At 43.5% G+C, this 63,028-nt stretch overlaps 1 protein-coding gene across 1 annotated transcript; it reads right to left on the bottom strand.

Annotated features, from left to right (window-relative positions):
* Window positions 1–13,460: 13,460 nt before the first annotated feature.
* LOC122923475 (actin-like protein 6B) lies at window positions 13,461–46,920 on the bottom strand. The gene is made up of 3 exons (XM_044274290.1): window positions 46,861–46,920; window positions 13,825–13,901; window positions 13,461–13,733 (listed from the first exon to the last, which is right to left on the bottom strand). The coding sequence occupies exons 1-3, from the start codon at window positions 46,883–46,885 to the stop codon at window positions 13,461–13,463; spliced, it is 375 nt and encodes a 124-aa protein (XP_044130225.1). The 5' UTR covers window positions 46,886–46,920.
* Between the last annotated feature and the right edge of the window lie 16,108 nt (window positions 46,921–63,028).

Raw genomic sequence — 63,028 nt, 5'->3', positions numbered from 1 at the left:
TGCTAAAGGGTTGAGTGGTCCTCCCTTTGAACCCTTGGAAGAAGTGGACTTTAAGTTTTTATCCTGGAAGGTAACCTTTTTGTTGGCCGTAACTTCGGCCAAACGCATTTCAGAGCTTCAGGCTTTTTCGGCATATGAGCCATACACTTTATTTTTACCGGACAGAGTCCTTTTACGTTTTTTACCCACCTTTTTGCCTAAGGTGCCCTCTGTGCACAACATTAATCAAGTTGTGTCTTTGCCTGGTTATGTTCCTCTTCTTCCTCTGCAGAAGAAACTTCCCTCCATACTCTGGATGTGGCCAGATGTTTGAGAATCTACATTGAGAGATCCCGGGAGTTCAGAAGGTCAGAGAATCTTCTTATCCTGTTCTTTGGCAGGAATAAAGGGAAGAAGGCCTCTAAGCCTACTTTAAGTAGATGGATCAGAGAGGCCATCAGAGAATCTTTCGCTTCCCAGAATAGACCTCCTCCTGCCTTTGTCACTGCTCACTCCACCCGAGCAGTCTCTACTAGTTGGGGCCGAAAGGTCTCTTATTCCTCTGGAACAGATCTGTTCCGCGGCCTCCTGGAGCTCCATTCTACCTTTGTGAGCCATTATAGACTCAACCTCAGGGGATCAGAAGACACTGCCTTTGGCGGTCTGTTTTGAATTCCATTCAGCATTGAAGTCCCTACCCTTTAGGCTAACTTCTTGCTAGTCCCCACATGTGCTGCTGGTTAGGACGTAAGGGAAAGCGTAATTTCTTAACGTAATTTGTTTTCCCCTTAGTCCTAACAGCAGCACACAAAATCCCTCCCTTTGTTTTGATAGTTTCTTGTTATGACCACACTGATGTATGGGGGGTTTGGCCTCTTATAGTGAGGTATGGGGGCGTGGATTTATTTGATTACTTTACTTCATTAAATATTCCGTCTGTCCTACCAGTGTTTCACTGGGGCGGATAAACCCCACATGTGCTGCTGTTTAGGACTAAGGGAAAACAAATTAACGTTAAGAAATTAACGCATATGAGAGATCACTGTGTATAATGGATCTAATAGAATATATGAGGGATCACTGTGTATAATGTATCTATAGAAATTATGAGAGATCACTGTGTAAATGAATCTATAGAATATAGAGAGATCACTGTGTATATGGATCTATAGAATATATGAGAGATCACTGTGTATAAGTATCTATAGAATATATGAGAGATCACTGTGTATAATGTATCTATAGAATATATGAGATCACTGTGTATAATGGATCTATAGAATATATGAGAGATCACTGTGTATAATGTATCTATAGAATATATGAGAGATCACTGTGTATAATGGATCTATAGAATATATGAGAGATCACTGTGTATAATGTATCTATAGAATATATGAGAGATCACTGTGTATAATGATCTATAGAATATATGAGAGATCACTGTGTATAATGTATCTATAGAATATATGAGAGATCACTGTGTATAATGATCTATAGAATATATGAGAGATCACTGTGTATAATGGATCTATAGAATATATGAGAGATCACTGTGTATAATGGATCTATAGAATATATGAGAGATCACTGTGTATAATGATCTATAGAATATATGAGAGATCACTGTGTATAATGTATCTATAGAATATATGAGAGATCACTGTGTAATGATCTATAGAATATATGAGAGATCACTGTGTATAATGATCTATAGAATATATGAGAGATCACTGTGTATAATGTATCTATAGAATATATGAGAGATCACTGTGTATAATGATCTATAGAATATATGAGAGATCACTGTGTATAATGATCTATAGAATATATGAGAGATCACTGTGTATAATGATCTATAGATTATATGAGAGATCACTGTGTATAATGATCTATAGAATATATGAGAGATCACTGTGTATAATGTATCTATATATATGAGAGATCACTGTGTATAATGATCTATAGATTATATGAGAGATCACTGTGTATAATGTATCTATAGAATATGAGAGATCACTGTGTATAATGGATCTATAGAATATATGAGAGATCACTGTGTATAATGATCTATATATATGAGAGATCACTGTGTATAATGATCTATAGAATATATGAGAGATCACTGTGTATAATGTATCTAGAATATATGAGAGATCACTGTGTATAATGGATCTATAGAATATATGAGAGATCACTGTGTATAATGATCTATAGAATATATGAGAGATCACTGTGTATAATGATCTATAGAATATATGAGAGATCACTGTGTAATGGATCTATAGAATATATGAGAGATCACTGTGTATAATGATCTATAGAATATATGAGAGATCACTGTGTATAATATCTATAGAATATATGAGAGATCACTGTGTATAATATCTATAGAATATATGAAAGATCACTGTGTATAATGGATCTATAGAATATATGAGAGATCACTGTGTATAATGATCTATAGAATATATGAGAGATCACTGTGTATAATGGATCTATAGAATATATGAGAGATCACTGTGTATAATGATCTATAGAATATATGAGAGATCACTGTGTATAATGTATCTATAGAATATATGAGAGATCACTGTGTATAATATCTATAGAATATATGAGAGATCACTGTGTATAATGGATCTATAGAATATATGAGAGATCACTGTGTAATGTATCTATAGAATATATGAGAGATCACTGTGTATAATATCTATAGAATATATGAGAGATCACTGTGTATAATGATCTATAGAATATATGAGAGATCACTGTGTATAAGATCTATAGAATATATGAGAGATCACTGTGTATAATGTATCTATAGAATATATGAGAGATCACTGTGTAATATCTATAGAATATATGAGAGATCACTGTGTATAATGTATCTATAGAATATATGAGAGATCACTGTGTATAATGATCTATAGAATATATGAGAGATCACTGTGTATAATGATCTATAGAATATATGAGAGATCACTGTGTATAAGTATCTATAGAATATATGAGAGATCACTGTGTATAATATCTATAGAATATATGAGAGATCACTGTGTATAATGTATCTATAGAATATATGAGAGATCACTGTGTATAATGTATCTATAGATTATATGAGAGATCACTGTGTATAATGATCTATAGAATATATGAGAGATCACTGTGTATAATGATCTATAGATTATATGAGAGATCACTGTGTATAATGATCTATAGAATATATGAGAGATCACTGTGTATAATGGATCTATAGAATATATGAGAGATCACTGTGTATAATGATCTATAGATTATATGAGAGATCACTGTGTATAATGATCTATAGAATAATGAGAGATCACTGTGTATAATGATCTATAGAATATATGAGAGATCACTGTGTATAATGATCTATAGAATATATGAGAGATCACTGTGTAATGTATCTATAGAATATATGAGAGATCACTGTGTATAATATCTATAGAATATATGAGAGATCACTGTGTATAATGATCTATAGAATATATGAGAGATCACTGTGTATAATGTATCTATAGAATATATGAGAGATCACTGTGTATAATGTATCTATAGAATATATGAGAGATCACTGTGTATAATGATCTATAGAATATATGAGAGATCACTGTGTATAATGTATCTATAGAATATATGAGAGATCACTGTGTATAATGTATCTATAGAATATATGAGAGATCCACTGTGTATAATGTATCTATAGAATATATGAGAGATCATTCGTGTATAATGTATCTATAGAATATATGAGAGATCACTGTGTATAATGTATCTATTAGAATTATGAGAGATCACTGTGTATAATGTATCTTAGAATATATGAGAGATCACTGTGTATAATAATCTATAGAATATATGAGAGATCACTGTGTATAAGTATCTATAGATATATGGAGATCACTGTGTATATGGATCTATAGAATATATGAGAGATCACTGTGTATATGGATCCTATAGAATATATGAGAGATATTCTGTGTATAATGAATCTTAGAATATGATGAGATCACTGTGTATAATGGATCTATAGAATATATGAGAGATCACTGTGTATAATGGATCTATAGAATATATGAGAGATCACTGTGTATAATGGATCTAAGAATATATGAGAGATCACTGTGTATAATGTAATCTATAGAATATATGAGAGAATCACTGTGTGTAATGGATCTATCGAATATATGAGAGCTCACTGTGTATAATGTATCTATAGAATAATGAGAGATCACTGTGTATAATAATCTAGTAGAATATATGAGAGATCAACTGTGTATAATGTATCTATAGAATATATGAGGGAGATCACTGTGTATAATGGATCTATAGAATATATGAGAGATCACTGTGTATAATGGATCTATAGAATTATATGAGAGATCACTGTGTATCAATGGATCTATAGAATATATGAGAGATCACTGTGTATAATGGATCTATAGAATATATGAGAGATCACTCTGTGTATAATGGATCTAAAGAATATATGAGAGATCATTCTGTGTATAATGGATCTATAGAATATATGAGAGATCACTGTGTATAATAATCTATAGAATATATGAGAGATCACTGTGTATAATGGATCTATAGAATATATGAGAGATCACTGTGTATAATGGATCTATAGCATATATGAGAGACCACTGTGTATAATAATCTATAGAATATATGAGAGATCACTGTGTATAATGGATCTATAGAATATATGAGAGATCACTGTGTATAATGGATCTATAGAATATATGAGAGATCATTCTGTGTATAATGGATCTATAGAATATATGAGAGATCACTGTGTATAATGGATCTATAGAATATATGAGAGATCACTGTGTATAATGGATCTATAGAATATATGAGAGATCACTGTGTATAATGGATCTATAGAATATATGAGAGACCACTGTGTATAATAATCTATAGAATATATGAGAGATCACTGTGTATAATGGATCTATAGAATATATGAGAGATCACTGTGTATAATGGATCTATAGAATATATGAGAGATCATTCTGTGTATAATGGATCTATAGAATATATGAGAGATCACTGTGTATAATGGATCTATAGAATATATGAGAGATCACTGTGTATAATGGATCTATAGAATATATGAGAGATCACTGTGTATAGGAAAAATTCGTACCTGGGATTTTACTTTCCTTGAGTCCGGAGGCAGCACAGCATGGGGTTAATAGTGTGACATCTTCTTTCTAGGACCGCCCACCTAGTAAAACAAGTAATCAATTAATTAAATTAATAGCCTCCCCTATAAGGGTCACCTCCCAGAATGCCTCGGCGTGTTAAAAAAATAGACTCAGACAAACATATGCACAAAAAAAAAAAAAAAAAATTTATTAGGGAGGGTATACTTGTGCTGCCTCCGGACTCAAGGAAAGTAAAATCCCAGGTACGAATTTTTCCTTTCCCGTTTCGTCCTCCGGCAGCACAGAATGGGATTTTTATAGATCTCATAGGGAGGGACTTTCATCCATGGCTTCTGACAAAACCCCAGTACCAAATGCTGAGCTCCTAGCATTGATGTCCAGACGATAGTGCTTAGCAAACGTCAGAGACGAGGACCATGATGCGGCATTGCAAATATCTTCAATGGGAACTTGCGCCATTTCTGCCCAGGAGGTTGCTGCAGCTCTGGTGGAATGGGCCCTGATTGGAAAAGGTGGAGGAAGGGCTTCAAGAGAATAGGCTTCCATAATTGTGGATTTTATCCACCTCGCAAGAGAGTCCTTAGAAGGCAGTTGTCCCTTTCTTGGACCAGCGAAGAGAACAAAAAGATTTTCAGTTTTCCTGAAGTCTTTAGTTCTTTGGAGGTAGATCTGTAATGTTCTCTTAACATCTAGAGTATTAAGAAGTATCTGTTGTTCGTTAATCGGATCAGGAAAGAATACCGGGAGAAATGATTCCCTGTTCTTGTTAGCTGAAGAAGGCACTTTCGGCAGGAAAGTCGGAATTGTACGCAGTAGGACTCCATCTGGTAAAAAGCGTACATAGGGAGATCTGGATGACAAGGCTTGTAGTTCTCCGAGCCTCTTAGCGGAAGTGACGGCCGTCAGAAATAAAGCCTTATAAGAAAGCCATTTGAGATCTACCTCTTGTAAAGGCTCAAAAGGTGCTGAGGTAAGTCTCTTTAGGACTAAGGAAAGGTCCCAGATAGGTGTAGGGTCCCTATGTACCGGTTGCAGTCTTCTAACTGCCTTGAAGAACCTGAGGATTAGAGGGTGATGAAGGAATCTATTTTCTGTCATAGAGTTAATGGCCGTCATATGGGCTCTCAAAGTGTTTGGTTTGAGACCTTTCTGAAAACCATCCTGTAGAAATTGCAGCACTGAAGAGACGCCAAGGTCATTGTGGCCAGAATCAGAACTCCAGGAAACAAATTTCCTCCATATTTTAGAATATTTCCTGTTAGTCGAGTCTTTGCGAGAGGCAAGCAGAGTATTAATGACAGACTGTGAGAGACCTTCTGCTTCTAACTTAGATCTTTCAACTTCCAGGCGGTAAGATGTAGACGGTCTAGACTCTGATGATATAGGCCGTTCTGGAGAAGCAGATCCGGACGTGGAGGGAGCTTCCAGAATTCTCCCCTGGACAGATGAAGGAGGAGCGGGAACCATGACCTCCTTGGCCAGAATGGGGTTATCATTATTACAAATAGAGTCTTCTCTTCTACTATTTTCCGTAATGTCTTCGGAATGAGAGGAAGTGGGGGAAAAACGTAGGCGGAAAGGTTCTTCCAATTCATTGAGAAAGCATCTATCACTGCAGGATTGTCGGAGATCTTCAGAGAACAGAACCTGCTTAACTTCTTGTTCGTTGCAGATGCCATCAGATCCCAGGACGGACAACCCCACTTGGCTACAATGCTTTGGAAGACAATAGGATTTAGTTCCCAGTCCGCTTGGTTGACTATTTTCCTGCTCAGAAGATCTGCTTGAGTATTCGAGGAGCCCCTGATATGCAGCGCTTTCAACTCCGCAAGATGTGATTCCGCCCAGCTGAAAATCTTCTTGCATAACTGCAGCAGGGACCCGCTTCTCGTGCCCCCTTGCTTGTTTAAATAGAATACCGTGACAAGATTGTCTGAACGGATCAGCACTGACTTCCCTGACACCTCGGTCTTGAACTTGTACAGTGCTAACATTACAGCTTTCAATTCTTTGTAATTTGAAGACTGTCTCATTTCTCTGGAGGACCAGCGGCCTTGCACCCATTTGTTCTGGAGGTGCGCTCCTCAGCCCTGGCCAGATGCATCCGTCGTGATGGTTACTGAAGAGAGAAACTGGAATTTCTTCCCTTTGATCAGATTGCTTGAGTGAAGCCACCATTTGAGGCTCTGTACTGTGGATAACTTCACCTTTGCCCCCAACTGGTAACGACAGCGCCGCCAAGCCTGGAGTAAATTCTGCTGGAGATCCCGGGTGTGGATATTCGCCCAAGGCACTGCATCCGCAACAGCTGTCAGATGTCCCAGTGTTTTCATAACTCTGTGGACGGACGGTGACGGCAGAGACATTAGTGTCTTTACTTCCTTTTTTAATAACTCCATCTTTGGTAGAGGAAGGTATAATTTCATGGAGACTGTGTCTATCAAGAAGCCGAGAAAAATCTTGGAAGTGGAAGGAATCAGATCGGATTTTCCCCAGTTTAACAGGAAACCTACAGACGGGAGAAGTCTTATGGTCTCTTCTAGATGATGCTGCAGACGACTCTCTGACTCTGCAACGACAAGCCAGTCGTCCAAATAAGGGAAGATCTGAATCCCCTGAAGACGAAGCTCCACAACAACAATGACAGCAATCTTTGTGAAGATCCTTGGGGCAGAACACAAGCCGAACGGGAGGGCCTTGAATTGGAAATGCAGCGTTCTCTTCCCCATCCTGATTGCGACTCTCAAGTATTTTCTTGACTGCAACTGGATCGGAATGTGGAGGTATGCGTCCTTTAAGTCCAGAGAGGACATAAACTGATTCTTCCTGAGGACCGCAGTAATGGACCTTATCGTTTCCATTTTGAAATGGATCTTTTCCATGTAACGGTTCACATAGCGTAGATCTATAATTAAGCGGCTTTTTCCGTCGGGTTTGGGAACACGAAAGACTCTGGAGTAGACGCCTGTATATTCTTGCTGAACTGGAACTGGTTCTAAGGCTCCTTTTTCTACGAATTCTTTTAAAAGCTGGATGATCTTTAGGTCTCTTCCATCGTTGAGAAGAAACCTGTCTCTTGGTAGATGGTTGAACTCTAGGGCATAGCCGTTGTGAACCACATTCAGCGCCCAACAATCTGAGGTAATCTGCTGCCATTTGGGGTAGAAGAATGCCAGGCGTCCTCCCACTTCCTGACCTCTGGCGTCAGAAATCATGTTTGGAAGGTTTGTTATCGTCGGTTTTCTTTCTAGACTTCTCCGTAGGAACCCAGGTTCTACGGTCAGATCTTCCACGACTGGATCGGCCTCTAAAGGTAGATCTTCTGGAATCTTGACCCCTGTAGGAACGAAAAAATCTTTTCTCTCTGCGTTTAGGCTGAGGAAAATTTAATGCTTTATCTTCCATATTGGCCTCAAGAAGCTTATCGAGATGAGAGCCGAATAATTTGCCAGGTTCGAAGGGAAGGGAACACAGGTTACTCTTTGAAGAGGGGTCTCCAGACCAGAGTTTTAGCCATATGGCTCTTCTAACAGAATTAGCAAGTGCCATGTTCTTAGCAATAAGCCTTAAGGAGTCAACTGGAAAGTCACAAAGAAATTCTGCCGCCAGTTTCAAAGACGGTAGTTGCCGGAATAGATCTTCCCTGGCGACGCCATCTTCAATATCTCTGCCTAATTGGCTGAGCCAAAGCCTCAGAGCACGGGCTACAGGTACCGTGGCCATAGCTGCTTTATTCATAGACGCGAGATATGTATGTAATCTCTTAAGCAGAGCATCCGCCTTTTTCTCCATAGGGTCTTTTAACAAAGCTGAATCGTCTGAAGGGAAGAAAGATTTTCTTGTTAATCTGGTTACTGCTGAATCTACTCTGGCGGGAGACTCCCAACTTGTAGATTCCGCAGGATCAGTTTTGTAGATGTTCTTGAATCTAGATCCTAGATTAATTCTGCCTACCGGTTGCTCCCATTCTTTATGCATTATAGCATCTAGGACCGGGTGGCTAGGAAACACGGGAGCCTTCTTCTTAGGGAAATAGAAGAGATCATCCTCCTCACGAGTACCGGATTTCTCCTTACTGGCTTCCATGATATTTTTAACTTCCTTTATTAAACGGTTCGCATCCTTTTTATTAAATAAAAAATTATCTTCAATGAAGTGTGTCTCTGAATCGGTAGAAATCTCGCCTTCCGACCGAAGCGATTCCTCGGAAGTTGATGGGGATAAACACGGCTTCTTAGACTTTTTCTTTTTAGATTGTTTAAGGAACTCTTTGAATAGAGACATAATCTTCGCTGTTTCGGCATCTGACGGATTATCAGGCTGAGTACAATTCTCACAAATATTGGAGGAGTGTTCCGCGGGTAACTGGTGGAGACACGAAATACAGAGAGACGATTGCGACCTCTGTTTCTTTTTGGATGGCGAGGAATCTTGCATATCGCGGTGACACCTGACACATAGATCGTGCGGGAACTCATCAGGGAGCGGCTGTTCACAGGCCTGACACATCCTGTGTCTGCTCTTTCTGGCTCTCTTTTCCCCCCTGCTTGATGCGCTGGACATCTGCAATTCAAGGGAAGATAAGTAATTATAGAGGCAAAAAGGAGAAGGCATCCATCTCCTGACAGTGTGAGGGATCACATCTACCTCTGCAATGCTGGAGCTCTGCTGCCTGGTACCAGGGCACCGAGCTCCAGCTGAAACCTGCTTTAAATACCTTACCAGGTTTGAATTTGGCGCTCAAACAGGTCCGGGTGCGTCTGTGACGTCATCCGGAAGCGCCTGCGTGTCACGATGCGTTCCACCGCAAAAACCGGAAGTTCAGCTTTAGACTTCCGGTCGCGCTGCACTCCGGAGAATCGGGACCTGCTGCCGAAGAACCAGGGCTTCGGGGATGGCGCTAAAGCGGTCGGGAGTGGAGCCAGGGAACACCATGGCTATTCCCACTCCCACGGCCATAACCGTGTCAAGGTATTGCGGCCAGAGAAAACTTCCTGACGGTGGGCTACATCCTCTGAGAAGAGGACAAATAAAAAACACGCCGAGGCATTCGGGGAGGTGACCCTTATAGGGGAGACTATTAGTTTGATTAATTGATTATTTGTTTTACTAGGTGGGCGGTCCTAGAGAGAAGATGACCAACTATTAACCCATGCTGTGCTGCCGGAGGACGATAGGGGAAAATGTATCTATAGAATATATGAGAGATCACTGTGTATAATGTATCTATAGAATATATGAGAGATCACTGTGTATAATGGATCTATAGAATATATGAGAGATCACTGTGTGTAATGGATCTATAGAATATATGGGAGATCACTGTGTATAATGTATCTATAGACTATATGAGAGATCACTGTGTATAATGTATCTATAGAATATATGAGAGATCACTGTGTATAATGGATCTATAGAATATATAAGAGATCACTGTGTATAATGTATCTATAGAATATATGAGAGATCACTGTGTATAATGTATCTATAGAATATAGGAGAGATCACTGTGTATAATGTATCTATAGAATATATGAGAGATCACTGTGTATAATGGATCTATAGAATATATGAGAGATCACTGTGTATAATGGATCTATAGAATATATGAGAGATCACTGTGTATAATGTATCTATAGAATATAGGAGAGATCACTGTGTATAATGGATCTATAGAATATATGAGAGATCACTGTGTATAATGGATCTATAGAATATATGAGAGATCACTGTGTATAATGGATCTATAGAATATAGGAGAGATCACTGTGTATAATGGATCTATAGAATATATGAGAGATCACTGTGTATAATGGATCTATAGAATATATGAGAGATCACTGTGTATAATGTATCTATAGAATATATGAGAGATCACTGTGTATAATGTATCTATAGAATATATGAGAGATCACTGTGTATAATGTATCTATAGAAATATATGAGAGATCACTGTGTATAATGTATCTATAGAATATATGAGAGATCACTGTGTATAATGTATCTATAGAATATATGAGAGATCACTGTGTATAATGTATCTATAGAATATATGAGAGATCACTGTGTATAATGGATCTATAGAATATATGAGAGATCACTGTGTATAATGGATCTATAGAATATATGAGAGATCACTGTGTATAATGTATCTATAGAATATATGAGAGATCACTGTGTATAATGGATCTATAGAATATATAAGAGATCACTGTGTATAATGTATCTATAGAATATATGAGAGATCACTGTGTATAATGTATCTATAGAATATATGAGAGATCACTGTGTATAATGTATCTATAGAATATATGAGAGATCACTGTGTATAATGTATCTATAGAATATATAAGAGATCACTGTGTATAATGTATCTATAGAATATATGAGAGATCACTGTGTATAATGGATCTATAGAATATATGAGAGATCACTGTGTGTATAATGGATCTATAGAATATATGGGCGATCACTGTGTATAATGGATCTATAGAATATATGCGAGATCACTGTGTATAATGGATCTATTGAATATATGAGAGATCACTCTGTATAATGGATCTATTGAATATATGAGAGATCACTGTGTATAATGAATCTATAGAATATATGAGAGATCACTGTGTATAATGAATCTATAGAATATATGAGAGATCACTGTGTATAATGGATCTATAGAATATATGAGGGATCACTGTGTATAATGTATCTATAGAATATATGAGAGATCACTGTGTATAATGTATCTATAGAATATATGAGAGATCACTGTGTATAATGTATCTATAGAATATATGAGAGATCACTGTGTATAATGTATCTATAGAATATATGAGAGATCACTGTGTATAATGATCTATAGAATATATGAGAGATCACTGTGTATAATGGATCTATAGAATATATGAGAGATCACTGTGTATAATGAATCTATAGAATATATGAGAGATCACTGTGTATAATGGATCTATAGAATATATGAGAGATCACTGTGTGTATAATGGATCTATAGAATATATGAGAGATCACTGTGTATAATGAATCTATAGAATATATGAGAGATCACTGTGTATAATGGATCTATAGAATATATGAGAGATCACTGTGTATAATGTATCTATAGAATATATGAGAGATCACTGTGTATAATGTATCTATAGAGTATATGAGAGATCACTGTGTATAATGTATCTATAGAATATATGAGAGATCACTCTGTGTATAATGTATCTATAGAATATATGAGAGATCACTGTGTATAATGTATCTATAGAATATATGAGAGATCACTGTGTATAATGTATCTATAGAATATATGAGAGATCACTGTGTATAATGGATCTATAGAATATATGAGAGATCACTGTGTATAATGTATCTATAGAATATATGAGAGATCACTGTGTATAATGTATCTATAGAATATATGAGAGATCACTGTGTATAATGTATCTATAGAATATATGAGAGATCACTGTGTATAATGGATCTATAGAATATATGAGAGATCACTGTGTATAATGGATCTATAGAATATATGAGAGATCACTGTGTATATGTATCTAAGACTATAATGAGAGATCACTGTGTATAATGTATCTATAGAATATATGAGAGATCACTGTGTATAATGTATGTATAGAATATATGAGAGATCACTGTGTATAATGTATCTATAGAATATATGAGAGATCTCTGTGTATAATGTATCTATAGAATATATGAGAGATCACTGTGTATAATGGATCTATAGAATATATGAGAGATCACTGTGTATAATGTATCTATAGAATATATGAGAGATCACTGTGTATAATGTATGTATAGAATATATGAGAGATCACTGTGTATAATGTATGTATAGAATATATGAGAGATCACTGTGTATAATGAATCTATAGAATATATGAGAGATCACTGTGTATAATGTATCTATAGAATATATGAGAGATCACTGTGTATAATGGATCTATAGAATATATGAGAGATCACTGTGTATAATGGATCTATAGAATATATCAACCTCACGTTTGAATAGAATTTCTAATTTCTTGCGATGCACCTGTCCAGTCCCCATAGAGACCCGGTTCGATGACATCATCGGGTACACACAATGCAGGGCGTGTTATGTATGTGATCATGTGGTGGGTTATTTCTCTATAAATCTTGGTTGATTGCGCCATGGTTCCAGGGATCATCTTCCACGTCCGCCGGTGTGGACCTTATGCTGATGGAGAGGACAGTATTTTGTCTGCACCCCTCACCTATGGTGATGAAGGATTATGGGTAATGGCTGCAGTGAGGCCGGGAAGCACAGGATGGCACATGATGGGCAGAGAGCTGGCAGACAACACACATGGCCTGGTTGAGTTTTGGAGCAGCGGTCTCACTCATGCCGTTCTTCAGCGGTGATGTGACCTCGGTGAGCGGCCGAGGGACGTGGAGACACGTTGTGTCGATGTAATACACCCGGCTCAGCTTCCGATCCTTCTCCAGCTCCGATGACAGAGACTCGTCTGGAGAGAAGACCCCCAGTGTGGTCGGGAAGTCGGCCTGAGCGGGGGAGAAAAAGGGAGAAGAGAGTGATTACGGGGGCTGGGAACATGGGTGCCCATGAGGGATCATTTCTCCAGGAGCCTCATACCTTGGGGCAGTCTTCACCGGCATAACCGGCCCGAACAGAGTAAGATCCGATATCAAACACCAGAGCTCCGACCTCATCTACAAGGGAGAAAGAGAGGCTTACAAGGCGCGCCAGGCGTGACATTCAAAGCCGCTATATCAAAGTGACCGTGCCCCTAGGGGTGCACCGCCAACGAGGCAATGTAAGGCGATTGCCTCAGGTGGCACCACCTAGGGAAAGTGGCAGGGCCCTTGCCAAAAAGCGCTTCCATTATGGATGTGCTTATGTTACTATATTCAACTGTATCGGTATCCTCAGGACAGTGATACAGTAGAATAGTTTTTACTATTGGTGGGACTTTTAGGAGCAGCATTACTGTGGGGGGTACCTTTGCACAGTATCAGCTTAGCACAGTTATTTTTGGGGGACATTATGTTCACACTATTAGCGTCAGACACACTATTTGCTGGGCGCAGTTATTTAGTATTATAGGGGGCGCTATCTGCGTGGTACTATTATTTTCAGAGAGATTATCTGGCACTGTTTCAATTTTTGCCTCAGGCAGCAAAAAGACTAAGTTCATTCCCCCGTGCCCCTCACGTTAAACACTTTCATGAGTGTCGGGTTATATTATTTTGGTGTTATATGACTTTAATCCTAATTACACGGCACACAGGATGTAGATATTACACTGCTTTTGCAAAGCCACAGGAATTTCGGCATGTCACGTGACCCTGTGACGTCAGATTTGGGAGTTTAGGCACAACGTAATAGCATAGGTCACAGGACGGGCGTCATCACCTACTGATACACAATTCATATTTCTGTCACTAAGCCACCCCTGACAACTCCTCCTAGTGGTGGCTGTATAATCTGCATGTAGTGAGCTCCCTCTAGTGGTGGCTGTATAATCTGCATGTAGTAATCTCCTGAGCTCCCTCTAGTGGTGGCTGTATAATCTGTATGTAGTGAGCTCCCTCTAGTGGTGGCCGTATAATCTGTATGTAGTGAGCTCCCTCTAGTGGTGGCTGTATAATCTGTATGTAGAGAGCTCCCTCTAGTGGAGACTGTATAATGTGTATGTAGTGAGCTCCCTCTAGTGGTGGCTGTATAATCTGTATGTAGTGAGCTCCCTCTAGTGGTGACTGTATAATCTGTATGTAGTGAGCTCCTGAGCTCCCTCTAGTGGTGGCTGTATATATCTGTATGCAGTAATCTCCTGAGCTCCCTCTAGTGGTGGCTGTATATATCTGCATGTAGTAATCTCCTGAGCTCCCTCTAGTTATGGCTGTATATATCTGTATGTAGTAATCTCCTGAGCTCCCTCTAGCGGTGGCTGTATATATCTGTATGTAGTAATCTCCTGAGCTCCCTCTAGTGGTGGCTGTATATATCTGTATGTAGTAATCTCCTGAGCTCCCTCTAGTGGTGGCTGTATGTATCTGTATGTAGTAATCTCCTGAGCTCCCTCTAGTGGTGGTTGTATATATCTGTATGCAGTAATCTCCTGAGCTCCCTCTAGTGGTGGTTGTATATATCTGTATGTAGTAATCTCCTGAGCTCCCTCTAGTTATGGCTGTATATATCTGTATGTAGTAATCTCCTGAGCTCCCTCTAGTGGTGGCTGTATATATCTGTACGTAGTAATATCCTGAGCTTCCTCTAGTGGTGGCTGTATATATCTGTATGTAGTAATCTCCTGAGCTCCCTTTAGTGGTGGCTGTATATATCTGTATGTAGTAATCTCCTGAGATCCCTCTAGTAGTAGCTGTATAATCTGTATGTAGTGAGCTCCCTCTAGTGGTGGCTGTATAACCTGTATGTAGTGAGCCCCTTCTAGTAGTGGCTGTATAATTCTGTATGTAGTGAGCTCCCTCTAGTGGTGGCTGTATAATCTGTATGTAGTGAGCTCCCTCTAGTAGTAGCTGTATAATCTGTATGTAGTGAGCTCCCTCTAGTGGTAGCTGTATAATCTGTATGTAGTGAGCCCCTTCTAGTAGTGGCGGTATAATTCTGTATGTAGTGAGCTCCCTCTAGTGGTGGCTGTATAATCTGTATGTAGTGAGCTCCCTCTAGTGGTGGCTGTATAACCTGTATGTAGTGAGCGCCCTCTAGTGGTGGCTGTATAATCTGTATGTAGTGAGCTCCCTCTAGTGGTGACTGTATATATCTGTATGTAGTAATCTGCTGAGCTCCCTCTAGTGGTGGCTGTATATATCTGTATGCAGTAATCTCCAGAGCTCCCTCTAGTGGTGGTTGTATATATCTGTATGTAGTAATCTCCAGAGCTCCCTCTAGTGGTGGCTGTATATAGCTGTATGCAGTAATCTCCTTTGCTCCCTCTAGTGGTGGTTGCATATATCTGTATGTAGTAACCTCCTGCTCTCCCTCTAGTGGTGGCTTTATATATCTCTATGTAGTGATCTCCTGCACTCCCTCTAGTGGTGGCTGTATATATCTGTATGTAGTAATCTCCTGAGCTCCCTCTAGTGGTGGCTGTATATATCTGTATGCAGTAATCTCCTCAGTTCCCTCTAGTGGTGGCTGTATATATCTGTATGTAGTAATCTCCAGAGCTCTCTCTAGTGGTGGCTATATATATATATATATATATATATATATATATATATATATATATATCTGTATGTAGTAATCTCCTGAGCTGCCTCTACTGTTGGCTGTATAATCTGTATGTAGTGATCTCCTGAACTCCCTCTAGTGGTAGCTGTATATATCTGTATGTAGTAATCTCCTGAGCTCCCTCTAGTGTTGTCTGTATATATCTGTATGCATTAATGTACTGAGCTCCCCCTAGTGGTGGCTGTTAATATCTGTATGCAGTAATCTCTTAAGCTCCCTCTAGTGGTGGCTGTATATATATGTATGCAGTAATCTCCTGAGCTCGCTCTAGTGGTGGCTGTATATATCTCTATGTAGTAATCTCCTGAGCTCCCTCTAGTGGTGGCTGTATATGTCTGTATGTAGTAATCTCCTGAGCTCCCTCTAGTGGTGGCTGTATATATCTGTATGTAGTAATCACCTAAACTCCCTCTAGTGGTGGCTGTATATATCTGTATGTAGTAGTCTCGTGAGCTCCTTCTAGTGGTGGCTGTATATATCTGTATGTAGTAATCTCCTGAGCTCCCTCTAGTGGTGGCTGTATATATCTGTATGTAGTAATCTCCTGAGCTCCCTCTAGTGGTGGCTGTATATATCTGTATGCAGTAATCTTCTAAGCTCCCTCTAGTGGTGGCTGTATATATCTGTATGTAGTAATCTCCTGAGCTCCCTCTAGTGGTGGCTGTATATATCTGTATGTAGTAATCTCCTGAGCTCCCTCTAGTGGTGGCTGTATATATCTGTATGTAGTAATCTTCTGAGCTCCCTCTAGTGGTGGCTGTATATATCTGTATGTAGTAATCTCCTGAGCTCCCCCTAGTGGTGGCTGTATATATCTGTATGTAGTAATCTCCTGAGCTCCCTCTAGTGGTGGCTGTATATATATGTATGTAGTAATCTCCTGAGCTCCCTCTAGTGGTGGCTGTATATATCTGTATGCAGTAATCTCCTGAGCTCCCACTAGTGGTGACTGTATATATCTGTATGTAGTAATCTCCTGAGCTCCCTCTAGTGGTGGCTGTATATATCTGTATGTAGTAATCTCCTGAGCTCCCTCTAGTGGTGGCTGTATATATCTGTATGTAGTAATCTCCTGAGCTCCCACTAGTGGTGACTGTATATATCTGTATGTAGTAATCTCCTGAGCTCCCTCTAGTGGTGGCTGTATATATCTGTATGTAGTAATCTCGTGAGCTTCCCCTAGTGGTGGATGTATATATCTGTATGTAGTAATTTCCTCAGCTCCCACTAGTCGTGGCTGTATATACCTGTATGTAGTAATCTCCTGAGCTTCTTCTAGTGGTGGTTGTATATACACTACCTGTCCAAAAAACAAGTCGCCACCAAAAAAAAAGGTCACACACTTTAATATTTCGTTGGACCGCCTTCAGCTGTGGTTCCGGCACGCATTCGCTGTGGCATTGTTCCAATAAGCTTCTGCAATGTCTCAATGATTTATCTCCATCCAGTGTTGCATTAATTTCTCACCAAGATCTTGCATTGATGATGGTAGAGTCTGACCGCTGCGCAAAGCACATCTCAGAGATTCTCCATGGGGTTAAGGTCTGGACTCTGTGGTGGCCAATCCATGTGTGACAATGATGTCTCCTGCTCCCTGAACCGCTCTTTCACAATCTGAGCTCGATGAATCCTGGCATTGCCATCTTGGAATATGCCCGTGCCATCAGGGAAGAACAAATCCATTGATGGAATAACCTGGTCCTTCAGTATGTTCAGGTGGTCGCTGACCTCATTCTTGGAGCACATACTGTTGCTGAACCTAGCACTGCCCCCACAGGCTGGTACAGGAGGCACTAGGCATGATGGGGGCATCACTTCATCTGCCTCTCTTCTTACCCTGATGCGCCCATCACTCTGGAACAGGGCAAATCTGGACTCATCAGACCACATCACCTTCTTCCATTGCTCCAGAGTCCAATATTTATGCTCCCGAGCAAATTGAAGCCTCTTTTCTGGTTTTCCTCACTGATTAGTGGTTTTCTTACGGCTACACAGCTGTTCAGTCCAATCCCTTGCGTTCCCTTCGCATTGTGCTTGTGGAAAAGCTCTTACTTTCACTATTAAACATAGCCCTGAGTTCTACTGTTGTTTTTCTTCAATTTGATTTCACCAAACGTTTAAGTGATCGCCGATCACCATCATTCAGGATTTTTTTCCGGCCACATTTCTTCCTCGAATACGGTGGATCCCCACTATCCTCCAGTTTGTAATAATGCGTTGGACAGTTCTTAACCCAATTTTAGCAGTTTCTGCAATCTCCTTAGATGTTTTCTCTGCTTGATACATGCCAATGATCTGACCCTTCTCAAACAGACTAAGGGCTCTTTCACACCTGCGTTCTTGTCTTCCGGCGCTGAGTTCCGTCGTCGGGGCTCTGTGCCGGAAGAATCCTGATCAGTTTTATCCTAATGCATTCTGAATGGAGAGAAATCCGTTCAGGATGCATCAGGATGTCTTCAGTTCAGGACCGGAACGTTTTTTGGCCGGAGAAAATACCGCAGCATGCTGCGCTTTTTGCTCCGGCCAAAAATCCTGAAGACTTGCCGCAAGGCCGGATCCGGAATTAATGCCCATTGAAAGGTTTAGCTTTTTCTGAATGGTTACCATGGCTGCCGGGACGCTAAAGTCCTGTTTGCCATGGTAAAGTGTAGTGGGGAGCGGGGGAGCAGTATACTTACCGTCCGTGCGGCTCCCGGGGCGCTCCAGAGTGACGTCAGGGCGCCCCATGCGCATGGGGCGCTCTGACGTCACTCTGGGGCGCCCCGGGAGCCGCGCGGACGGTAAGTATACCGCTCCCCCGCTCCCCACTACTACTATGGCAACCAGGACTTTAATTGCGTCCTGGCTGCCATAGTAACACTGAACGCATTTTGAAGACAGATCCGTCTTCAAATGCTTTCAGTACACTTGCGTTTTTCCGGATCCGGCGTGTAATTCCGGCAAGTGGAGTGCACGCCGGATCCGGACAACGCAAGTGTGAAAGAGGCCTAACATCTTTTCCACAACCACGAGATGTGTCTTTCCACATGGTTGTTTAAGAAATGAGAAGCAACTCATTGCACCAGTCGGGGTTAAATAACTTGTTGCAGCTGAAAGATAATCGCCCCCATGCAGTATTTATCCAATAGTTGCTAGTTAAATCCAGGTGGCGACCTTTTTTGGACAGGCAGTGTAATAATATCCTAAGCTCCCCCTAGTGGTGGCTGTATATATCTGTATGTAGTAATCTCCTGAGTTCCCTCTAGTGGTGGCCGTATATATCTGTATGTAGTAATCTCCTGAGCTCCCTCTAGTGGTGGCTGTATATATCTGTATGTAGTAATCTCCTGAGCTCCCTCTAGTGGTGGCTGTATATATCTGTATGCAGTAATCTCCTGAGCTCCCTCTAGTGGTGGCTGTATATATCTGTATGTAGTAATCTCCTGAGCTCCCTCTAGTGGTGGCTGTATATATCTGTATGCAGTAATCTCCTAAGCTCCCTCTAGTGGTGGCTGTATATATCTGTATGTAGTAATCTCCTGAGCTCCCTCTAGTGGTGGCTGTATATATCTGTATGTAGTAATCTCCTGAGCTCCTTCTAGTGGTGGATGTATATATCTGTATGTAGTAATCTCCTGAGCTCCCTCTAGTGGTGGCTGTATATATCTGTATGTAGTAATCTCCTGAGCTCCCTCTAGTGGTGGCTGTATATATCTGTATGTAGTAACCACCTGCACCCCCTCTAGTGGTGGCTGTATATATCTGTATGTAGTAATCTCCTGAGCTCCCTCTAGTGGTGGCTGTATATATCTGTATGTAGTAATCTCCTGAGCTCCCTCTAGTGGTGGCTGTATATATCTGTATGTAGTAATCTCCTGAGCTCCCTCTAGTGGAGGCTGTATATATCTGTATGTAGTAATCTCATCAGCTTCCCCTAGTGGTGGCTGTATATATCTGTATGTAGTAATCTCCAGAGCTCTCTCTAGTGGTGGCTGTATATATCTGTATGTAGTAATCTCCAGAGCTCCCTCTAGTGGTGGCTGTATATATCTGTATGTAGGATGTAGGGAGTAGAGGTAGACTAGTATATAGTGATTACAGGTGGAGCAGGATGTAGTGAGTAGAGGTAGACTAGTATAGGATGTAGTGAGTAGAGGTAGACTACTCTTCTGCTTTGTCCCTACCTACTGAACTGCTACCACCGTTGCCATCCGGATTGTCTGACCACGCTTACTGCCGCCTGCCTACCGACTACGCCTCTGCCAGACTTTCTGCACCTACTACCTGCCTGCGGTCCTTGCCACTAGGCTCCACTCCTACCTCCAGCCAGCTGTCCTCTGACTCAGGTGAGCCTGTAGGACTGTTACGGAATAATCAGCACACACTATGGAGTCCGCAATGGCCACTCTGCGTAAGCAGGTCTCCGAACTTCAAGAATTTGGTACTACATATCAGGAGAAATTTGCCCAGCTCCAAGGCGTAGGCCAAAGCCAACAAAGCGAAATTATTGAACTACAGAGGCAACTCCTGGACGTCCGCGGCGCGGCTGCAGACACCCGCATGCCACTCCCATCAAGATTCGTGGCGACAGACGCCAGTATCCGGGGTTTCTAAACCAATGCCGCATCTATTTTCAGATGTACCCGTCCCTCTTCACCACCGAGAAAAAGAAGGTGCTATTCATGGTCAATCTCCTGACGGATGAAGCATTAGCATGGGCATCACCATACGTGGAGACTAACAGTCAGCTCCTGAACAACCTAAACAACTTCATCACCGCCATGAGCCAAGTCTTCGACGACCCCAACCGCTGTGCGACAGCCGAGGCGCGACTACATAGTCTGCGGCAAGAGAGACGCTCCGTCGCCGAATACACCGCTGAGTTTCGCCGTTGGGTCACGGACACCACCTGGAACCCAGTGGCACAGAGGAGCCAATTCCGGCGAGGCCTGTCCGAATTAATAAAGGATGAACTCGCCAGAGTTGAGGCCCCAGACGATCTGGATGACTTCATTCAGTTATGCATCCGGATAGATCAAAGACTCTCCGAGAGGAAGAAAGAAAGACTCTGGTCCTTGGACCACAGACCCACTTACTCCTTCTCTTCCACCGCCCAGCGCGACCCCCAGTCAGCAACTGAACCTATGCAGGTCGACGCGCTACGTAGGTCTCTATCCACAGCTGAGAGAGAGAGACGGCTGGCCGAAAACCTCTGCCTCTACTGTGGGGAGCCGGGTCATTTTGCCATCAAATGTCCTCATAAGATCCGAAAGACTATTGCCGTCACGGAACTAAAGGAGCAACCACAGACTCCAACCCCGCCAGCAGCCCCTGAAAATAACAACACGGCGGCTCTTGGATCCTACTTCATCGTCCCCATCCTCCTTGACATTGAGGGGCGACAACTCCCCTGTTCAGCGATGTTAGACTCCGGGGCGGGAGGCAACTTCATGGACCTAACCTTCGCCCGCAAAAAGAACATTCCACTGACAATCAAGGCAGCCCCCGTTGACCTGGAAACCGTCGACGGATCCCCACTCTCCTCGGGGCCGGCCACTCACGAGACCACCGAACTACAACTCCTCATAGAACCCGATCACCGCGAAAAGATCCACTTCTCACTGATCGCCTCCCCGAAGTTCCCGGTGATCTTGGGCATCCCATGGTTGGCCACCCACAACCCCTCGGTGGACTGGGAAACCCGCTGCATACAATTCCTGTCCGAGTTCTGCTCGCTAAATTGCTCCCACAAACTCGTTCTTCCACCCGAAGACACCACCATCTCAAAACTATCCGTCAAGGCTCTGCTACCCCCTCAATACCGTGAGTTCCAGGATGTCTGCGACAAGAAAAACGCAGACAAGCTGCCACCACACCGACCCTACGACTGCCCTATAGAACTGTTGCCCGGGGCCGAAATACCCTTTGGCAGTATCTACCCCCTCTCAGAGCCTGAACTCAAGGCTCTGAAAGAGTACCTGGACGAAGACCTGAGGAAGGGGTTCATCCGGCCCTCTACCTCCCCCGCGGGAGCTCCCTTTTTCTTCGTAGAGAAAAAAGACTCCTCCCTGCGTCCCTGCATAGACTACAGAAAGCTTAACAACATAACTGTAAAAAAACGGTACCAGCTCCCACTGATTTCAGAACTCCTCGAGAGACTCCGGGCAGCGAAGATCTTCACTAAACTCGACCTTCGAGGGGCCTACAACCTCGTCCGAATCCGCCCTGGGGACGAATGGAAGACCGCCTTCCGGACGCGTTATGGGCATTTCGAGTACCTGGTCATGCCTTTCAGACTCTGCAATGCTCCTGCCACCTTCCAGCACTTCATTAACGACGTCCTCAGGGACATGCTGGATCTGTTTGTAGTCGTTTACCTGGACGACATCTTGATCTTCTCTGAAGACCTCGAGCGGCACCGCAAACACGCCCGTAGGGTACTGCAGAGACTCCGACAGAACTCTCTCTATATCAAGCTAGAGAAATGCGAGTTTGAGCGAACCACCACTCAGTTCCTCGGATACATCATCTCCCCAGAGGGCCTAAATATGGACCCGAGGAAGGTCCAAGCTGTGTTGAACTGGCCCGTTCCGAGAAGGAGATACAACGATTCATTGGCTTCGCCAACTTCTATCGGAAGTTTATCCGGAACTTCTCCAAGGTCATAGCACCAATCACCCAACTCACCAAGAAGGCAGTCCCCTTCTCCTGGACACCCGAGGCCCAGGAGGCCTTCACCAAGTTGAAACTCCTCTTTACTTCTACTCCAATCCTAATCCACCCGAACCCCGAGCTGCCATTTACAGTCGAAGTGGATGCATCAGACTCCGCGGTGGGCTCAGTTTTGTCACAACGGACAGGGGAGAGGATGCTATTACACCCGTGCGCATATTTCTCCCGTCAGATGTCCCCTCCGAGAAGAACTATGACATCGGGAACAAAGAACTACTGGTGATCAAGGATGCCTTCTCTGAGTGGAGACACCTGCTGGAGGGAGCCACCAACCCCATAATCGTACTAACTGACCACAAGAACCTCGAGTTCATCCGCAGCGCTAAGAGACTCTCAGCCAGACAGGCCAGATGGAGCCTATTCTTTTCCCGCTTCAACTTTCTCATCACCTATCGCTGGGGATCAAAAACGGCAAGGCTGACGCCCTCTCCAGAATGTTTTCTGAGCCCTCACAGTGTAACAAGGGCCAAAATAACATCCTACCCGAGAGAAGGGTCGTAGGGGCCACCTACTCTAAAGAACTCCTGGGCACAATCAAAGAAGGATAGGAAAATGACCCCTTCCTCGCCCACCCCAAAGGGAATGTCAGCCTTACGTTTAAGAACGGTCATTGGTTTCATCAGGACCTACAACTATATGTACCAGAAATCGCACGGCTCGAAGATGCTCAAACTCAACCATGACTCCAAGGTGGCCGGCCATTTTGGCACAAGAAAGACCCAGGAGCTTCTCTCCCGCTCCTTCTGGTGGCCAACATACAAGGAGGACATCAAGAGGTACATCTCCTTGTGCACGGTCTGTGCCCGCAATAAGACTCCTCTCCCGTGGGTCTGTTACAACCCCTCCTGATTCCCTCCCGCCCCTGGGGCTCAATCTCCATGGACTTTGTGGTAGACCTTCCTCCTTCAAAAGGGATGAACACCATCCTGGTCATGGTCGACCGTCTCACCAAGATGGCCCATTTCATCCCCTACAAAGGCCTACCCACCGCCAAACAGACGGCCGATCTTATTCTCAGAGAGGTCTTCAGGCTGCATGGGATCACGGACGACGTGGTCTCCGACCGAGGCGTACAATTTGCCTCAAAGTTCTGGAAGAACTTCTGCCTGGCGCTCGGGGTTAAAGTGAACCTGTCCTCCGCTTTCCACCCTCAGTCAAATGGGCAGACGGAGAGAACTAATCAGACCCTAGAGCAGTACCTACGCTGTTTCAGCTCCCACCTGCCGGATGACTGGCTTGATCATCTCCCCACGGCCGAGTTCGCCTACAACAATGCTGAGCACAGCTCAACCAAGCACAGCCCCTTCTTTGCTAACACAGGCTCGCACCTGGTGTTCATTCCCCACCTACCCGTCGCCTCCACCCTCCCAGCAGTGGCCGAATGCCTAACAACCCTACAGGAGGCACAAAAGAACATTATAGACAACCTCCAGCTTGCCCAGAGGCGCTTTAAACAGGGAGCAGACAGACGTCGCAAACCCACCCGGGCTTCCATGTCAGAGACAAGGTGTGGCTGTCCACCAGGAACCTCCGATTGAAGGTCCCCTCTAAAAAGTTGGCCCAAAGATACATGGGTCAACGAGGTCACGTGCCGGCTCGACCTTCCGGACTCCATTAGGGTGCACCCTGTCTTCCATTGCTCACTCCTCAAGCCATATGTGGAGAACACCTTCACAGGCCGCCACTTGCCCCCCTCCACCACCCGTGAGGGTACAGGGTGAAGAAGAATACGCTGTCGCAAAGATCCTCAACTCCAGGATCCACCAGGGAATACTACAATACCTAATTGGGTGGGAGGGTTACCCTCCCGAGGATAACTCCTGGGAGCCAGAAGAAAATGTCCACGCCCCCAGACTGGTAAAAGAGTTCCACCAACGGCACCCCGGTAAGCCTGCCCCTGCGGTGCCCGAAGGTCACCTTGGAAGCGGGGGGAGTACTGTCAGGATTCAAACCTGTGACCAGACACGTTCCAGGCGGTAGCCCTGCTTACTAGGCTACCGTCCTCTCTGGACATTCCTCCCTGAAGCCTATTAGTTAACCTCAGTCTTGCCAAGCCTTGCTCATCACCCTTGATTCCCCACACCTGGTACTTCCCTATATAAGTCCAGCCCCTTCCACTCCAGTTTGCTGATTATTGAGCTCCTGAGCCTTGATCAAGCTTCTCCTCATCTGCTGCTCTTGCTACTACTGGAAATCCACTGCTGACCAGGAATTGACTACCGACTACTCTTCTGCTTTGTCCCTACCTACTGAACTGCTACCACTGTTGCCATCCGGATTGTCTGACCACGCTTACTGCCACCTGCCCTGACTCACCGCCTGCCTACCGACTACGCCTCTGCCAGACTTCCTGCACCTACTACCTGCCTGCGGTCCTTGCCACTGGGCTCCACTCCTACATCCAGCCAGCTGTCCTCTGACTCAGGTGAGCCTGTAGGATTGTTACATGGTGATTACAGGTGGAGCAGGATGTAGTGAGTAGAGGTAGACTAGTATATAGTGATTACAGGTGGAGCAGGATGTAGTGAGTAGAGGTAGACTAGTATATAGTTATTACAGGTGGAGCAGGATGTAGTGAGTAGAGGTAGACTAGTATATAGTGATTACAGGTGGAGCAGGATGTAGTGAGTAGAGGTAGACTAGTATATAGTGATTACAGGTGGAGCAGGATGTAGTGAGTAGAGGTAGACTAGTATATAGTGATTACAGGTGGAGCAGGATGTAGTGAGTAGAGGTAGACTAGTATATAGTGATTACAGGTGGAGCAGGATGTAGTGAGTAGAGGTAGACTAGTATATAGTGATTACAGGTGGAGCAGGATGTAGTGAGTAGAGGTAGACTAGTATATAGTGATTACAGGTGGAGCAGGATGTAGTGAGTAGAGGTAGACTAGTATATAGTGATTACAGGTGGAGCAGGATGTAGTGAGTAGAGGAGACTAGTATATAGTGATTACAGGTGGAGCAGGATGTAGTGAGTAGAGGTAGACTAGTATATAGTGATTCAGGTGGAGCAGGATGTAGTGAGTAGAGGTAGACTAGTATAGCGTACAGGTGGAGCGGATGTAGTAGTAGAGGTAGACTATTTATAGTGGATTAAAACCAGGTGGAGCAGGATGTAGTGAGTAGAGGTAGACTAGTATATAGTGATTACAGGTGGAGCAGGATGTAGTGAGTAGAGGTAGACTAGTACTTAGTGATTACAGGTGGAGCAGGATGTAGTGAGTAGAGGTAGACTAGTATATAGTGATTACAGGTGGAGCAGGATGTAGTGAGTAGAGGTAGACTAGTACTTAGTGATTACAGGTGGAGCAGGATGTAGTGAGTAGAGGTAGACTAGTATATAGTGGATTTACAGGTGGAGCAGGATGTAGTGAGTAGAGGTAGACTAGTATATAGTGATTACAGGTGGAGCAGGATGTAGTGAGTAGAGGTAGACTAGTATATAGTGATTACAGGTGGAGCAGGATGTAGTGAGTAGAGGTAGACTAGTATATAGTGATTACAGGTGGAGCAGGATGTAGTGAGTAGAGGTAGACTAGTATATAGTGATTACAGGTGAGCAGGATGTAGTGAGTAGAGGTAGACTAGTACTATAGTGATTACAGGTGGAGCAGGATGTAGTGAGTAGAGGTAGACTAGTATATAGTGATTACAGGTGGAGCAGGATGTAGTGAGTAGAGGTAGACTAGTATATAGTGATTACAGGTGGAGCAGGATGTAGTGAGTAGAGGTAGACTAGTATATAGTGATTACAGGTGGAGCAGGATGTAGTGAGTAGAGGTAGACTAGTATATAGTGATTACAGGTGGAGCAGGATGTAGTGAGTAGAGGTAGACTAGTATATAGTGATTACAGGTGGAGCAGGATGTAGTGAGTAGAGGTAGACTAGTATATAGTGATTACAGGTGGAGCAGGATGTAGTGAGTAGAGGTAGACTAGTATATAGTGATTACAGGTGGAGCAGGATGTAGTGAGTAGAGGTAGACTAGTATATAGTGATTACAGGTGGAGCAGGATGTAGTGAGTAGAGGTAGACTAGTATATAGTGATTACAGGTGGAGCAGGATGTAGTGAGTAGAGGTAGACTAGTATATAGTGATTACAGGTGGAGCAGGATGTAGTGAGTAGAGGTAGACTAGTATATAGTGATTACAGGTGGAGCAGGATGTAGTGAGTAGAGGTAGACTAGTATATAGTGATTACAGGTGGAGCAGGATGTAGTGAGTAGAGGTAGACTAGTATATAGTGATTACAGGTGGAGCAGGATGTAGTGAGTAGAGGTAGACTAGTATATAGTGATTACAGGTGGAGCAGGATGTAGTGAGTAGAGGTAGACTAGTATATAGTGATTACAGGTGGAGCAGGATGTAGTGAGTAGAGGTAGACTAGTATATAGTGATTACAGGTGGAGCAGGATGTAGTGAGTAGAGGTAGACTAGTATATAGTGATTACAGGTGGAGCAGGATGTAGTGAGTAGAGGTAGACTAGTATATAGTGATTACAGGTGGAGCAGGATGTAGTGAGTAGAGGTAGACTAGTATATAGTGATTACAGGTGGAGCAGGATGTAGTGAGTAGAGGTATACTAGTATATAGTGATTACAGGTGGAGCAGGATGTAGTGAGTAGAGGTAGACTAGTATATAGTGATTACAGGTGGAGCAGGATGTAGTGAGTAGAGGTAGACTAGTATAATAGTGATTACAGGTGGAGCAGATGTAGTGAGTAGAGGTAGACTAGTATATAGTGATTACAGGTGGAGCAGGATGTAGTGAGTAGAGGTAGACTAGTATATAGTGATTACAGGTGGAGCAGGATGTAGTGAGTAGAGGTAGACTAGTATATAGTGATTACAGGTGGAGCAGGATGTAGTGAGTAGAGGTAGACTAGTATATAGTGATTAGCAGGTGGAGCAGGATGTAGTGAGTAGAGGTAGACTAGTATATAGTGATTACAGGTGGAGCAGGATGTAGTGAGTAGAGGTAGACTAGTATATAGTGATTACAGGTGGAGCAGGATGTAGTGAGTAGAGTAGACTAGTATATAGTGATTACAGGTGGAGCAGGATGTAGTGAGTAGAGTTAGACTAGTATATAGTGATTACAGGTGGAGCAGGATGTAGTGAGTAGAGGTAGACTAGTATATAGTGATTACAGGTGGAGCAGGATGTAGTGAGTAGAGGTAGACTAGTATAAGTGATTACAGGTGGAGCAGGATGTAGTGAGTAGAGGTAGACTAGTATATAGTTACAGGTGGAGCAGGATGTAGTGAGTAGAGGTAGACTAGTATATAGTGATACGGTGAGCAGGATGTAGTGAGGTAGAGACTAGTATATAGTGATTACAGGTGGAGCAGGATGTAGTGAGTAGAGGTAGACTAGTATTAGTGATTACAGGTGGAGCAGGATGTAGTGAGTAAGGTAGACTAGTATATAGTGATTACAGGTGGAGCAGGATGTAGTGAGTAGAGGTAGACTAGTATTAGTGATTACAGGTGGCAGGATGTAGTGAGTAGAGGTAGACTAGTATATAGTGATTACAGGTGGAGCAGGATGTAGTGAGTAGAGGTAGACTAGTATATAGTGATTACAGGTGGAGCAGGATGTAGTGAGTAGAGGTAGACTAGTATATAGTGATTACAGGTGGAGCAGGATGTAGTGAGTAGAGGTAGACTAGTATATAGTGATTACAGGTGGAGCAGGATGTAGTGAGTAGAGGTAGACTAGTATATAGTGATTACAGGTGGAGCAGGATGTAGTGAGTAGAGGTAGACTAGTACTTAGTGATTACAGGTGGAGCAGGATGTAGTGAGTAGAGGTAGACTAGTATATAGTGATTACAGGTGGAGCAGGATGTAGTGAGTAGAGGTAGACTAGTACTTAGTGATTACAGGTGGAGCAGGATGTAGTGAGTAGAGGTAGACTAGTATATAGTGATTACAGGTGGAGCAGGATGTAGTGAGTAGAGGTAGACTAGTATATAGTGATTACAGGTGGAGCAGGATGTAGTGAGTAGAGGTAGACTAGTATATAGTGATTACAGGTGGAGCAGGATGTAGTGAGTAGAGGTAGACTAGTAATAGTGATTACAGGTGAGCAGGATGTAGTGAGTAGAGGTAGACTAGTATATAGTGATTACAGGTGGAGCAGGATGTAGTGAGTAGAGGTAGACTAGTAATATAGTGATTACAGGTGGAGCAGGATGTAGTGAGTAGAGGTAGACTAGTATATAGTGATTACAGGTGGAGCAGGATGTAGTGAGTAGAGGTAGACTAGTAATAGTGATTACAGGTGGAGCAGGATGTAGTGAGTAGAGGTAGACTAGTACTATAGTGATTACAGGTGGAGCAGGATGTTAGTGAGTAGAGGTAGACTAGTATATAGTGATTACAGGTGGAGCAGGATGTAGTGAGTAGAGGTAGACTAGTATATAGTGATTACAGGTGGAGCAGGATGTAGTGAGTAGAGGTAGACTAGTATATAGTGATTACAGGTGGAGCAGGATGTAGTGAGTAGAGGTAGACTAGTATATAGTGATGACAGTTGAGCAGGATGTAGGAGTAAGGTAGACTAGTATAGTGATTAAGGTGGAGAGGATGGAGTGAGTAAGGTAGACTAGTATATAGTGATTACAGGTGGAGCAGGATGTAGTGAGTAGAGGTAGACTAGTATATAGTGATTACAGGTGGAGCAGGATGTAGTGAGTAGAGGTAGACTAGTATATAGTGATTACAGGTGGAGCAGGATGTAGTGAGTAGAGGTAGACTAGTATATAGTGATTACAGGTGGAGCAGGATGTAGTGAGTAGAGGTAGACTAGTATATAGTGATTACAGGTGGAGCAGGATGTAGTGAGTAGAGGTAGACTAGTATATAGTGATTACAGGTGGAGCAGGATGTAGTGAGTAGAGGTAGACTAGTAATATAGTGATTACAGTGGAGCAGGATGTAGTGAGTAGAGGTAGACTAGTAATAGTGATTACAGGTGGAGCAGGATGTAGTGAGTAGAGGTAGACTAGTAGTATAGTGATTTACAGTGTGGAGCAGGATGTAGTGAGTAGAGGTAGACTAGTATATAGTGATTACAGGTTGGAGCAGGATGTAGTGAGTAGAGGTAGACTAGTATATAGTGATTACAGGTGGAGCAGGATGTAGTGAGTAGAGGTAGACTAGTATTATGTGATTACAGGTGGAGCAGGATGTAGTGAGTAGAGGTAGACTAGTATATAGTGATTACAGGTGGCAGGATGTAGTGAGTAGAGGTAGACTAGTATATAGTGATTACAGGTGGAGCAGGATGTAGTGAGTAGAGGTAGACTAGTATAGTGATTACAGGTGGAGCAGGATGTAGTGAGTAGTAGACTATATATAGTGATTACAGGTGGAGCAGGATGTAGTGAGTAGAGGTAGACTAGTATAGTGATTACAGGTGGAGCAGGATGTAGTGAGTAGAGGTAGACTAGTATATAGTGATTACAGGTGGAGCAGGATGTAGTGAGTAGAGGTAGACTAGTATATAGTGATTACAGGTGGAGCAGGATGTAGTGAGTAGAGGTAGACTAGTATATAGTGATTACAGGTGGAGCAGGATGTAGTGAGTAGAGGTAGACTAGTATATAGTGATTACAGGTGGAGCAGTGTAGTGAGTAGAGGTAGACTAGTATATAGTGATTACAGGTGGAGCAGGATGTAGTGAGTAGAGGTAGACTAGTTATATAGTGATTACAGGTGGAGCAGGATTGTAGTGAGTAGAGGTAGACTAGTATATAGTGATTACAGGTGGAGCAGGATTGTAGTGGTAGAGGTAGACTAGTATATAGTGATTACAGGTGGAAGCAGGATGTAGTGAGTAGAGGTATGACTAGTATATAGTGATTACAGGTGGAGCAGATGTAGTGAGTAGAGGTAGACTAGTATATAGTGATTACAGGTGGAGCAGGATGGAGTGAGTAGAGGTAGACTAGTATATAGTGATTACAGGTGGAGCGGCAGGATGTAGTGAGTAAGAGTTAGACTAGTACTATAGTGATTACAGGTGGAGCCGGATGTAGGTGAGTAGAGTCTAGACTCAGTATATAGTGAGTTACAGGTGGTAGCAGGATGTACGTGAGTAGAGGTAGACTAGTAGATAGTGATACAGGTGGAGCAGGATGTATGTGAGTAGAGGTAGACTAGTATACTAGTGATTTACAGGTGGTAAGCAGAATGAGTAGTGAGGTAGATGTAGACTAGTACTATAGTGATTACAGGTGGAGCAGGATGTAGTGAGTAGAGGTAGACTAGTATATAGTGCTTACAGGTGGAGCAGGATGTAGTGATTAGAGGTAGACTAGATGATAGAGGATTACCGGTGGAGCAGGATGTAGTGAGTAGAGGTAGACTAGTATATAGTGTATTACAGGTGTGAGAGCAGGTATGTAGTGCGTAGAGGTAGACTAGGTACATAGTGATTACAGGTGGAGCAGGATGTAGTGAGTAGAAGGTAGACTAGGATATAGTGATTACAGGTGGAGCATGGATGGTAGGGAGTAGAGGTAGACCTAGTATATAGTGATTACAGGTGGAGCAGGATTGTAGTGAGTAGAGGTAGGACTAGTACTTAGTGATTACAGGGTGGAGCAGGATTATGAGTAGAGGTAGACTAGTATATAGTGCTTACAGGTGGAGCAGGATGTAGTGATTAGAGGGTAGACTAGTAGTATAGTGATTACAGGTGGAGCAGGATGGAGTGAGGTAGAGGTTAGACTAGTATATAGTGATTACAGGGGAGGCAGGATGTAGTGAGTAGAGGTAGACTAGTATATAGTGATTACAGGTGGAGCAGGATGTAGTGAGTAGAGGTAGACTAGTATTATAGTGATTACAGGTGGAGCAGGATGTAGTGAGTAGAGGTAGACTAGTAATATAGTGATTACAGGTGGAGCAGGATGTAGTGAGTAGAGGTAGACTAGTACTATAGTGATTACAGGTGGAGCAGGATGTAGTGAGTAGAGGTAGACTAGTATATAGTGATTACAGGTGGAGCAGGATGTAGTGAGTAGAGGTAGACTAGTATATAGTGATTACAGGTGGAGCAGGATGTAGTGAGTAGAGGTAGACTAGTATATAGTGATTACAGGTGGAGCAGGATGTAGTGAGTAGAGGTAGACTAGTACTATAGTGATTACAGGTTGGAGCAGGATGTAGTGAGTAGGAGGTAGACTAGTACTAGTGATTACAGGTGGAGCAGGATGTAGTGAGTAGAGGTAGACTAGTATATAGTGATTACAGGTGGAGCAGGATGTAGTGAGTAGAGGTAGACTAGTATATAGTGATTACAGGTGGAGGCAGTGATGTAGTGAGTAGAGGTAGACTAGTATATAGTGATTACAGGTGGAGCAGGATGTAGTGAGTAGAGGTAGACTAGTATATAGTGATTACAGGTGGAGCAGGATGTAGTGAGTAGAGGTAGACTAGTATATAGTGATTACAGGTGGAGCAGGATGTAGTGAGTAGAGGTAGACTAGTAATATAGTGATTACAGGTGGAGCAGGATGGTAGTGAGTAGAGGTAGACTAGTATATAGTGATTACAGGTGGAGCAGGATGTAGTGAGTAGAGGTAGACTAGTATATAGTGATTACAGGTGGAGCAGGATGTAGTGAGTAGAGGTAGACTAGTATATAGTGATTACAGGTGGAGCAGGATGTAGTGAGTAGAGGTAGACTAGTATATAGTGATTACAGGTGGAGCAGGATGTAGTGAGTAGAGGTAGACTAGTATATAGTGATTACAGGTGGAGCAGGATGTAGTGAGTAGAGGTAGACTAGTACTTAGTGATTACAGGTGGAGCAGGAGTAGTGAGTATAGGTAGACTATATATAGTGATTACAGGTGGAGCAGGATGTAGTGAGTAGAGGTAGACTAGTACTTAGTGATTACAGGTGGAGCAGGATGTAGTGAGTAGAGGTAGACTAGTATATAGTGATTACAGGTGGAGCAGGATGTAGTGAGTAGAGGTAGACTAGTATATAGTGATTACAGGTGGAGCAGGATGTAGTGAGTAGAGGTAGACTAGTACTTAGTGATTACAGGTGGAGCAGGATGTAGTGAGTAGAGGTAGACTAGTATATAGTGATTACAGGTGGAGCAGGATGTAGTGAGTAGAGGTAGACTAGTATATAGTGATTACAGGTGGAGCAGGATGTAGTGAGTAGAGGTAGACTAGTATATAGTGATTACAGGTGGAGCAGGATGTAGTGAGTAGAGGTAGACTAGTATATAGTGATTACAGGTGGAGCAGGATATAGTGATTACAGGTGGAGCAGGATGTAGTGAGTAGAGGTAGACTAGTATATAGTGATTACAGGTGGAGCAGGATGTAGTGAGTAGAGGTAGACTAGTATATAGTGATTACAGGTGGAGCAGGATGTAGTGAGTAGAGGTAGACTAGTATAGTGATTACAGGTGGAGCAGGATGTAGTGAGTAGAGGTAGACTAGTATATAGTGATTACAGGTGGAGCAGGATGTAGTGAGTAGAGGTAGGACTAGTATATAGTGATTACAGGTGGAGCAGGATGTAGTGAGTAGAGGTAGACTAGTATATAGTGATTACAGGTGGAGCAGGATGTAGTGAGTAGAGGTAGACTAGTATATAGTGATTACAGGTGGAGCAGGATGTAGTGAGTAGAGGTAGACTAGTATATAGTGATTACAGGTGGAGCAGGATGTAGTGAGTGAGTAGAGGTAGACTAGTATATAGTGATTACAGGTGGAGCAGGATGTAGTGAGTAGAGTAGACTAGTATATAGTGATTACAGGTGGAGCAGGATGTAGTGAGTAGAGGTAGACTAGTATATAGTGATTACAGGTGGAGCAGGATATAGTGATTACAGGTGGAGCAGGATGTAGTGAGTAGAGGTAGACTAGTATATAGTGATTACAGGTGGAGCAGGATGTAGTGAGTAGAGGTAGACTAGTATATAGTGATTACAGGTGGAGCAGGATTGTAGTGAGTAGAGGTAGACTAGTATATAGTGATTACAGGTGGAGCAGGATGTAGTGAGTAGAGGTAGACTAGTATATAGTGATTACAGGTGGAGCAGGATGTAGTGAGTAGAGGTAGACTAGTATATAGTGATTACAGGTGGAGCAGGATGTAGTGAGTAGAGGTAGACTAGTATAAGTGATTACAGGTGGAGCAGGATGTAGTGAGTAGAGGTAGACTAGTATATAGTGATTACAGGTGGAGCAGGATGTAGTGAGTAGAGGTAGACTAGTCACATTAGTGATTACAGGTGAGCAGGATGTAGTGAGTAGAGGTAGACTAGTATATAGTGATTACAGGTGGAGCAGGATGTATGAGTAGAGGTAGACAGTATATAGTGATTACAGGGGAGCAGGATTGAGTGAGTAGAGGTAGACTAGTATATAGTGATTACAGGTGGAGCAGGATGTAGTGAGTAGAGGTAGACTAGTATATAGTGATTACAGGTGGAGCAGGATGTAGTGAGTAGAGGTAGACTAGTATATAGTGATTACAGGTGGAGCAGGATGTAGTGAGTAGAGGTAGACTAGTATATAGTGATTACAGGTGGAGCAGGATGTAGTGAGTAAGGTAGACTAGTAATATAGTGATTACAGGTGGAGCAGGATGTAGTGAGTAGAGGTAGACTAGTATATAGTGATACAGGTGGAGCAGGATGTATTGAGTAGAGGTAGACTAGTATATAGTGATTACAGGTGGAGCAGGATGTAGTGAGTAGAGGTAGACTAGTATATAGTGATTACAGGTGGAGCAGGATGTAGTGAGTAGAGGTAGACTAGTACTATAGTGATTACAGGTGGAGCAGGATGTAGTGAGTAGAGGTAGACTAGTATATAGTGATTACAGGTGGAGCAGGATGTAGTGAGTAGAGGTAGACTAGTAATATAGTGATTACAGGTGGAGGCAGGATGTAGTGAGTAGAGTAGACAGTATATAGTGATTACAGGTGGAGCAGGATGTAGTGAGTAGAGGTAGACGAGTATATAGGATTACAGTGGAGCAGGATGTAGTGAGTAGAGGTAGACTAGTATATAGTGATTACAGGTGGAGCAGGATGTAGTGAGTAGAGGTAGACTAGTATATAGTGATTACAGGTGGAGCAGGATGTAGTGAGTAGAGGTAGACTAGTATATAGTGATTACAGGTGGAGCAGGATGTAGTGAGTAGAGGTAGACTAGTACTATAGTGATTACAGGTGGAGCAGGATGTAGTGAGTAGAGGTAGACTAGTATATAGTGATTACAGGTGGAGCAGGATGTAGTGAGTAGAGGTAGACTAGTATATAGTGATTACAGGTGGAGCAGGATGTAGTGAGTAGAGGTAGACTAGTACTATAGTGATTACAGGTGGAGCAGGATGTAGTGAGTAGAGGTAGACTAGTATATAGTGATTACAGGTGGAGCGGATGTAGTGAGTAGAGGTAGACTAGTATATAGTGATTACAGGTGGAGCAGGATGTAGTGAGTAGAGGTAGACTAGTATATAGTGATTACAGGTGGAGCAGGACTGTAGTGAGTAGAGGTAGACTAGTACTTAGTGATTACAGGTGGAGCAGGATGTAGTGAGTAGAGGTAGACTAGTATATAGTGATTACAGGTGGAGCAGGATGTAGTGAGTAGAGGTAGACTAGTATATAGTGATTACAGGTGGAGCAGGATGTAGTGAGTAGAGGTAGACTAGTATCATAGTGATTACAGGTGGAGCAGGATGTAGTGAGTAGAGGTAGACTAGTATATAGTGGATTACAGGTGGAGCAGGATGTAGTGAAGTAGAGGTAGACTAGTATATAGTGATTACAGGTGGAGCAGGATGTAGTGATAGAGGTAGACTAGTATATAGTGATTACAGGTGGAGCAGGATGTAGTGAGTAGAGGTAGACTAGTATATAGTGATTACAGGTGGAGCAGATGTAGGGAGTAGAGGTAGACTAGTATATAGTGATTACAGGTGGAGCAGGATGTAGTGAGTAGAGGTAGACTAGTACTATAGTGATTACAGGTGGAGCAGGATGTAGTGAGTAGAGGTAGACTAGTATATAGTGATTACAGGTGGAGCAGGATGTAGTGAGTAAGGTAGACTAGTACTTAGGATTACAGGTGGATCAGGTGTAGTAGAGGTAGACTAGTATATAGTGATTACAGGTGGAGCAGGATAGTTAGTGAGTAGAGGGTAGACTAGTATATAGTGATTACAGGTGGAGCAGGATGTAGTGAGTAGAGGTAGACTAGTATATAGTGATTACAGGTGGAGCAGGATGTAGTGAGTAGAGGTAGACTAGTATATAGTGATTACAGGTGGAGCAGGATGTAGTGAGTAGAGGTAGACTAGTACTATAGTGATTACAGGTGGAGCAGGATGTAGTGAGTAGAGGTAGACTAGTATATAGTGATTACAGGTGGAGCAGGATGTAGTGAGTAGAGGTAGACTAGTATATAGTGATTACAGGTGGAGCAGGATGTAGTGAGTAGAGGTAGACTAGTATATAGTGATTACAGTGGAGCAGGATGTAGTGAGTAGAGGTAGACTAGTATATAGTGATTACAGGTGGAGCAGGATGTAGTGAGTAGAGGTAGACTAGTACTTAGTGATTACAGGTGGAGCAGGATGTAGTGAGTAGAGGTAGACTAGTATATAGTGATTACAGGTGGAGCAGGATGTAGTGAGTAGAGGTAGACTAGTATATAGTGATTACAGGTGGAGCAGGATGTAGTGAGTAGAGGTAGACTAGTATATAGTGATTACAGGTGGAGCAGGATGTAGTGAGTAGAGGTAGACTAGTATATAGTGATTACAGGTGGAGCAGGATGTAGTGAGTAGAGGTAGACTAGTATATAGTGATTACAGGTGGAGCAGGATGTAGTGAGTAGAGGTAGACTAGTATATAGTGATTACAGGTGGAGCAGGATGTAGTGAGTAGAGGTAGACTAGTATATAGTGATTACAGGTGGAGCAGGATGTAGTGAGTAGAGGTAGACTAGTAATAGTGATTACAGGTGGAGCAGGATGTAGTGAGTAGAGGTAGACTAGTATATAGTGATTACAGGTGGAGCAGGATGTAGTGAGTAGAGGTAGACTAGTATATAGTGATTACAGGTGGAGCAGGATGTAGTGAGTAGAGGTAGACTAGTATATGTGATACAGGTGGAGCAGGATGTAGTGAGTAGAGGTAGACTAGTATATAGTGATTACAGGTGGAGCAGGATGTAGTGAGTAGAGGTAGACTAGTATATAGTGATTACAGGTGGAGCAGGATGTAGTGAGTAGAGGTAGACTAGTATATAGTGATTACAGGTGGAGCAGGATGTAGTGAGTAGAGGTAGACTGGATATAGTGCTTACGGGGAGCAGGATGTAGTGATAGAGGTAGACTAGTATATAGTGATTACAGGTGGAGCAGGATGTAGTGAGTCGAGGTAGACTAGCTACTATAGTGATTACAGGTGGAGCAGGATGTAGTGAGTAGAGGTAGACTAGTATCTAGTGATTACAGGTGGAGGCAGGATGTAGTGAGTAGAGGTAGACTAGTATATAGTGATTACAGGTGGAGCAGGATGTAGTGAGTAGATGTAGACTAGTATATAGTGATTACAGGTGGAGCAGGATGTAGTGAGTAGAGGTATGACTAGTATATAGTGATTACAGGGTGGAGCAGGATGTAGTGAGTAGAGGTCGACTAGTATATAGTGATTACAGGTGGAGCAGGATGTAGTGAGTAGAGGTAGACTAGTATATAGTGATTACAGGTGGAGCAGGATGTAGTGAGTAGAGGTAGACTAGTATATAGTGATTACAGGTGGAGCAGGATGTAGTGAGTAGAGGTAGACTAGTATATAGTGATTACAGGTGGAGCAGGATGTAGTGAGTAGAGGTAGACTAGTATCTAGTGATTAAGGTGGAGCAGGATGTAGTGAGTAGAGGTAGACTAGTATATAGTGATTACAGGTGGAGCAGGATGTAGTGAGTAGAGGTAGACTAGTACTATAGTGATTACAGGTGGAGCAGGATGTAGTGAGTAGAGGTAGACTAGTATATAGTGATTACAGGTGGAGCAGGATGTAGTGAGTAGAGGTAGACTAGTACTATAGTGATTACAGGTGGAGCAGGCTGTAGTGAGTAGAGGTAGACTAGTATATAGTGATTACAGGTGGAGCAGGATGTAGTGAGTAGAGGTAGACTAGTATATAGTGATTACAGGTGGAGCAGGATGTAGTGAGTAGAGGTAGACTAGTATATAGTGATTACAGGTGGAGCAGGATGTAGTGAGTAGAGGTAGACTAGTACTATAGTGATTACAGGTTGGAGCAGGATGTAGTGAAGTAGAGTAGACTAGTATATAGTGATTACAGGTGGAGCAGGATGTGTGAGTCGAGGTAGACTAGTATATAGTGATTACAGGTGGAGCAGGATGTAGTGAGTAGAGGTAGACTAGTATATAGTGATTACAGGTGGAGCAGGATGTAAGTGGTAGAGGTAGACTAGTATATAGTTGATTACAGGTGGAGCAGGATGTAGTGAGTAGAGGTAGACTAGTATATAGTGATTACAGGTGGAGCAGGATGTAGTGAGTAGAGGTAGACTAGTATATAGTGATACAGGTGGAGCAGGATGTAGTGAGTTAGAGGTAGACTAGTATATAGTGATTACAGGTGGAGCAGGATGTAGTGAGTAGAGGTAGACTAGTATAATAGTGTTACAGGTGGAGCAGGATGTAGTGAGTAGAGGTAGACTAGTATATAGTGATTACAGGTGGAGCAGGATGTAGTGAGTAGAGTAGACTAGTACTAGTGATTACAGGTGGAGCAGATGATTACAGGTGGAGCAGGATGTAGTGAGTAGAGGTAGACTAGTATATAGTGATTACAGGTGGAGCAGGATGTAGTGAGTAGAGGTAGACTAGTATATAGTGATTACAGGTGGAGCAGGATGTAGTGAGTAGAGGTAGACTAGTATATAGTGATTACAGGTGGAGCAGGATGTAGTGAGTAGAGGTAGACTAGTACTATAGTGATTACAGGTGGAGCAGGATGTAGTGAGTAGAGGTAGACTAGTATATAGTGATTACAGGTGGAGCAGGATGTAGTGAGTAGAGGTAGACTAGTATATAGTGATTACAGGTGGAGCAGGATGTAGTGAGTAGAGGTAGACTAGTACTATAGTGATTACAGGTGGAGCAGGATGTAGTGAGTGAGGTAGACTAGTATATAGTGATTACAGGTGGAGCAGGATGTAGTGAGTAGAGGTAGACTAGTACTATAGTGATTACAGGTGGAGCAGGATGTAGTGAGTAGAGGTAGACTAGTATATAGTGATTACAGGTGGAGCAGGAGTAGTGAGTAGAGGTAGACTAGTACTTAGTGATTACAGGTGGAGCAGGATGTAGTGAGTAGAGGTAGACTAGTATATAGTGATTACAGGTGGAGCAGGATGTAGTGAGTAGAGGTAGACTAGTATATAGTGATTACAGGTGGAGCAGGATGTAGTGAGTAGAGGTAGACTAGTATATAGTGATTACAGGTGGAGCAGGATGTAGTGAGTAGAGGTAGACTAGTATATAGTGATTACAGGTGGAGCAGGATGTAGTGAGTAGAGGTAGACTAGTATCTAGTGATTACAGGTGGAGCAGGATGTAGTGAGTAGAGGTAGACTAGTATATAGTGATTACAGGTGGAGCAGGATGTAGTGAGTAGAGGTAGACTAGTATATAGTGATTACAGGTGGAGCAGGATGTAGTGAGTAGAGGTAGACTAGTATATAGTGATTACAGGTGGAGCAGGATGTAGTGAGTAGAGGTAGACTAGTATATAGTGATTACAGGTGGAGCAGGATGTAGTGAGTAGAGGTAGACTAGTATATAGTGATTACAGGTGGAGCAGGATGTAGTGAGTAGAGGTAGACTAGTATATAGTGATTACAGGTGGAGCAGGATGTAGTGAGTAGAGGTAGACTAGTATATAGTGATTACAGGTGGAGCAGGATGTAGTGAGTAGAGGTAGACTAGTATATAGTGATTACAGGTGGAGCAGGATGTAGTGAGTAGAGGTAGACTAGTATATAGTGATTACAGGTGGAGCAGGATGTAGTGAGTAGAGGTAGACTAGTATATAGTGATTACAGGTGGAGCAGGATGTAGTGAGTAGAGGTAGACTAGTATATAGTGATTACAGGTGGAGCAGGATGTAGTGAGTAGAGGTAGACTAGTATATAGTGATTACAGGTGGAGCAGGATGTAGTGAGTAGAGGTAGACTAGTATATAGTGATTAAGGTGGAGCAGGATTGTAGTGATTAGAGGTAGACTAGTATATAGTGATTACAGGTGGAGCAGGATGTAGTGAGTAGAGGTAGACTAGTATATAGTGATTACAGGTGGAGCAGGATGTAGTGAGTAGAGGTAGACTAGTATATAGTGATTACAGGTGGAGCAGGATGTAGTGAGTAGAGGTAGACTAGTATATAGTGATTACAGGTGGAGCAGGATGTAGTGAAGTAGAGGTAGACTAGTATATAGTGATTACAGGTGGAGCAGGATGTAGTGAGTAGAGGTAGACTAGTATATAGTGATTACAGGTGGAGCAGGATGTAGTAGTAGAGGTAGACTAGTATATAGTGATTACAGGTGGAGCAGGATGTAGTGAGTAGAGGTAGACTAGTATATAGTGATTACAGGTGGAGCAGGATGTAGTGAGTAGAGGTAGGACTAGTACTATAGTGATTACAGGTGGAGCAGGATGTAGTGAGTAGAGGTAGACTAGTACTTAGTGATTACAGGTGGAGCAGGATGTAGTGAGTAGAGGTAGACTAGTATATAGTGATTACAGGTGGAGCAGGATGTAGTGAGTAGAGGTAGACTAGTATATAGTGATTACAGGTGGAGCAGGATGTAGTGAGTAGAGGTTAGACTAGTACTAGTGATTACAGGTGGCGCAGGATTGTAGTGAGTAGAGGTAGACTAGTATATAGTGATTACAGGTGGAGCAGGATGTAGTGAGTAGAGGTAGACTAGTACTTAGTGATTACAGGTGGAGCAGGATGTAGTGAGTAGAGGTAGACTAGTATATAGTGATTAAGGTGGAGCAGGAGTAGTGAGTAGAGGTAGACTAGTATATAGTGATTACAGGTGGAGCAGGATGTAGTGACGTAGAGGTAGACTAGTATATAGTGATTACCGGTGGAGCAGGATGTAGTGAGTAGAGGCTAGATGGTATATAGTGATTACAGGTGCGAGCAGGATGTAGGGTAGAGGTGCCAGTATAAGTGCTTACAGGTGGAAGCAGGTATGTATGAGTAGAGGTAGACTAGTATATCGTGATTACAGGTGGAGCAGGATGTAGTGAGTAGAGGTAGACTAGTATATAGTGATTACAGGTGGAGCAGGATGTAGTGAGTAGAGGTAGACTAGTATATAGTGATACAGGTGGAGCAGGATGTAGTGGTAGAGGTAGACTAGTATCTCGTGATACAGGTGGAGCAGGATGTAGTGAGTAGAGGTAGACTAGATATAGTGATTACAGGTGGAGCAGGATGTAGTGAGTAGAGGTAGACTAGTATATAGTGATTACAGGTGGAGCCGGAGTAGTGAGAGAGGTAGACCTAGTAGCGCAGTTGATTGACAACGGTGGTGACGCAGGATGTAGTGAGTAGTAGGTAGACTAGCTATAGTGATTACAGGTGGAGCAGGATGTAGTGAGTAGAGGTAGACTAGTATATAGTGATTACAGGTGGAGCAGGATGTAGTGAGTAGAGGTAGACTAGTATATAGTGATTACAGGTGGAGCAGGATGTAGTGAGTAGAGGTAGACTAGTTATATAGTGATTACAGGTGGAGCAGGATGTAGTGAGTAGAGGTAGACTAGTACTATAGTGATTACAGGTGGAGCCGGATGTAGTGAGTCGAGGTAGACTAGTATATAGTGATTACAGGGGAGCAGGATGTAGTGAGTCGAGGTAGACTAGTATATAGTGATTACAGGTGGAGCAGGATGTAGTGAGTAGAGGTAGACTAGTATATAGTGATTACAGGTGGAGCAGGTATGTAGTGAGTAGAGGTAGACTAGTATATAGTGATTACAGGTGGAGCAGGATGTAGTGAGTAGAGGTAGACTAGTATATAGTGATTACAGGTGGAGCAGGATGTAGTGAGTAGAGGTAGACTAGTATATAGTGATTACAGGTGGAGCAGGATGTAGTGAGTAGAGGTAGACTAGTATATAGTGATTACAGGTGGAGCAGGATGTAGTGAGTAGAGGTAGACTAGTATATAGTGATTACAGGTGGAGCAGGATGTAGTGAGTAGAGGTAGACTAGTATATAGTGATTACAGGTGGAGCAGGATGTAGTGAGTAGAGGTAGACTAGTATATAGTGATTACAGGTGGAGCAGGATGTAGTGAGTAGAGGTAGACTAGTATATAGTGATTACAGGTGGAGCAGGATGTAGTGAGTAGAGGTAGACTAGTATATAGTGATTACAGGTGGAGCAGGATGTAGTGAGTAGAGGTAGACTAGTATATAGTGATTACAGGTGGAGCAGGATGTAGTGAGTAGAGGTAGACTAGTATATAGTGATTACAGGTGGAGCAGGATGTAGTGAGTAGAGGTAGACTAGTATATAGTGATTACAGGTGGAGCAGGATGTAGTAGTAGAGGTAGACTGTACTATAGTGATTACAGGTGGAGCAGGATGTGTGAGTAGAGGTAGACTAGTACTAGTGATTACAGGTGGAGCAGGATGTAGTGAGTAGAGGTAGACTAGTATATAGTGATTACAGGTGGAGCAGGATGTAGTGAGTAGAGGTAGACTAGTATATAGTGATTACAGGTGGAGCAGGATGTAGTGAGTAGAGGTAGACTAGTATATAGTGATTACAGGTGGAGCAGGATGTAGTGAGTAGAGGTAGACTAGTATATAGTGATTACAGGTGGAGCAGGATGTAGTGAGTAGAGGTAGACTAGTATATAGTGATTACAGGTGGAGCAGGATGTAGTGAGTAGAGGTAGACTAGTATATAGTGATTACAGGTGGAGCAGGATGTAGTGAGTAGAGGTAGACTAGTATATAGTGATTACAGGTGGAGCAGGATGTAGTGAGTAGAGGTAGACTAGTATATAGTGATTACAGGTGGAGCAGGATGTAGTGAGTAGAGGTAGACTAGTATATAGTGATTACAGGTGGAGCAGGATGTAGTGAGTAGAGGTAGACTAGTATATAGTGATTACAGGTGGAGCAGGATGTAGTGAGTAGAGGTAGACTAGTATATAGTGATTACAGGTGGAGCAGGATGTAGTGAGTAGAGGTAGACTAGTATATAGTGATTACAGGTGGAGCAGGATGTAGTGAGTAGAGGTAGACTAGTATATAGTGATTACAGGTGGAGCAGGATGTAGTGAGTAGAGGTAGACTAGTATCTAGTGATTACAGGTGGAGCAGGATGTAGTGAGTAGAGGTAGACTAGTATATAGTGATTACAGGTGGAGCAGGATGTAGTGAGTAGAGGTAGACTAGTATATAGTGATTACAGGTGGAGCAGGATGTAGTGAGTAGAGGTAGACTAGTATATAGTGATTACAGGTGGAGCAGGATGTAGTGAGTAGAGGTAGACTAGTATATAGTGATTACAGGTGGAGCAGGATGTAGTGAGTAGAGGTAGACTAGTATATAGTGATTACAGGTGGAGCAGGATGTAGTGAGTAGAGGTAGACTAGTATATAGTGATTACAGGTGGAGCAGGATGTAGTGAGTAGAGGTAGACTAGTACTAGTGATTACAGGTGGAGCAGGATGTAGTGAGTAGAGGTAGACTAGTATATAGTGATTACAGGTGGAGCAGGATGTAGTGAGTAGAGGTAGACTAGTATATAGTGATTACAGGTGGAGCAGGATGTAGTGAGTAGAGGTAGACTAGTATATAGTGATTACAGGTGGAGCAGGATGTAGTGAGTAGAGGTAGACTAGTATATAGTGATTACAGGTGGAGCAGGATGTAGTGAGTAGAGGTAGACTAGTATATAGTGATTACAGGTGGAGCAGGATGTAGTGAGTAGAGGTAGACTAGTATATAGTGATTACAGGTGGAGCAGGATGTAGTGAGTAGAGGTAGACTAGTATATAGTGATTACAGGTGGAGCAGGATGTAGTGAGTAGAGGTAGACTAGTATATAGTGATTACAGGTGGAGCAGGATGTAGTGAGTAGAGGTAGACTAGTATATAGTGATTACAGGTGGAGCAGGATGTAGTGAGTAGAGGTAGACTAGTATATAGTGATTACAGGTGGAGCAGGATGTAGTGAGTAGAGGTAGACTAGTATATAGTGATTACAGGTGGAGCAGGATGTAGTGAGTAGAGGTAGACTAGTATATAGTGATTACAGGTGGAGCAGGATGTAGTGAGTAGAGGTAGACTAGTATATAGTGATACAGGTGGAGCAGGATGTAGTGAGTAGAGGTAGACTAGTATATAGTGATTACAGGTGGAGCAGGATGTAGTGAGTAGAGGTAGACTAGTATATAGTGATTACAGGTGGAGCAGGATGTAGTGAGTAGAGGTAGACTAGTATATAGTGATTACAGGTGGAGCAGGATGTAGTGAGTAGAGGTAGACTAGTATATAGTGATTACAGGTGGAGCAGGATGTAGTGAGTAGAGGTAGACTAGTATATAGTGATTACAGGTGGAGCAGGATGTAGTGAGTAGAGGTAGACTAGTATATAGTGATTACAGGTGGAGCAGGATGTAGTGAGTAGAGGTAGACTAGTACTATAGTGATTACAGGTGGAGCAGGATGTAGTGAGTAGAGGTAGACTAGTATATAGTGATTACAGGTGGAGCAGGATGTAGTGAGTAGAGGTAGACTAGTATATAGTGATTACAGGTGGAGCAGGATGTAGTGAGTAGAGGTAGACTAGTATATAGTGATTACAGGTGGAGCAGGATGTAGTGAGTAGAGGTAGACTAGTATATAGTGATTACAGGTGGAGCAGGATGTAGTGAGTAGAGGTAGACTAGTATATAGTGATTACAGGTGGAGCAGGATGTAGTGAGTAGAGGTAGACTAGTATATAGTGATTACAGGTGGAGCAGGATGTAGTGAGTAGAGGTAGACTAGTATATAGTGATTACAGGTGGAGCAGGATGTAGTGAGTAGAGGTAGACTAGTATATAGTGATTACAGGTGGAGCAGGATGTAGTGAGTTAGAGGTAGACTAGTATATAGTGATTACAGGTGGAGCAGGATGTAGTGAGTAGAGGTAGACTAGTATATAGTGATTACAGGTGGAGCAGGATGTAGTGAGTAGAGGTAGACTAGTACATAGTGATTACAGGTGGAGCAGGATGTAGTGAGTAGAGGTAGACTAGTATATAGTGATTACAGGTGGAGCAGGATGTAGTGAGTAGAGGTAGACTAGTATATAGTGATTACAGGTGGAGCAGGATGTAGTGAGTAGAGGTAGACTAGTACATAGTGATTACAGGGTGGAGCAGGATGTAGTGAGTAGAGGTAGACTAGTACTATAGTGATTACAGGTGGAGCAGGATGTAGTGAGTAGAGGTAGACTAGTATATAGTGATTACAGGTGGAGCAGGATGTAGTGAGTAGAGGTAGACTAGCACCATGTGATTACAGGTGGAGCAGGATGTAGTGAGTAGAGGTAGACTAGTATATAGTGATTACAGGTGGAGCAGGATGTAGTGAGTAGAGGTAGACTAGTATATAGTGATTACAGGTGGAGCAGGATGTAGTGAGTAGAGGTAGACTAGTACTATAGTGATTACAGGTGGAGCAGGAATGTAGTGAGTAGAGGTAGACTAGTATATAGTGATTACAGGTGGAGCAGGATGTAGTGAGTAGAGGTAGACTAGTATATAGTGATTACAGGTGGAGCAGGATGTAGTGAGTAGAGGTAGACTAGTACATAGTGATTACAGGTGGAGCAGGATGTAGTGAGTAGAGGTAGACTAGTATACAGTGATTACAGGTGGAGCAGGATGTAGTGAGTAGAGGTAGACTAGCACCTTGTGATTACAGGTGGAGCAGGATGTAGTGAGTAGAGGTAGTACTAGCACCTGTGATTACAGGTGGAGCAGGATGTAGTGAGTAGAGGTAGACTAGTATATAGTGATTACAGGTGGAGCAGGATGTAGTGAGTAGAGGTAGACTAGTATATAGTGATTACAGGTGGAGCAGGATGTAGTGAGTAGAGGTAGACTAGTATATAGTGATTACAGGTGGAGCAGGATGTAGTGAGTAGAGGTAGACTAGCACCTTGTGATTACAGGTGGAGCAGGATGTAGTGAGTAGAGGTAGACTAGCACATAGTGATTACAGGTGGAGCAGGATGTAGTGAGTAGAGGTAGACTAGCACCTTGATTACAGGTGGAGCAGGATGTAGTGAGTAGAGGTAGTCTAGTACATAGTGATTACAGGTGGAGCAGGATGTAGTGAGTAGAGGTAGACTAGCACATAGTGATTACAGGTGGAGCAGGATGTAGGACGTGAGGCGGGTATTTCGGCACAGGGGTCGGGGACGCAGAGCAGGCACTATAGGATGCATTTATGAGACAACATACAATGAGGTAGAGCTGACACATGGGAAATCAGAGGTTAACAATGGCATAGCTGATGTTATATAGGCAGGGTCTGCTCCCAGCATGCAGTGGGCAGGCAGCGGAGGATGCAGTGCAGGCTTTACCTCCCCCATACACTCCTCCACTCATCCTGTCTGGACACCTGCGGACACAATGTCTGAGCAGCTCTGATCATAACCTCCTGCCCCTTTAACTGGGAGCCAGCCTCCTGCTGCCAGCTCAGGGCATGCTCCAATGAGAGGAGGGGCCGGACGCACAGCTTGGCTCCTCATTGGTCTACAGGACCGCCACTCATGGGCTCTTTAAGAAACTATTGTGTCGGAGGAGATTAAAGAATTCAGAGAGGGGGGGCTCTTAAAGGGGAAGTGTCCAATTGATACACAGTCCAAGTATGACGCGTCTCTGTATAACAATCTATAGGAGAGGACGGGGGAACTAATGTGGGGCACTGACGGCTTCCAGCAGAGCAGCCACTAGTATGTACAAGGAGGTGAAGTGGCCGCAGTATATGAGCTAACACTGATATGAAAGGCAGCACCTTCTGAAGAGCAGCTTGCAGTGAAGAGGTGTCTGTCACGTGGTTGTGTGGGGTCATGGGCTGCTTCTGTCTACAGCACTGGGAGATAGTGGCAGCCGGGGCACAACCCAATCCAATGCCCATTTCAAGGTCTTGTCCAATGTTGTCCCCACTAGAAGTATGGACTTCCAGAAAAACTAGAGTCTTAAATTGAGGAACCCTTCCTATAGCAACTTCAGTATAACCAGACGTGGCAGAGAAGTAACCCAATGTTCTGAGCACCAGAACTTTGCTGATCGGGGCATAGACCTGAATGGTTGAGGGTCCTCTGGATGAGGAACCTCCTCAGACAATCCTTTAGATTTTGCCAGGACCATAGATGAACCTTCTCTGGCTTGGTCTGCACCTTACCCCTTTGTAGGAGGTCGTTGTGTGTAGGGGAATCTTTTAGTAAACGGTCCTTGAGATTTAATAGGAACAGAAACCAGACCCTTGGAGCCAAAAAGAATGACTGCAACGGCTGCCAACTGGGCCTCTGTCATAGGAGACCTCGTACCACCTCATCAAGCTCAGTGGTGTCCACAAAAATAGCAGAGAGTTTAAAAAGGCAAATAAAGCACAAAAAAGTCACGACAATAACGTAAAACACTACACATTTAACTCCAAATCACAACCAGAAGAACATGTCTTCAGTTTGTGTTAACCCTTTAGCAGAAAGTTAGGAAAAAGGGATATTAGGCTGTTCACATAAAATATCATCTGCAGTATTTTTCTTTAAAAAAACCTCAAAACTTTACTGTATAAACTAAAGAAACTGTTTAAGATTTCACTTTCTTATGACTGACTGAACTGATATTTAGCGGCATAACCATTGTTCCTGAGAACTTCTTGACATCTGTGCTGCATCATCATCATCATCATCATCTCCCTCTCTGCCCTGCATTGAGTTGTTCAGTACTTACTCTCTCTTCAAGTCTCTTTCAGATGGCGTCTCCCAATGGTGACCAGTGTGGGAAATCCTCCCATAAACAGAAGCACCTAACTTGTGCCAACTTGTGAGATGCCGATGCCGGACTCCTATGAATATAATAGGTGTCCTTTATGCTGTCCTCCCCAGACGCAACCCACGATGGGTGACATGTTCGGTTGGATGAAGGAATTTATGGGGAATTCCATTATGGATATCAAAAGTGCCCTTTCTTCTAAAAGGGCCAGAGTTTCATCACCAGGTCCTGTACCAATGGCGGAAGACATCATTTCTATAGAAGACCGTTCCTCCTCTTCAGATGAAGATGATGCCACTTACCTTTTTTCTGCCGAGAAGACGCAAAGACTTCTACGCTCCATCCGATCAAGGGATCATGATGTTGAGCAAGGGGAAGCTCCACCGTCCACCTCTAGGTGGCCAAGGGGCTTTAACCACTTCAGCCCCGCTAGCTGAAACCCCCTTCATGACCAGAGCACTTTTTACACTTCTGCACTACACTCCTTTCACCGTTTATCGCTCGGTCATGCAACTTACCACCCAAATGAATTTTACCTCCTTTACCTCCTTTTCTTCTCACTAATAGAGCTTTCATTTGGTGGTATTTTATTGCTGCTGACATTTTTTCTTTTTTGTTATTAATCGAAATGTAACGATTTTTTTGCAAAAAAATGACATTTTTCACTTTCAGCTGTAAAATTTTGCAAAAAAAAACGACATCCATATATAAATTTTTCCCTAAATTTATAGTTCTACATGTCTTTGATAAATAAAAAAAATGTTTGGGCAAAAATAAAAAATGCTTTGGGTCAAAGTTATAGCGTTTACAAACTATGGTACAAAAATGTGAATTTCCGCTTTTTGAAGCAGCTCTGACTTTCTGAGCACCTGTCATGTTTCCTGAGGTTCTACAATGCCCAGACAGTAGAAACACCCCACAAATGACCCCATTTCGGAAAGTAGACACCATAAGGTATTCGCTGATGGGCATAGTGAGTTCATAGAACTTTTTATTTTTTGTCACAAGTTAGCGGAAAATGATGATGATTTTTTATTTTTATTTTTTTCTTACAAAGTCTCATATTCCACTAACTTGCGACAAAAAATAAAAAATTCTAGGAACCCGCCATGCCCCTCACGGAATACCTTGGGGTGTCTTCTTTCCAAAATGGGGTCACTTGTGGGGTAGTTATACTGCTCTGGCATTTTAGGGGCCCAAATGTGTGAGAAGAACTTTGCAATCGAAATGTGTAAAAAATGACCGGTGAAATCCGAAAGATGCACTTTGGAATATGTGCCCCTTTGCCCACCTTGGCTGCAAAAAAGTGTCACACATCTGGTATCGCCGTACTCAGGAGAAGTTGGGGAATGTGTTTTGGGGTGTCATTTTACATATACCCATGCTGGGTGAGAGAAATATCTTGGCAAAAGACAACTTTTCCAATTTTTTTATACAAAGTTGGCATTTGACCAAGATATTTTTCTCACCCAGCATGGGTATATGTAAAATGACACCCCAAAACACATTGCCCAACTTCTCCTGAGTACGGCGATACCACATGTGTGACACTTTTTTGCAGCCAAGGTGGGCAAAGGGGCATATATTCCAAAGAGCACCTTTCGGATTTCGCAGGCCATTTTTTACACATTTTGATTGCAAGGTACTTCTCACACATTTGGGCCCCTAAATTGCCAGGGCAGTATAACTACGCCACAAGTGACCCCATTTTGGAAAGAAGACACCCCAAGGTATTCCGTGAGGGTCATGGCGAGTTCCTCGAATTTTTTTTTTTTTGCATAAGTTAGCGGATATTGATTTTTTTTGTTTGTTTTTTTCTCACAAAGTCTCACTTTCCGCTAACTTAGGACAAAAATTTCAATCTTTCATGGACTCAATATGCCCCTCACGGAATACCTTGGGGTGTCTTCTTTCCGAAATGGGGTCACATGTGGGGTATTTATACTGCCCTGGCTTTTTAGGGGCCCTAAAGCGTGAGAAGAAGTCTGGAATATAAATGTCTAAAAATGTTACGCATTTGGATTCCGTGAGGGGTACGGTGAGTTCATGTGAGATTTTATTTTTTGACACAAGTTAGTAGAATATGAGACTTAGTAAGAAAAAACAAAAACAAACAAAAAATTTCCGCTAACTTGTGCCCAAAAAAATGTCTGAATGGAGCCTTACAGGGGGGTGATCAATGACCGGGGGGTGATCACCCATATAGACTCCCTGATCACCCCCCTGTCATTGATCACCCCCCTGGTAAGGCTCCATTCAGACGTCCGTATAATTTTTACGGATCCATGGATCGGATCCGCAAAACACATGCGGACGTCTGAATGGAGCCTTACAGGGGGGTTATCAATGACAGGGGGTGATCAGGGTGATCACCCCCCTGTCACTGATCACCCCCCCCTGTAAGGCTCCATTCAGACGTCCGCATGATTTTTACGGATCCATGGATACATGGATCGGATCCACAAAACACATGCGGACGTCTGAATGGAGCCTTACAGGGGGGTGATCAATGACAGGGGGGTGATCAGGGAGTGTATATGGGTGATCACCCGCCTGTCATTGATCACCCCCTGTAAGGCTCCATTCAGACGTCCGCATGTGTTTTGCGGATCCGATCCATGGATCCGTAAAAATCATGCGGACGTCTGAATGGAGCCTTACAGGGGGGTGATCAATGACAGGGGGGTGATCAATGACAGGGGGTGATCAGGGAGTGTATATGGGTGATCACCCGCCTGTCATTGATCACCCCCCTGTAAGGCTCCATTCAGACATCCGTATGGACGTCCGTATGCGTTTTGCGGATCCGATCCATGTATCCGTGGATCCGTAAAAATCATACGGACATCTGAACGGAGCCTGACAGGGGGGTGATCAATGACAGGGGGGGTGATCAGGGAGTTTATATGGGGTGATCATGGGTTTATAAGGGGTTTATAAGGGGTTAATAAGTGACGGGGGGGGGTGTGTAGTGTAGTGTAGTGTGGTGTTTGGTGCGACTGTACTGACCTACCTGAGTCCTCTGGTGGTCGATCCTAACAAAAGGGACCACCAGAGGACCAGGTAGGAGGTATATTAGACGCTGTTATCAAAACAGCGTCTAATATACCTGTAAGGGGTTAAAAAATTCGGATTTCCAGCCTGCCAGCGAGCGATCGCCGCTGGCAGGCTGGAGATCCACTCGCTTACCTTCCGTTCCTGTGAGCGCGCGCGCGCGCGCCTGTGTGTGCGCGCTTTCACAGGAAATCCCGGCCCTCGCGAGATGACGCGTATATGCGTCGTCGTGCGCAGGGCTGCCGCCTCCGGACCGCACATCTGCGTTAGGCGGTCCGGAGGCGGTTAAAGTAGATGAAAATGTAAGGAAACTAATGCTAACAGAATGGAAGCATCCTGAAAAAGGTCCGGTTCTCACTAAGAGATTTAAGCTGATGTTTCCCCTCCAGGAGTCGGAATCAGAACTTTGGGTAGCGCCTCCGAAGGTCGATATGGCGATCTCCAAGTTATCTAAAAGAACCTTAGTTCCTTCTGATGATGGAAGCAACCTTCAGGATCCATTAGATCGCAGGGCTGAATGTACTCTGAGGCGCAGCTATCCCGCAGTAGTAATGTCCCGAACTATTCGCCGGCGAACAGTTCCCGGCGAACATAGCTTGTTCGCCGCTGCGGGCGAACATATGTGATGTTCGGTCCGCCCCTATACATCATCATTGAGCAAACTTTGACCCTGTACCTCATAGTCAGCAGACACATTCCAGACAATCAGCAGCAGACCCTCTGTGGCGAAACCAACCTCGCCACGGTGTTTTGGAGGGGGCTGGTTGCCAGCCTCCTGCCCCAGGATTACGGCCCTTTGAGATACTTTTGCTAACTTTTAAACCCCTGAACCTATTCAAGTGAATTTTGGATAGGTTTATCCCCAAGTTATACTGTTTAAATTGATGTAAGTTATATGTATGGACAATGTAACCTCACAAAGTTGTAACAACTTATAATAAGTGTAACTTGTCAGCTTGGGAGGAATATGCTGGGTGTGGTTCTATTGTCCCATTGTGTGTTTAAATGGTGATGTCTGTCCTGTTGTCTCCACATGTGTATTGGCGATCTCCCCTTTGTCCTGAGAGATAATTGGATTGCCCTCGGTTGTCTCTGGGACAGAGAGGAGGAAACCATGATGCATTGTGGGGATGTGTTGTATCTGTTCTGTGTCGCAGTCTCCCTTCTGGTCCTCTGGGGGCATGAACGATTGGTTGCTGTACTTGCATTGTGTTTGTTGTAAGGTATTGATTGGTTGGATTTCAAAACCCTGTGGGCAGTACTATGTTTGTTTTTTATGAATAAAAGAGGCTGTATCTGAAGTACAGTCAGACCACTGCTGACCCTCAACACGGAGCCTTGTCTTGTTATTGGGGGGATTCCCTGTATGCTGTTGGAGACTGATTGCCAGGAGTGTAAGCCGATTGTATGCTTTTCCTGTTCGTCTGCCAGCAGCTATTCGCGAGGTTCCAGTTTGGAGTGCTATTTTGTATCCAGTTCGGGAGGTTGGTGTTCTGCAGTAGCTGTGCCTGTCTCTCAGAAAGGGGCATATTGCCTAAACGGATTTTAACCCCTTGTCTGCTGAAACGGTCCGTTACACCCTCCCTCCCAGACCCTCCTACCTCCTGGACAGCATCCATTTTAGATTCATTCGGAAGCTGCATTCTCAGTGAGAGGAGGGACAGTGCTGCTGCTGATCTAATAGGGAAAGCGTTAGCTAGGGCAGTGTTCTGTGTCCACAGACTCATCTGCTGTAAGTACAGCGTCCTGACAGCACCCCAAAAAGCCCTTTTCAGGGCTGGTACATCAGTCTGCTTTTTTTTTATATATATATATATATATATATATATATATATAGCAGTTGCCTGGCTGCCCGTGTGTGAGAGGCTGCAGGCTCAGTCACAGACAGCACTGTGTGCACCATTCATACAGGGGGTGACAGAAAATACCTTGCAGATAAAAAAAAAATGTAATTTATTATTTTTCAGTGATATAATCCCAGTTGCAAGCCCATGTGTGTCAGGCCCACACAGACTGTACTGTGGCCACTTGTTAGTGGCTAGGCCTCCACTCATACTGTTACAGGGTGTCACTCAGAAATACCTTGCAGATAAAAAAATTAAATGTATTATTTTTCTGTGATATAATCCCAGTTGCAAGCCAGTGTGTGTCAGGCCCACACAGACTGTACTGTGCCCACTGCCCACCACTTATATAGGATGGCACAGTACCTTGCACGCATAGTAACACTTATCTAAAAAAAAAATGTCAGGCAGAGGCAGGCCACCCCGCAGGGGCCGTCGTGGTCGTGGCGCTGTGATTTCCACTGGCCCTAGAATAATGCCCAGTGTTCAAAGGCCACGTACCCTGAACCCCAAAAATTCGGAGAAAATAGTTGACTGGCTTACACAGGACACCCAATCTTCAACAGCTTCCGCTAAGAACCTTGACGCACCATCCTCCTCCAGCTCAGCTTTGGTCACCTGCTCTCCCTCCCGCCCGCCGCCACCACCACCACTACTACCACCACAGCCGCTTAACTTGATCTGTCGGAGGAGTTATTTACACATCAGTTGGATGAAATTAGTGATGCGCAACCATTATTGCCAGAGGATGTAGATAACAGGGATATGTCTCAGTCAGGCAGCATTACACACATGGACGTACAGTGTGATGATGATGTTGTACCCGCTGCTGCTTCCTTTGCTGAGGTTTCAGATACAAGTGAAGTGGTTGATGATGACGATGTGTCCGTAGATGCCACGTGGGTTCGAAGAGAAGAAGAAGAGGGGGAAAGTTCTGAAGGGGAGACAGAGAGAAGGAGGAGATGAGTTGGAAGCAGGGGGAGGTCGTCACAAGGAGCTAGTGGTACAGTTAGACAGCATGTATCGGCACCCGGGGTCAGCCAGACAGCACGCCAATCAACGCATGCTGTTACCACCACCACAATGCCGTCATTGCAAAGCTCAGCAGTGTGGCATTTTTTTTGTGTGTCTGCCTCTGACAACAGCGATGCCATTTGCAACTTGTGCCAAAAGAAACTGAGTCGTGGGAAGTCCAACACCCACCTCGGTACAACTGCTTTGCGAAGGCACATGATCGTACATCACAAACGCCTATGGGATCAACACATGAGTACAAGCAGCACACAAACTCAAGGCCACCATCCTCCTCCTGGTCCAACATCTTCAGCCACGTCAACCACTGCTGTCCTCCATGCCCCCTCTCAACCACCCGCCACTCCGCCTCTGACCTTCAGCAGTTCCATCTCATCTGCCCACAGTCAGGTGTCTGTAAAGGAAATGTTTGAGCGTAAGAAGCCAATGTCACAGAGTCACCCCCTTGCCCGGCGTCTGACAGCTGGCTTGACGGAACTCTTAGCCCGCCAACTTTTACCATACCAGCTGGTGGAGTCTGAGGCCTTCAAAAAATTTGTCGCTAATGGGACACCACAGTGGAAGGTACCCAGACAAATTTTTCAAAAAAGGCAATCCCAAACCTCTACTCAGTGATTGAACAGGAAGTCATGGCATCTCTGGCATACAGTGTTGGGGCAAGGGTCCATCTGACCACTGATACCTGGTCTGCAAAGCACGGTCAGGGCAGGTATATCACCTACACTGCACATTGGGTAAACCTGCTGACGGCTGCCAAGCATGGAATGCGTGGCTCTGCAGCAGAGTTGGTGACACCGCCACGACTTGCAGGCAGGCATACTGCCACCTCCTCTACTCCATCCTCTTCGATAACCTCCTCGGCTGAGTCCTCTTCTGCTGCGGCGTCTTGCTGCACATCAACTGAATCCCCCCAGCTCCCCAGGGGCTATAACACATCCCGGATACGACAGTGTCACGTCGTCTTGGGGTTGACTTGCCTGAAAGCAGAGAGCCACACCGTACCAGCACTCCTGTCCACCCTGAACGCACAGGTGGATCAGTGGCTGACTCCGCACCAACTGGAGATCGGCAAAGTGGTGTGTGACAATGGAAGCAATTTGTTGGCGGCATTAAATTTTGGCAAGTTGACACATGTGCCGTGCATGGCACATGTGTTGAATCTCATCGTACAACGCTTTGTGTCTAAGTACCCAGGCTTACAGGACGTCCTCAAGCAGGCCAGGAAGGTGTGTGGCCATTTCAGGCGTCCCTACACGGCCATGGCGCACTTTTCAGACATTCAGCGCCGAAACAACATGCCAGTGAGGCGCTTGATTTGCGACAGCCGACACGTTAGAATTCAACACTCCTACTGTTCGACCGTCTGCTCCAACAAGAAAAAGCCGTCAACGAGTATTTGTATGACCGGGGTGCTAGGACAGCCTCTGCGGAGCTGGGAATTTTTTTGCCACGTTACTGGACGCTCATGCGCAATGCCTGTAGGCTCATGCGTCCTTTTGAGGAGGTGACAAACCTAGTCAGTCTCGCCGAAGGCACCATCAGCGACCTCATCCCATTTGTTTTCTTCCTGGAGCGTGCCCTACGAAGAGTGCTGGATCAGGCTGTAGATGAGCATGAAGAGGAAGAGTTGTGGTCACCATCACCACCAGAAACAGCTTTGTCATCATCACTTGCCGGACCTGCGGCAACGCTGCAAGAGGAGTATGAGGAAGAGGAGTCAGAGGAGGAATGTGGCTTTGAGGAGGATGAAGACCAACCACAGCAGGCATCCCAGGGTGCTCGTTGTTGTCACCTATCTGGGACCCGTGGTGTTGTACGTGGCTGAGGGGAAGAACAGACCGTCAATGACATCAGTAAGGAGGAACGGGAAATGAGTAGCTCGGCATCCAACCTTGTGCAAATGGGGTCTTTCATGCTGTCATGCCTGTTGAGGGACCCTCGTATAAAAAGGATGAAGGAGAACGACCTGTACTGGGTGGCCACGCTACTAGACCCCCGGTATAAGCAGAAAGTGGCGGAAATGTTACCAAATTACCGAAAGTCAGAAAGGATGCAGCAGTTCAAAACCAAACTAAAAAATATGCTTTACACAGCTTATAAGGGGGATGTCACAGCACAACGGGAATCTAACTGGGGAAAAGGTGAAAGTAATCCTCCTCCTACCACGACCACGGTGGCAAGGACAGGACGCTTTACAGATGTGTTGTTGATGGAGGACATGCAGAGCTTTTTCAGTCCGACACATCGCCACAGCGCTTCGGGATCCAGCCTTAGAGAATGACTCGACCGACAGGTAGCAGACTACCTCGCCTTAACTGCAGATATCGACACTCTGAGGAGCGATGAACCCCTTGACTACTGGGTGTGCAGGCTTGACCTGTGGCCTGAACTATCCCAGTTTGCGATAGAACTTCTGGCCGCTGTTAAACAAACTCCAGCTACTGTTAAACAAACTCCAGCAACTGTTAAACAAACTCCAGCTAGGACTGCTGCAATGCCACTGCCACAGAGGACCCCCAGAAATGCCAGATGGGTTACTGTAGGTTCTGGAAGACTTAGAGTGGTGGATAGAAGACATATCCCACAGTCGGTGGTTCTCCATAATTCATTTGCAGCACTCTCAGAATGTAAGGACAACATGGATATGGACTCAAGCACAGAGGGTCAGAAACCATCGACTCCTATGTCTAATGTATGCAAGACTGCAGCCAAGGACAAAAAAGACAAAGTGAAGTCTCAAAGAAAGCAGCTGTTGCTGGGAGATTCAATCATAAGAAGTGTGGAGCTTAAAGAAAATGGTTTTGTGAGATGTCTCCCTGGGGCTACTGCTAGAAGAGATAGAAGACGTATTATTAATATTGTTAAGCAAGCAAAGCAGGAAGGGGACGTGGATGTTCTTGTCCATCTAGGGACAAATGACCTGGCTTGCAATGAAGTGTCAGAGGTGAAAAAATCTTTTATCACACTTGGTAATGACGTACAGGATTTTGCATCCACCATTTCATTTTCTGAAGTTCTGCCTGTGCATAATGTTCAGAATGATAGGCAGAGGCGCATAAAGGAGTTCAACATATGGCTTGGTAAATGGTGTCAAGAGCAAGGATTTGGCTTTGTTTCTCATGATAGCTCTACTTGGAATAGAAAGGAACTGTACAAAAAAGATGGTTTGCATCTTTCTCTCAAAGGAACAAATGTACTTAGTGAACAACTCCAAGAATTTGCGAAAGAGTATTTAAATTAGGAAGGGGGGGGCAAAAGAGTGAAAATAAAAGAGTCCAATTGCCCCCGAAAGAATGCCAGAACAGGTCAGAAGCACAGAGGGTAAGAAATAAGCTCCGAGTCCTCTCTACAAATGCTCGCAGTTTAGGTAAAAAATCAATGAACTTGGGTCAATAATGGCATCTGAGAATGTAGATTTAGTGGCTGTTACGGAGACATGGTTTAATGAAAGAAATGACTGGGACATAACCATACCAGGGTACTCTTTATACAGAAGAGACAGAGAAGGCAAGAAAGGAGGAGGAGTGGCCCTGTATGTGAAAGATAGCATTAAATCTAACCTAATACAAGTTGGTGAGGCCAACATAGAGTCAGTTTGGGTTACGTTGCAGTTTGCTAATCATGCAGTAACGCGTGTAGGTGTGATATATAGACCACCTGGTCAAGTTAAAGAACTAGATGATCTACTAGTTGAAGAAATAGCTAAAATGACAATGAAAGGAGAAGTTATCATTATGGGAGATTTCAATCTTCCAGATATAAACTGGAAAACCAAAATAGCAAGTTCTACCAGGAGTACAGATATTCTAAATTCCCTACTGGGGTTATCCCTACAACGAATGGTTGAGGAGCCAACCCGGAGGGAGGCCATTTTGGATTTGGTATTCACAAATGGGGATTCGGTATATGATGTCATTGTAGGCGAAACCTTGGGATCTAGTGATCACCAGTCAGTGTGGTTTAATATAAGAACTGTGAAAGAGTCCCACCACACAAAAACAAAAGTTTTAGATTTTAGAAAAACAGACTTTTCAAAAATGAAATTAGTCATAAATGAGTCCTTATCAGACTGGAACGGATTACATGGAGTCCAGGAGAAATGGGACTACTTAAAAGGTGCATTATTGAAGGCAACAGAAAATTGCATTAGACTTGTCAGTAAAAGCAGAAAAAAGGAAGAGACCACTGTGGTACTCAGCAGAAGTGGCCCAAATCATTAAAAATAAAAAGCTAGCATTTTGTAATTATAAAAAAAAACAGAGCAATGAAGATAAGGAAATCTACAAGATTAGGCAGAAAGAGGCCAAGCAAGTTATAAGAACTTCTAAAGCGCAGGCAGAAGAAAAACTAGCTCAGTCTATGAAAAAAGGGGATAAGACATTCTTCAGATATATAAATGAAAAAAGGAAATTAAAACAAGGAATAACTAAATTAAAACAAAGGACGGAAGGTATGTAGAAGAGAATAAAGGGCTAGCCGACTGCCTTAATGAATACTTCTGTTCAGTTTTTACAAAAGAAAAGAAGGAGAAGGACCTCCACTAGAAAGGATGACTAATAAATCGTTTGATGCATGTGTCTTTACAGAGGAAGATGTTCTAAGTTTGCTGTCTAAAGTGAAGACAAATAAGTCACAGGGGCCTGATGAGATACACCCAAAATTATTAAAAGAGCTTAGTAGTGAGCTGGCAAAACCGTTAACAGATTTATTTAACCAATCACTGGTAACAGGAGTCGTCCCGGAAGATTGGAGATTGGCAAATGTCGTGCCCATTCACAAGAAAGGTAGTAGGGAGGAATCGAGCAACTATAGACCAGTGAGTCTGACATCAATAGTAGGGAAATTAATGGAAACCCTATTAAAGGATAGGATTGTGGAACATCTAAAATCCCATGGATTGCAAGATGAAAAACAACATGGGTTTACTTCAGGGAGATCATGTCAAACAAATCTTATAGATTTTTTTGACTGGGTGACTAAAATAATAGACGGTGGAGGTGCAGTAGACATCGCATATCTAGATTTTAGTAAGGCTTTTGACACTGTCCCACATAGAAGACTTATCAATAAACTGCAGTCATTGAGCATGGACTCCCATATTGTTGAGTGGATTAGGCAGTGGCTGAGTGACAGACAACAGAGGGTTGTAGTCAATGGAGAACATTCAAAACAAGGTCATGTTACCAGTGGGATTCCACAGGGATCTGTACTGGGACCAATTTTGTTTAATATCTTCATAAGTGATATTGCAAAAGGCCTCGATGGTAAGGTTTGTCTTTTTGCTGATGACACAAAGATATGTAACAGGGTTGATGTTCCTGGAGGGAAACGCCAAATGGAAAAGGACTTAGGAAAACTAGAAGAATGGTCAGAACTCTGGAAACTGAAATTTAATGTGGATAAGTGCAAGATAATGCACCTGGGGCGTAAAAACCCAAGGGCAGAATATAGAATATTTGACACAGTCCTGACCTCAGTATCTGAGGAAAGGGATTTAGGAGTAATTATTTCAGAAGACTTAAAGGTGGGAAGACAATGTAATAGAGCAGCACGAAATGCCAGCAGAATGCTTGGATGTATAGGGAGAGGTATAAGCAGTAGAAAGAGTGAAGTGCTTATGCCGCTGTACAGAACACTGGTGAGACCTCACTTGGAGTATTGTGCGCAGTACTGGAGGCCATATCTCCAGAAGGATATAGATACTCTAGAGAGAGTTCAGAGAAGAGCTACTAAACTAGTACATGGATTGCAGGATAAAACTTACCAGGAAAGGTTAAAGGACCTTAATATGTATAGCTTGGAAGAAAGAAGAGACCGAGGGGATATGATAGAAACTTTTAAATACATAAAGGGAATCAACTCGGTAAAGGAGGAGAGCATATTTAAAAGAAGAAAAACTACCACAAGAGGACACAGTTTAAATTAGAGGGGCAAAGGTTTTAAAAGTAATATCAGGAAGTATTACTTTACTGAGAGAGTAGTGGATGCATGGAATAGCCTTCCTGCAGAAGTGGCAGCTGCAAATACAGTGAAGGAGTTTAAGCATGCATGGGATAGGCATAAGGCCATCCTTCATATAAGATAGGGCCAGGGCTATTCATAGGATTCAGTATATTGGGCAGACTAGATGGGCCAAATGGTTCTTATCTGCCGACACATTCTATGTTTCTATGTGTTCTGTCAGAAGGACCTTCAGTGCAGCAGGAGGCATTGTCACTGACAAAAGAAGTCGCCCTCGGTCAAAAAAGTGTTGATTACCTCATCTTCATTAAGACGAATGAGGCATGGATCCCGAAGGGACTGACAGTGGGGGATACGGTTTGACTAACCACAGGCCTGATGAGATGCCTTGGCCCTCACAATGGTCCCCCGCTGCTGTATTTTATGTCTGCCTTACCGGAGGATGACTTCTGTGAATTCTGCGCCACCAATTAGGGTTCAAGCCGCAATATTTTAGTCACCTTTCTGCCTGTGAAACCATCAATTTTTTCGGGCCGCTTGGTGCTTGCACTGTGGCTGCAAAAACAACACAAAAAAAAAGGGCCACATACAAAGTGTCAATTCCCCTTCGTGATCGGTTCCTTGTTTGTGGTGACAGGGCTTGACTAATCACAATTGACAGCCGATCATCACCGTCCTATGAGTGTGGTTGGACATATTGCCACACCCCAGATAATAAGGCCGTTGCTTCATTATGATCAGACCAAAAGCGATCGGCTGGATAATTTTTCATAGAAAAAAACATTCATTTTCTTTTTTTTTTTTGTTGTATGGGTTTTTAATACATAACATAAAAAACTCATAATAAAGTCTCTTAATAGTTTATTAGAAATAATGCAGACAATTTAAAAAATCCCCATCAATTCCAATACAAAGCAAGTACAGAGCTCAGAACTAAATTATTCCAGGATGTCGTAATGGTTCGCTAATTCGACAATGGTTAATCAATTCAACACACGTCCCCGGATAGGGGACGTAACAGGGATTAAACTGATAGGAATAGTACTAGTTAAGACACCACTCATATAGGGTGTCACATCACATTGCTCCGTGCACGCGCAGTGCCCCAACTTGGGAGTAAGAGGACCGACCAAGCTGCTTTTTCCATCTCCCGGTTCCTAAAATCAATTCAGTTTGGTGTATCAGAGTTTGGTCTGTCGCTGTGAAGGCAGTCGAAGGTACTCGGCCTAAATTTTTTTTTCACAAAAGGCAATCCCACCCTGATATGGGACGTAACAGGGATTAAACTGATTAGAATAGTACTACAGAAAATACCACTCATATCGGGTGGGACAGTAAATTGCACGGCGCAGACGCAGTGACCGTGGCGTGGATTCAAACAAAGGGGAGGGAGCCAGAAATTTTTTTAACCATCTCCCCGTTTGAAAAATCAATTCAATTCACCTTTCGGGGACCCTTGGTGTTGTACCTGGCTGGGTTGAGGAAGAAACCTTCAATGACATCAACGGGACATGGCTAGCTTGGTATCCCCTTGTGCAAATGGGAGTTTGCGGTTGGGCAAATGGACTGTTTGCAGTGCTTAAAAGGGGAGTTTGGTCTGTCAATGTCTGTGAAGCGGGCGTAACCCTTACACTACCTGATCGATACAACATCATACCTGATCGTATACACCACTGGATGTTTTAAACCACGTTGTTCAAAAAATTTAGGATTGTTAGGTTTTATGCCCTTTATGGATTAAAACCCAACTCTGCGTCAACTATGTAATTTTCCATGGGAGTTTTGCCATGGATCCCCCTCCGGCATGCCACAGTCCAGGTGTTAGTCCCCTTGAAACAACTTTTCCATCACTACTGTGGCTAGAAAGAGTCCCTGTGGGTTTTAAAATTCGCCTGCCTATTGAAGTCAATGGCGGTTCACCCGGTTCACCCGTTCGCGAACATTTGCAAAAATTCACGCTCGCCGTTCGCGAACGGAAAATTTTATGTTCGACATCTCTATTCCGCAGCTGCAGCCTCTGCTTCGGTTGCAGTTGCTTCCTCAGAGGTTGCGAAGTTCGGAGGCCCCGCATTCTCAGAATCCAGTCGGACCTGGAATCTGGTGTCTCCAGAACTGGCGTACTAGACCAGTTCAAAACCTTACTCCTAGGAACGGATTTTCTGTGTGACGCTTCCACACAGCACCTTAAGTTAGCGGCTAAAGGCATGGCTCTCTCTTCTGCCAGTCGGCGGTCCCTATGGCTGCGTCCCTGGGTTGCCGATAACGCCTCCAAGTTTAATCTGTGTGGCTTACCATATGAACCAGGAAGACTCTTTGGTTCAGAATTGGATAAGTTAAGGGAGAGCCTTGCGGATAAAAAAGGGGAAGTCCCTCCCCCAACAATCCATTCGGGGGTGGAGTAGGCCCAGAAGTTCAAGAACCCAGGGCTCCTCCAGGTCTCAGAAACGTCAAGAATCGTCCAGACGCGGACGGGGGTCGCGGTCGTGGAAAAGACCGTAAAGCGGATCTATGACTCTCCCGCTTATCCTCCCCTATCCCCTCCAGACCGTCTGTGCGATGCTCAAAGTTTCAGTTTCCCTCTGGTTGGAGGTCGTCTAAGTTTGTTTCAGCAGGCCTGGCTGCAAAATATTCCGGACCAGTGGGTCCTAGAGATAATTATGTTTGGGTATAAAATTGATTTTCTGTCTCCTCCCTGAGAAAAGTTTGTTCTAACCAAAACTCTAACCCAGACCAAACAGTCTATCTTAGAGGATTCGGTCATCTTTTATGTACAGAAAAGGGCCCTAGAGAAAGTCCCTCCTCACGAACAAGGGCCGGGAGTATACTCTCACGTTTTTCTAGTCCCGAAGCCGTCGGGCGA

This window comes from Bufo gargarizans, unplaced genomic scaffold, assembly GCF_014858855.1.
Source record: "Bufo gargarizans isolate SCDJY-AF-19 unplaced genomic scaffold, ASM1485885v1 original_scaffold_1628_pilon, whole genome shotgun sequence".
NCBI lineage: Eukaryota > Metazoa > Chordata > Amphibia > Anura > Bufonidae > Bufo > Bufo gargarizans.
The sequence above is the reverse complement of the archived record's forward strand: the minus strand, read 5'-3'. Positions and strand labels throughout refer to the sequence as shown.

Bases quoted from the DNA above. Each gene is read 5' to 3' on its own strand.
- LOC122923475 (XM_044274290.1), bottom strand. From the start codon at position 46,885: ATGAGTGGAGGAGTGTATGGGGGAG. The intron at 13,902-46,860 runs GTAAAGCCTGCA...TCTCCCTTGTAG, and splicing joins TGGAGGAGTGTATGGGGGAG to ATGAGGTCGGAGCTCTGGTG. The intron at 13,734-13,824 runs GTATGAGGCTCC...TCCCCCGCTCAG, and splicing joins CCGGTGAAGACTGCCCCAAG to GCCGACTTCCCGACCACACT.